The sequence below is a fragment of the Salvia splendens genome, chromosome 18 (assembly GCF_004379255.2).
Source record: "Salvia splendens isolate huo1 chromosome 18, SspV2, whole genome shotgun sequence".
In the NCBI taxonomy this organism is placed as follows: Eukaryota; Viridiplantae; Streptophyta; class Magnoliopsida; order Lamiales; family Lamiaceae; genus Salvia; species Salvia splendens.
In genome coordinates this window covers 631,601-689,355 of record NC_056049.1, presented here as the reverse complement: position 1 = coordinate 689,355, position 57,755 = coordinate 631,601, and the positions used below count along the sequence as shown (strand labels likewise).

The 57,755-nt window shown below is 39.7% G+C and overlaps 5 protein-coding genes across 6 annotated transcripts; 1 reads left to right on the top strand and 4 right to left on the bottom strand.

The window, feature by feature from the left end:
• Positions 1-3,133: 3,133 nt before the first annotated feature.
• Positions 3,134-4,302, top strand: LOC121776425 (probable dynein light chain). The gene is made up of 2 exons (XM_042173600.1): positions 3,134-3,633; positions 3,860-4,302. Exons 1-2 carry the CDS (start codon positions 3,358-3,360, stop codon positions 4,019-4,021), a joined length of 438 nt encoding a protein of 145 aa, XP_042029534.1. The 5' UTR covers positions 3,134-3,357; the 3' UTR covers positions 4,022-4,302.
• Positions 4,303-10,471: 6,169 nt separating this feature from the next.
• LOC121775706 (3-deoxy-manno-octulosonate cytidylyltransferase, mitochondrial-like) lies at positions 10,472-13,400 on the bottom strand. The gene is made up of 8 exons (XM_042172728.1): positions 13,034-13,400; positions 12,818-12,863; positions 12,535-12,621; positions 12,312-12,436; positions 11,641-11,780; positions 11,489-11,540; positions 11,290-11,400; positions 10,472-10,900 (listed from the first exon to the last, which is right to left on the bottom strand). Exons 1-8 carry the CDS (start codon positions 13,268-13,270, stop codon positions 10,808-10,810), a joined length of 891 nt encoding a protein of 296 aa, XP_042028662.1. The 5' UTR covers positions 13,271-13,400; the 3' UTR covers positions 10,472-10,807.
• Positions 13,401-13,566: 166 nt separating this feature from the next.
• On the bottom strand, positions 13,567-18,570 carry LOC121776009 (terminal nucleotidyltransferase 4B-like). The gene is made up of 13 exons (XM_042173128.1): positions 18,140-18,570; positions 17,780-17,892; positions 17,619-17,675; positions 16,951-17,046; positions 16,800-16,870; positions 16,367-16,409; positions 16,183-16,263; positions 16,054-16,113; positions 15,655-15,705; positions 15,317-15,414; positions 14,832-14,880; positions 14,692-14,736; positions 13,567-14,284 (listed from the first exon to the last, which is right to left on the bottom strand). Exons 1-13 carry the CDS (start codon positions 18,486-18,488, stop codon positions 13,907-13,909), a joined length of 1,491 nt encoding a protein of 496 aa, XP_042029062.1. The 5' UTR covers positions 18,489-18,570; the 3' UTR covers positions 13,567-13,906.
• A 6,368-nt stretch (positions 18,571-24,938) lies between these two features.
• On the bottom strand, positions 24,939-29,256 carry LOC121777809. Its single transcript, XM_042175163.1, has 4 exons — positions 27,388-29,256; positions 26,978-27,309; positions 25,916-26,275; positions 24,939-24,942 (listed from the first exon to the last, which is right to left on the bottom strand). The coding sequence occupies exons 1-4, from the start codon at positions 29,254-29,256 to the stop codon at positions 24,939-24,941; spliced, it is 2,565 nt and encodes an 854-aa protein (XP_042031097.1).
• A 5,484-nt stretch (positions 29,257-34,740) lies between these two features.
• LOC121775948 (probable ubiquitin-conjugating enzyme E2 26) lies at positions 34,741-38,896 on the bottom strand. 2 transcript variants are annotated; one of them, XM_042173054.1, is made up of 8 exons: positions 38,460-38,896; positions 38,275-38,392; positions 37,209-37,295; positions 36,212-37,111; positions 36,021-36,084; positions 35,656-35,795; positions 35,271-35,582; positions 34,741-35,181 (listed from the first exon to the last, which is right to left on the bottom strand). In XM_042173054.1, exons 1-8 carry the CDS (start codon positions 38,504-38,506, stop codon positions 34,879-34,881), a joined length of 1,971 nt encoding a protein of 656 aa, XP_042028988.1. In that variant the 5' UTR covers positions 38,507-38,896; the 3' UTR covers positions 34,741-34,878. The 2 variants fall into 2 exon arrangements, with proteins under 2 accessions (XP_042028988.1, XP_042028989.1); XM_042173055.1 differs by having other exon boundaries at positions 38,275-38,386; positions 38,460-38,895.
• Between the last annotated feature and the right edge of the window lie 18,859 nt (positions 38,897-57,755).

The window sequence follows — 57,755 nt, the reverse complement described above, 5'->3', positions numbered from 1 at the left end:
GAAGTGTCGAATTAAGAGTAAAAATATAGAATAATAGAAATTTTATCGGGTTTCGGGTATGGCCCTAACGGGTTGCGGGTTAATCGGGTGCAGGCTTATCGGGTTTTAATTTTACCGGGCTAGAAATTTTCGGCCCTAACCCTTGAATTTAGCGGGCTATTCGGGCCAACCCACGGGTTGCGGGCTACATTGACATCCCTAATAGGGACTATTTGTAGCACCTGTTATCCTAGTATCTCCAATTCAAATTCTGTGAGCCACATATGTTGATGCAGTAAAAGTGTCGAACTGATCGCATTTAGTCGAGGACAACATTGCCGGAGTTTCTAAACTGGCTACAAGCTTAAGAGGATCCACATCCGTGCTCTTGCCAGCGAGCACGGATGTGTGCCCGGCCCCACTTTTTCTGTCTGCTCTTAGGCAAGAGCACAACACCCACATCCGTGCTCTTCCGCAAGGACGAGCACAAGGGTCCCACCATTCTATTATTCAATTTAAATAAAAATATTTCCACAAAATTAAAATTCATTAAAAATACCCGGAATAATATTACAAATTACAATAAAATTATAAATTAAATAATTAAATTCCTAAAAAATAAAAAATACATAATTAAAATCCTAAAAAATAAAAATTACATATTAAACTACTAAAAAATAAAAATTACACAATTTAAGCGTAAAAATGCCCCCGGTGAAGACTAATCATCATCCGGCAATACCCCCAACGTTCTTTGGAGACCCCGTATCATCGCCACATGCGATCGAAGTTGCTCGGGGGTCATATTTGACCTATCGGCCAAATTGAGTTGTGCCAAAACCCCCACAACGAGTTGGTGGGGGGTTGAGGTGGCACATAGGGAGCGGGAGCGGGTTCGGGATCGGGGGCGGATGGAGTCGCGGCGCGACGGCGGTTGGCCGCCGCTTTCTTCCTTCCTTGCAGTCGGCGTTGGGAACTCTCGGGCCGGCGTCGGGGCTACCCAAGTTAGCTCTGGCAAGTTGGCTAGCCACGTCTTCGGAGCCGGCGTCGGATAGGTATACCGACCTTGACCGTTTAGAGGAGCCGCTAGAAAAGGATGTTACGTCTCCCCTATACTTCGGATGCGACCGCCTCTCCTGCCAAATGTTGAGGTACTTGAACGGCTTGTAGTTCATGGATTGGTAGGTCGACAAGGCGGAACTGATGATGTCGACCTCGCTCCGGCCGCTCCCCGCCGACCGCTCTTCCTGGAGGTAATACCCCTGGAACTTTTGGATTTCTTCGTTGGCTCTGTATATGGTATTGCGCACCATACTCTCGTTGTGCTCGATTGTTCTAGCCGGCCGGTTTTCATTGTACCGGCGACAGATGCGCCACCTATAATGATCGTCGGATTGGTTCGTGCCAATCTCCGGATCTTCGGAGATTGACAAGAACGCTTTGAACAATTGCTCCATCTCCGCCGGAGTGTACGGTGTGCGGACACCGCGAGTAGGAGAAGTCCGAATTTGGGAGGGGCCGCTTGACCTAGCTCTAGGCTCAGGTGTCCACCCGTATTGCCCTTCGGGGGAATCTTGGTCGTCGATCGGGTAAGGCCGGTAGCCACCCGGAACTTCCGAACCTTGGGTTTGAGAAGGGGCCGAGTATTCCGTTTCCGGACTAGGAAACGGTTGTGAACCAAACCAATCAGAGTTCCAACCGTGGGAGCCCGGGGGGGTGATCACCGTGGCCGGACATTGTTTTGTTGTTAGAGTAAGAGTGAATGAAAGATTGGATGAGAATTGAGAATGGAAATGAGAGAATTTGGATGATAATTGTGTAGTGTGGTGTGAATTTTTTGTGTGGAAGTGGGGGTATTTATAGATGAAAATATGTATTTTTGGGGGAAAAAATTTGAAAAATAAATTAAAAGTGGATAGAAAACGGATATAATATTTTGGGAAGTGGGAACAAATTTTTTTTATTTTTAATCGGATTTTTTAATTAAAATCCGTTTTTTTTTTAAAAAAATAAATTGCCAATGGCTATGCCGTTGGCCAATCACACGCTACCACGTCTCCTGCTCGCTGGCACGGACGTGCTTGATGCATCGAGCAGCGCCGTGCCAGCGGCGGACAGCGTCTCCGTGCCACTGACACGGACGGACGGACGCCGTCCTGCTAGCCGTTGTGGATGCTCTAAAGGCTTTGGTTTATATAAATCATACTAACATTCTCCTCTCAAATAAACTTATTCTTGATTTTAAAAAGATTTGAAAAATGAGAAGTATTTGAAACTTGGGCTATAAGTTTTTGTGTTAATTGGGCCTACTATTTTTAGAAGGCCCAAATTTAATCTAAGTCCCAATTCAAAAGATGAATTTCAAGGAGAATACATCAAGGGCCGTTCATTTTGTTCTCATGCCAATTTTATTTGAAAAAAATCGTGAAATTAATTTTTAAATGAGATTAGTATAGTAGGCATTTTAAAAGAGTAAACCTAGAGTACCTAAGCCACAAAAACGAGGAATAAAATATTTTCTTTATAGCGTTTGAAAAGAGGGTCCGAAATCAAAAGCTGACGCTACCTTTTCTTTTTTATTTGGGTCAATCATCGTATAATCTCAATCTTTTCATTTATTAATTTCATTTACCTTTTTGTACTTACATTAATTATATCACAATATTTTAAATTTATCAATCCACACCATTTCATTAAAATAACAGTATTTTTCCCTTTTTTCTTTTTTCATATTTTAATAAAATAATATTCTATCGTCCACGAGAATATGCACTCTTTTATTTTTAGTTCGTCTCATAAGAATATGCATCTTTTAAATTTGAAAACTCTTATCTTTTTAAGGAGATTAGACTCATTCTCCACTAACAATATTTTAATTATTTTTTTTTACTTATCTCTTACTTTACTAATTGCAAATTAACACTCGTGCCTAACCAAAAGTCCATATTCTTGTAGGACAGAGTGAGTAATCACTTATAGTATTACCAAAAACTTAATTTTTTTCAAAAACAAACAATGGCAAATAATTAAAACTTCTGATTTAATATTCCATTTTCAAATCTCATACTTATAAACGAATATCATAATTGAAAACACTTTTTATGCATTAATACCACCAACCACCTAGCCACATTTTTCTTGCATTTGTTGGACTTACATAGCCAGTCAAAATTCAAAGATGTAGCCTCCCTTGCCTCAACAACTCCATTTATAATCTCTATACCCCACACCACTCTCTCTCTCTCAATTAAAGACAAATTGGTACCACACAAATATTCAAGTATTCACCACAAAATCGTTGAACCCAACATTCTTTCTTCCAACAAACAATTAAACACAGTCAAATATCTCAACCTGTCTCCTTTAGTGCATGTGGAAATGGAGACGACCAAGCATACCACCTTAAAACAGCTCATGCACAGCGGCGGCGACGGAGTCCCCCCTCGGCCTCGGCGGAAGCCTCCAATCCACAAACACAATGAAGAAGAAGTGAAGTTAGCTGCCTTAGCAATCAGCTTCAACATGAGGCTGAGGTCCGCCGACATGCCGCTTCCCATGCAAGAGCGCGCCCTCCGCCACGCCCGAGCCCTCCTTGACGCGGCCGCCCACCGCCGCCGCCCCAACCCCACCCTCCTCGCCCGCTCCCTAAAAAAGGTACTATATACTATCTATATATGAAGGAAGAAGCAGAATAAAATATTGGTAATGGTCTAGTGGATATGTTTTTTAAAATTTATTCGAAAATATAATTTTTAAGTGATTTAGATCATCATTGATGTTTTTGCGATTATAAAGATTGTATAAAAATTAGAGTTGGTAGAGACTTTAGCTCTTTTTCTTCATTTTATGTTTGAATTTAATTGATGAATTTTGTTGGTAGGAATTTGACTCGGTGTATGGACCAGCATGGCACTGCGTGGCCGGGAAGAGTTTTGGATCGTTCGTGACTCACACACCGGGTGGCTTTCTCTACTTCTCCATTGACTCGCTTTCCTTTCTCCTTTTCAAGACGGAGGTTCATCCCATCTCACAGACATCTTGATTATGTTCGTGTTCGTTCCAAGGGTAATTGCGTCTAAATACACAAAAAAAGTTTCAATTGTTTTGATTTTAACATGCCTAAACATATTAATTTTGAGGTGTACATTGGAAATGTTTACATATGGCTTAAACGATGAATGTGGTTGGATGTCACCCTAGCCACAATACCATTCATGTCGACAAATACCAGTTTGGTAATTTATGTATTCGGATTTTGGAGGCACAATTTTTAGTTTATGTACACAAATTTGTATTTTTAGACTCAATTATTATCCTTTTTCATCTTGACTACTTTAGTTAATCACTACTTGTGCATTTCAATTCAAATATTCAATGACTGTGGAAACACTGAAACACATACTTCATCATCACAAAAATTGATATTGACCAGGAAATTTTAAAAAAAATCAAAAAGTGAAACATGCGCAAAAAGGGAAGAGCATGAGAATGAGCATCAACATAAGATGGGATTTAAATATAAACGTTCACTGAAATTGAGAAGGGAAGAGTCTGTTTAGAGCATCCGCTATGGCGGACTTTCGCGCAGAATTCCTACAGACGTCCCTGATGGGGTGCGTACTAAACAAGCCCGACAGCAATGACGGCCCATCAGCCCAAAGCCCAAGGAAGAGTATGAGTTCGGCATTACCAAAGAGTTCGGCCTCAGCCTACAGCTCGGTAAAACTCTGCGAGTTCGGCATTACCAAAGAGTTCGGCCTCAGCCTACAGCTCGGTAAAAGCCGACCAAGCTCTACTCTCAGATCGGCAACCAAAGCAGTTCGGTCTCAGTTTTCGACCGAACAAGGAGTTAGTGGACCCATGCAGGATTTCCACAACTTCCAACACACCCACTACCACGTGGCGTCAACTCAGGCCACGATCTTAGGCCATGACCTACACGACCTCCACGACCTAGAGTGATGATGTAAGCCACGATCTTAGTTCAATGTATAAATAGAACTTAGATCTGATAGAAAGGGGTTAGAAGCTCTCTAGAGATAAAAGACCATATAGCAAATAGCAAGTTTGTATTTGTAAGCTGTAGAAAACAGATCAAGCAATACAACTCTGCCCCCTTTTCTTCCCGTGGACGTAGATTTACCTCAGTAAATCGAACCACGTAAATTCTCTGTGTCGTGATCTGTATTTTCCTGCATTTACTAACATCAGAAATTCGCGGATCCATCACTGGCGCCGTCTGTGGGAAACAGAGAACCAAAGACGAGTCCGGTCAAAGATGTTTATTTCATCAGACCAAAGACGAGTCCGGTCAAAGATGTTTATTTCATCAGACCAAAGACGAGTCCGGTCAAAGATATTTATTTCATCAGACCAAAGACGAGTCCGGTCAAAGATGTTTATTTCATCAGACCAAAGACGAATCCGGTCAAAGATGTTTATTTCATCAGACCAAAGACAAGTCCGGTCAAAGAAGTCTACTTCATAAGACCGAGGACAAGTACGATGAAATTTTTTCGCTAAGCTGTAAATACACAGTGTTAGAAGCGAAAACAAAAACAAAATTTCATTTTCAAATCTTGTTCGGCACACAACTCCGCTACCCTACAAGATGGCGTTACGCTATTACAAAGGACTATTCTACTGTCCAGGGTTGCTAAAGTTGAGCCATCTATTCACAAAATCCTCGTGAAGCTGAGTTCGGGCGTTCCAGGCAGCCGCAGAATAAGCAGGTCGACGAGATGCTCTAATCGACCTGCCACATCTTCTCTGAGCCCGGGAAGCCCTAGCACCTCGGCGGCGAAGAGTCTCTTCACGAAGCATTTGCCGATCTTGCTCACTCATAACCACAGCTCTTCTGCGAACTTCAGTCCGTCCTCGACTTGACGTCTCCGGTTGTCCCTGAGTTCGTTGCTGACTTGGAGTAGGGTTATGAGCAAGTGAATCAGAGGTTTGAGCTGGAGTACTAGCATCTGTTGGCGGGAAATGCCGGAGGAATCTCTCAATTGAGGGACGCCGGGCAAGAACTATGTCGTACCGAGAGGCCCAGCGCCGCAATGATGTCACGACTTGTTGGCAAGCCGAGCTCTCCAGCGCATTGTTCCTCCGGAGTACATTATATTCCTCCCACAGTTCGTCAACTCGACTCTGAACATCTGATATGGTCATTCCCCCGCGCACACGGATGTAATCCTCGTACGCAGTCCTCTCAGCAATGGTCGTATTCAGCTCGGCCTCCAGATCATTCTTATCGGACTCTAAGTCCTTATTATCGGCATCCAGCTTCACTAAACGAGCCAGAAGCTCGTCATTCTTCGTCTGATCGGCTATAGCTCTTCTCTCAGCTTCGTCCAAAGCCGAAGAGTACAGCCGTTTCCAGTGAAGTATCTCCATCTCCTTGGGTACAAAGCAGCTATATTAGTTCGGCAGCTGTACCGAGCAGATAGTAAAATACAACAGGAATAAAGGCGAGTACGAAAAGCTATACGAAGACAAGTGTAGAGAATTTTTCATTCACAAGGAAAATTTTTTTACACTAGGGCTTCAAGGCCATTTTACAAGGAAGAAACTAGACTAAGAGAAGGGAGACGAAATCATACTCCGCCAGCTTCGTCTCCGGCTCCTCGGTCTGGTACAGCTTCTTTCTCCTGGGCTACCTCAGCCTCGGCCTCGCCTCCTGCCGGCCTCGCCTCCGCCTCCTGATCGGCCTCCTTCTCCGGATGCCCGGCCCGCTCGACTTCGGCCTCCAGCTCCAGCGGCTCGGCCTCACCCTCTCCGTTGTAAGTCGAAGCGGGTGAAACGGGTCCCACAGAGGCAAAGATAGCCTCCAGGTTCTCGTCCCGATCAGCTCGACAACTCCGGACTCGGTCTGCAGAAAGCAGGACCGAGGATGAAGCGAGCTCCTCAAGGAGCGGCAGATTCTGAAGCCGAGCTGCTATCTCTCGGCTGTACAGAGGCAGCACGACGTCGGCCCCCTGCTCGCCCTTATCGGCAATTAGCCTTACCAGACTACCGACAAAGGCCGAGAACTGGCTGCTCAAAAAGAGTTTCTCCGTGTAAACACGGAGACCCTCTCCTTGGGCAACCACGGCGGCAGCATCACTCCGTTTCGTCTGCTCTCGCTGGATGACGAGCTGGTTTTTGGCAAACTGAGCTTCATCCTGGGCCGAAATCCTAGCAGCTCTGGCTTTCTCAAAGTTTGCCTCAGCCTGCTCGGCCCGGTGACAAGCAGCCGCCAATTTCCTCTGCATCTCAGCATAGTCGTTGGACGCTTTGGAGAGTTCGACTGCGACGAGCTTGGAGAGCATATCGTTCCTCTGAAAATGGATAAGGAAAAAAGTCAACAGAGGGCACCAAAAATACAGGACAGAAGCCAAGCCAAAGAATCAAGAAGACAATTCACCTCGGCGAAGTCCGTGGGCCATAAAAATGGCTCACAGATATGCTCCGAAGGAGGCGCCAAGACCACGTCTTTCTCTGGCGCTCTCGGGGGCTTCTGGGTCTTCCCCTTCCTACTTGCCGAAATCGACTCCGGCTTCTTTGGACCCGAAGAGGTCTTTTGCCTCTTCGGATTCTTCTCGGCATCAGGCGCCGAGCTGGTAGCCTTCTCTCTCTCCGGCTCCTTGGACTCCGAAGATTTTCGGGTAGCCTTGTTCAGCATGTACACTGCCAAAAAGCAAGAAAGCAAGGTTAGTTTTCTTCGTTAAAGCAGTAGAGCATAAAGATAAAGAGAAATCCTCACCCTCGGCCTCTTCGTCCGAAGACGAGATGTCGAACACGACGTCGCCCTTGACGAGCTCAGACTCCGTGTATTGTTTCCTAACTATGGGAATCTTGTTGAGCTCGCCATCGAGCTCGTCCAACGGTTCAGGCCGAGGATGACGGATAACGGACTTCGGCCCTCTCCAGGGAAAACTAGGAGCCGCAGTCCTATTATAAAAAAAGAAGCGATTTTGCCATTTCGGCCATTTGGTTTTACAAAAGGCCCTAAAAGGCTGTAAAGGGACCAAGTAAAACCAAGATCCCTTCCTTTTAAACTGGAAAAAATTAAGGATTGCCCTCAGAGACAGATCCTTATCTAGCCTACGCAGTTCGGCAGCAAAAGCCGATAAGTGTCTCCAAGAGTTCGGAGTCACCTGACCTAAAGGGAGTTGAAAAAAATCTAGCAACTCTACAAAGGCAAGGGGAAGGGGGAAACGAAGCCCGCATTCTAAGCTGGCTTCGTAGACGGTGGCGTAACCTTCCGGCGGCGAGTCCGCCCTATAAAGGTCGTCGGGAATCGCAACCTTCCCCCCAGGAAAAGAGTATTTTTCGTGAAGGGATATCACAGTATCCTTACTCAAGATACTGTGAAAATACTCTACGGTCTTCTCCCCGGATTCTTTCCGGCTAGAAGACCCCTTACCCCCTTCACCACCGCTACCAGACTCAGACGAAGAAGAAGCAGACATGGTCCTTACTCTTTGCAAAATCTGAGGAAATTTTTGAAAGCGGAAGAAAATCTTTTTCGCAAAGGAGATAGAGTGCAGAAGAAGCAGTCGCAAAAGTGCTTCAATGATAAAGAAGGGAGGTATTTATCAGATTCGGCGAAGATTTCAAAATCGTCGCACCGTTTCGAATCCCACCTTTTCAGGATTCAACGGCCGGATTTTACTGTCGCATTTAATGCAGCCACATGCAAGGCACGTCCCCTGACGTCAGCCTCCCCCGTACCTTTATCCAGAATGCCGAAGTGACTCGCTTCGCCGAAGTGATTCACTTCGTCTTTCGGGGGGGGTAGTGATGGGGTGCGTACTAAACAAGCCCGACAGCAATGACGGCCCATCAGCCCAAAGCCCAAGGAAGAGTATGAGTTCGGCATTACCAAAGAGTTCGGCCTCAGCCTACAGCTCGGTAAAACTCTGCGAGTTCGGCATTACCAAAGAGTTCGGCCTCAGCCTACAGCTCGGTAAAAGCCGACCAAGCTCTACTCTCAGATCGGCAACCAAAGCAGTTCGGTCTCAGTTTTCGACCGAACAAGGAGTTAGTGGACCCATGCAGGATTTCCACAACTTCCAACACACCCACTACCACGTGGCGTCAACTCAGGCCACGATCTTAGGCCATGACCTACACGACCTCCACGACCTAGAGTGATGATGTAAGCCACGATCTTAGTTCAATGTATAAATAGAACTTAGATCTGATAGAAAGGGGTTAGAAGCTCTCTAGAGATAAAAGACCATATAGCAAATAGCAAGTTTGTATTTGTAAGCTGTAGAAAACAGATCAAGCAATACAACTCTGCCCCCTTTTCTTCCCGTGGACGTAGATTTACCTCAGTAAATCGAACCACGTAAATTCTCTGTGTCGTGATCTGTATTTTCCTGCATTTACTAACATCAGAAATTCGCGGATCCATCAGTCCCGGAATTCCGTCGCGGACGTCCGCCATTAGGCGTGCCCGCCACGGATACTGAATTGGGCTGAGGACGTCGCAGGTCCGCGGCGTTAAGCGGAATTCCGCGGGGACGTCCGCCATTGCGTCGACTCCCGCGGAATTCCGCTTTATTTCATTTTTTTTGTAATGTCTATATATACCGCTCGTTGAACTTCGTTTCATTTCGCACCACTTGTTTTAACAAGTTTCTCTCTCTCTAAATTTCATTTCGCACCACTTCGTTTCATTTCGCACCAACGGATGCGAAGAATGTATACTTTGCGCAACGTTAGGAGGCAGCGCGCAAGGATGTGGAGCGGGCATTTGGTGTGCTCCAGGCTCGATGGGCGGCAGTGAAGGGTCCATCACGGCTGTGGTACCTTGACAATATCGCCGACATCATGTACGCATGTATTATAATGTACAACATGATCGTCGAAGATGAAGGTCCAGTACTAACCGATTGGGCCAATGATGATGCTGATGCTGCGGGTCCAAGCCACGGCGTGGCCACTAGCAATGTATGCATGGGGATTCCCCATGACGACGTCGATCGAGTCCGTGCATTTGCCGACATGCGTCAAAAACAAGCCCACGTTCAACTCCAGAACGGTATTATTGAAGAAGTGTGGCAGCGTATGGGTCGTCGTTGATGTAGTTTTTAATTATTGAAATGTATTTTTTTTATTTGGTGAAATGTACTTTTCTTATTTTAATGAAATTTTTTCCTTATTTTCGTTGAAATTTTAATTACATAAATTGTTTACTTTCTAAAATTGTTTAATTTGTGAATTTGTGATTTTTTTAATGTGGGAATTCCGCAGGGGAATTACTCCACTGTGCAATGGGAAGTCCGTATGACGTGACAGTGCAGTGAAAAGTCCTTATGACGTGGCACGAGGTGTTTTTGAGAATTTCGCAGAGAATTCCGCATGACATTCGCACCACTGCGGATGCCCTTAGGGGTGCGGTGCTATGGCCACAAAAGTCAAAGACAGATTATGAGACTTCTGCCCTGCATAAAAGGTTTAATTTTTAATATTGAGGAAATGTCGAATCAAAGGCTACATCATATTCGAGTCATAAACATGTCTTAAATTATTGATAATATATATCAAATGCCACAATTAGTCAATTTAGAACTGAAAACCATACCAGCCGTACAGCCTTTAATATTTAAATTACAGCCATAATTTACACAACCACATAAGATGGTTAATAAATGGAATAAATATTACTCTCTAGTACAAGCACTTATCCCAGGTGAAGAGCTCTGCAACAAAGAGAAGAGAAGAAAGAAAACTATTTCTTCAAAAACTATAAATGGACAGGGCAAGGAGAAGAGGCCTGAGACCATTATGTGCACCGTGCACATCGAAAATCAGTTGTATCCTGTGAGAAACTATACAGCTAATGCAGGTTCCGTTCGCGCATGTAGCTCTCTATTTTATCTACATCTTCTGGGACGTCAACACCGTGGGCCTCATGATCGACTTTTATAACCTGCACAGGAATTATTTGGATCACAGTCTCAAACTATACCTATTTGATCACAATCTTCAAAAACTCAATCCTAATGTTCTATCAATCTATCATATCACTCAAAGTAAACATCCCCTAAGTATTCGCGAGAAATGTAGTATGCACTGTGTTGTGAACTGTAGTATGCACTGTGTTGTTATAAACTGCATTTACATGAGTATCTGCTTGTTTGGGATAGCAGTTGGAAGTCTAGTTCAAAATGTTGGATAAAACGTCAAAACATATCATCTTCAAAGCCTATATGGCATCTTAGCAAAGTTTTAGGATTTCCACCGATGCAAATGAAAATAAACAATGAGAATTTATAGGAAGAAAAGGAATAAGGAAAAGGAACATGAGCAGAAGGAAACCTTCATCTTGTATCCGTTTTCAAGAACTTTCAGTTGCTCAAGATCTTCCTCCAGCTGAAGTGGAGTTGGAGGCAGCTCTGGGTATATGTTGAGAAACTTTGTATCATAGCTCTGTCAATATATCAGAAACACAGTATTAGAGCTTAATGATTGCTTGGAGCATTCACAATCTGTGCTATCTCGTTAGTAGATTCAATACCTGAATCCCCAAATGAAGCAAATATGGAAAATGAGGGTTGACATTCCCGGACCTGCAGAAGTTATGATGACATAAATTCTTATATTGTTCAATACTAAAAGCAGGATATTCTCTGAGGAACAAATTAAATTCTGTGTCTGAGAATGACTAACTTATTAAATGGTATTAATCCTCGAGAGAAATAAATCGCATAGCCATGGTTATCCACCACACATTTGACACGATTTGGATCATGTGCATCTTCAGGTTTCAGAGAAGTAACTGCAGTGCTGAAGACTGCATCTGGAGCAGCCTGCGTTTGCCGAGTTTTAAGTTTTAAATACGAGTGCTAATCCAGAATAACTGATTGGCTTATAAGGTTTTTGTTCTTCCACATTTTGCCTTTTTCCTACTCTATCTTTAACATAGTAACAAGAAATATGAAGGCATAACAATGGTAGAAACATGAACTTAATCCAGAGGCAGTCTCATGATCAATCTATAAAAGTCACTAGACCACAGAGAGAATTAAAGCCAGTACAAATCAGCTGCAACTAAGTAGTTGTTTTATTTGTATAATTTCCCTTTTCAGCCAGTCTTGTATTAGATATAGTAGTATATAAATATTGGAGAATTCATTAGCTAGACAGGGAGAACTTCATGAAATTCAAAAATTGTGAAATTCTCTATCTGTTGTGTCAACTTCCTAGTGCTAGTACCATTGCCCCTCTATCAAATCAACATTTTAGATTGATCCCAACATCCCAGAAACCAATTTCAATACCTATTAAGCCTGCTTTTCCATAAAAAATCAATGAACGATTCAAGAGTAAAGCTCATCTACCTGCAGCGCTTTGACAATGCCGTCTATTATCTCAGGTTCGATGAGCGGCTCATCACCCTGGATATTAACAACAACATCATATCGCTTATTCAGCTTGCTAAGTGCTTCATTACAACGCTCCGTCCCTGTCATGGTCAAGTCCAGATAAAAGAACTATTTAGTGAAAATCCTTCAATGGAAGAAACTCTGTGCAAAATGGAGCGCAAATGCTTGCATCTCATACCATTTCTGCACGACTCCGATGTCATCATCACATCGGCCCCAAAACCTCTACAGCAATCAGCAATTTTCTCATCATCAGTCGCCACAACTACACAAGCAAATCCAAATCAAAAACTAAACTTATGCTACACAAATAGGTAGGTTTCTACATACACAAGCAAATCCAAATCAATAGCTAAACTTAGGTAGGTTTCAACACACAAGCAAATCCAAATCAACAACTAAACTTATACAACACAATTAGGTAGGACTCTGCACACATATAAGTATGAGGTGTAGCATACCAATATGATCCAATGAGGCCGCCATTTTAGCTCTTTCCCATGTTCTCTGCAATCCACCATCCAAATCAAAGCAATCACTAATGCATAAATACATATACAAATGTGTGTTATCAAAGCATTAAATCAGCTCAGTTTTGGTATTTAAAAATTAATTCAAGAAAAAAATAACGGTAACCAATTTTCAATTAAATTGTAGATCTCATTGAGGACGAATACCTGGATCATAGGCTTGCCGAGGATGTTAACTAGAGGCTTTCCCTGGAAGCGGGAAGAAGCGTAGCGGGCGGGTATGATTCCGACCACTCGGCTCCGGAACTTTCCAGATCGCCGATAATACATGTAATGGGCGCCAACCGCCAGGGCAGCGGCGGCCCCCGCCGCCATGCCGTGGATAATCCACGACTTGGTGGAGACAGAGCCTGATAAAGACGATGGCGGATCGGAAATCGGCATATTCCCGAGCAAGTGTAGCAGAATTCTCGGCCGATTTGGATGAAGCGCACGAGCTGCTTGTTTTGATTGAGTCAGTCAGTCATGAACCAGTAAACATGATTACCTAATCTCGGTAGAGGCTCACACTAATTTTATCCCTAATAACTAAATTATTTAATTTCATAATACAATATCGTTTGTTATTTCACTGCTTATTTATAATGTTATTCGATAGTGTCACATAAAATTTTGATTAACAACAATTGAATATTTTGATAATTTACAAAGCATAAGTAATACTCCATGTAAAATCAGAATTTAGCAAAAATTTATAATTCCTTCTGTCATTAAATCATAAAAGTATTTCATAAGCATATTACAGAGAAAAACATGAAAGTAAAATAATTGAAAATGAAAAATACAAGATCTAAGACATTTGTATCTCCTGCAGATCACAAATCCTATACCTTTCAAAGGGAAAATCTAAGCCTCTATCAACCTTGTAAACAAGTGATATTAATTTATATAGATTGAAATGATACAGTTACAACATGATTCCTGTGAAATCAGTGATCACGAATGTCTCTATTGCCATTACTAGCACCATTCTGATGGTGTCTCCCTCTATGTCTCGGCCTCAGCCTTTTTGCACTACACTCAGCCATTTTTGTGGCTGTCTACCGTTGGGGCGGTGTGAACTTTTGCCTTTTTAGACGATCTTCCGTCCCTAGAAGCCGTTCTTTTTCTTTCCCTGGGAGTTCTACCTCCGCGAGGAAGAGATTCTTCCTCTTCGCCATTTAAGGCCCAGTTACAATAAATTTCCTGATGATCATCACCATTCAGCCGCTCCAGAGGCTCTCCATTACTGGGGAATATGTTATCGAATGTCAATTTCCCATTAGACCCTCCCTTTCGTTCCAGTAGTACAGCATCTGGCCTGATTATAGCACTAAGAATACTCCTGTTCGGACCAAGATGCTGTATGGTCTTTGCATTAGTCAATGTAGAGAAAGCCATTGCAAAAGCAGATCTAGCCTGCACAACACACCAAAGATCTGACCCTCAGCACACGAGTGGTAACAGTATAGTGATGCGAAGATATGCAGCTTGAAACCACGCACAGGTGAGGGTAACAGTCTATAAATAAATCGAAAGATGGTGTCCTATTCAAGTCATGCTGCAACTGCAAACTGGGGTAAAGTAAAAATACAAATAGTAAACAAATGTCTGAAAAACAGATGAGGATGTTGATACTACAAAAACAGTAAAAACGATCCACTTTGCATGGGCAAATTGTTGGTTTGTATAAGAAAATAGATTTTCTTTCATTGATATCAATATTAATAACAGTACATCTCTAATCCTCACTTTATTTGAGTGTCTAGTGCATCTTGACAAAATAAGAGAAACAAGAACTTATAAAAGGTTATAAAGGGACTTGCCTGATAATAGTTGAACGAGCTCTTCCCTATATCGTTATCTGGAGCCTGTTTTCACGTGTAAATGTATGAATTATAGAATCATAGAGTTGCCTGATAGTTGTTTCGCGGTATGCAAAAATAATCAGATTTCAAAGGGTAACCTGAGGATCTTCAATGGCAATTAGAGATGACCTGCCTTCTACTGAAAATCTGAAATTCACAAACAGATTTTATGCTAAATAACAGAAGTTCAAATTAAGTTAGAATAACCATTAGAAAATTTTAATGGGCTAATTGGCTGCAAATTCATACACTGGTTGTATGAAATTAGGACAAGATACAAACTTTTTCCATAATTTCCCATGAATCAAATTCTGCTCAAATGCTCAAAAGTCAGATAGATGAATATGATGCTCAAAAGTCATATGCAACATCTATGCATCCATTTGGCTATATAAAATTCCATGTTAGCAAATTGAATGTTTAAAGTCATGTGACTTATTGAAATTTCAGTGCCAAATTAGTTTTAATTTGACTGGCAGAATTCGAATTTCGGGAAATTTTGTATCAAAGTTTGTGTATTTTGTCACCAACTTCATAATGGATTTACATCCAACTAGCCCAAATTTAATAGACAACTGGTTACCTGTGACTATATTTTTCGAAGAAAATGCATTCACCATTGCAAGATATGCCAACGTCAGCTGTGTTTAACTTACACCCATACAAGTCGAAAAAGTTAACCTAGCATCCACAAGAAAATTGTGTTAAATTTCTGATTTTGATTACAAAATTAGGGAACTTCCTTTAATATGTTCACAGGTTAGGTTTCCAATAGGCTACACAAAAATCTCAAATTACAAATCAGGAAAGACGTAGTTTTCTTAACAATCAAAAGCAAACAGTATGACTAAATTACATTATCCATAACTCAGAAATACTAAAACTAATTATGGAATACGGTAAGAGAAAGTAACAACATACCAGTAAGACTCCTAGGTTACATTCTGGAGAAGTGTGGCTATCTCGATGAGTCTGCAAAATAACAGATCAGGAAAATTTTGAAAAATAGATGTTTATAAAAGGAACCTATTGTCCCACTAAATAGCCACTGAAGTGGGATAATATGAATAACAAAAGAAATTTATATCCCCTTTACAGTACAATCCATATCTGCAGTGCGTGTAGAACATCATGGTTGCGAGTTACACCCAACAGAATAGCCAAAGAAAATTTGAAACATATTGCAGTCTAGTTATTAGTAAACTGAAAGAAAAAACAAGTGATTTCTCATAAACAACATGGATATCATGGATACCAACTAATATGCATCTCATAGCAACATTAACCTACTTTACATATTTGAAAAACTAGTACGCGTACCCGTAACATTCCTATAAGCATAGACAGAAGTGCATAGGATCCAATTCCACCTGTGTACACCTGGAGGATAGTGGCAACTTGAGCTAAAAACAAATGCAATTGCAAGGAAAACAACAAAATACATCTTACTTCATTTAACTCTCTTTGCTGAAGGAAGACTTTCAAAATCAGACACAGTGGTTTTAGAGGGGGCCATGTAGACACAGCATCCTGTAAATGAAAGAAAAATAAATGAATTAGAATACAATAAAGTCACTTGAAATTAAAACCAACCAAATTAAACAAACAAATCAGCAGGAAGGAAAAAGTGTACCTTTATAAACTCTGCCGCTTTTGGTCCATTATGAACATCAAAACTGTTAATAGATAGATATATTAATTTCAAAAGGCACATAGGAAAAAAAATAAAACTGAAAGTTTATTTACAGGAATACATGTTAATGCGATGCAAACTGCAAAGCGACGAGAAATGAAGTTCAGCACACATTAAACAATATTATATGATCTCTCTAATGCAGACAGAAGCATACATCAACAAAATACCCAGAAAAATTGGGTTAGTCTATGTGAGTTGGGGTGGAGAGATAGGAGATAAAAAATATGTTCTAGAAATGCAGCTTAATCGTGGTTGATTCCACTTGAAACAATAGTATGGATATTCTCTTTCCTTTCTGCTAGTGTGTTACTAAATTACTTAACAGCTATCTGCCAAATCAAATTCTGTGGAAGAAACTAAGGAGACTAACCTTATATCAAAAGAAAAACCACTTTTTTTCTCCACAAATTTGATAATTGGTATCCGTGCTTTTGCAATAACCTAATATTGTGAAATAAAGAAGACGGTAAAGAATGATAAAGCACAAAACTGGCAACAACGAGTTTAAGCGCCAAAGATACCTGCATCTTTTTAGCAATTCCCCTTTGAGAGAGTGCCCTGGAGAGAGCCTGAAGACCTACCAGAGGAGTTCTTACATTTGAACCTAAAATCACAACCTGCCAAGTGATCAACTATCAAGCAAGACTGTTTATGTACTGGTTGCATATGCCTAACAACCATGTTCGTAATAATTAAAAACATGTACAGACCCAGAGAGCAATGTTCTTCTCATAACTACAAACCAAGGATAAGCTGGGAACAACATTAGGTTCAGTGTACACATAGTCGACTTCCCAACCAACCTTTCATGGGCTCAGGTGAAGTCTGAATTACTGTATCAATGTAACAACAACAATGTCGAAAATATTTTTGAGGCGTAATACTCATCAAATGTTCACTATACACAAGTACATATATTTATGTACATCACGATTACAGCACTTTCCAGTTTATAAATCTGTATTGCTTGGTAGTGTTTCTACATGGCTTGCAAGATGAACTAAGGCTATGAGAATAAAAGTCACTATTGAATCCTGTAAATTAACAGATGAGCACAAAAGTATTGAACTTGTAACTCAGTCATCACATTTCAGGAATGATTCAACTTCAACTAACAAATTGATAAACCTATTTTCAAGTAATCATAAAATAATAATATACAAAATAACCACTAACATGCCAAACTTACATCAATATCACTGGATGGAAGATAAAGCCCTGTCTCAAACGATCCAAAAACTTCGGCCTGCATGTCAAATTTATATAAAGTAGTCATGATACTGAAGATATACACCACTCACCCAATAAAATAACATTTGCACGCATGTAAATACGTTCCAATCAATGTACCACAGCATTAGGCCAGATGTAGCTGATCACATCAAACACGGATTTAATAGCAGCATTTCTAGATTCTTGCTCCTCGGCAGTTGGCGACAAAAACTCACAAAAATCAAGTATTTCTGCACCCAATCAAAAAAAAGATTCACAAAAATCATATACTACTTCTCTGCATTTCCGGGAAAATCAACTTAACAATTTATACTCAGTAGCAAAAAATAGCAATACAAAGCTCGAAAAGAGCTGTTTCTGCACTTATCAGCATCTCACGAACTTTAAGCAATAGCTAAACAGAGATCTTAGCTACAACAACTTAGCAAATATTCTATCAGCGTTGACGAGAACACAAAGAAGAAAAACTAATCAAACCTTTATGCAGACGAAGCATGGGGCTTTTGAAGCGAGAATTGGCGCGAAACCAGCTGCCTTCCAGCGTTCTATCTGGAGCTGGAGCGGGGGTGGCCCTGGCATGGCGCGACGGTGGAGGAGTGGCTGAAATCGATGTCAATTTATCTGCTGCCTCGTTCACGTCGAGGGAGAAGTAATCAGGAGCAATGGATTCTGGCGAGGGGCATTGGATGGTGGAAAGGGAAATATGGTTGCGCAAGACAACGTAGGGCTCAATTTCGGGGGAGGAAGACGCCGGAGGCGGAGGGGCCGGCGATTCGTCGGCGGCGAGGGGGGTTAGGGTTTCATAACTAATTTCGTTATTTTCCATTGCAATAGGCAGGGAAAAAAGCGTACGGACGAGCGGAAATTCTAATTTCAAATGCGGATTTTATTTACTCCTATTTTTCAGACCAAATTTCTATTCATTTTCACATTATCAGTCATACTAGAGGTCATGTTTATTTTTATTATTTATTTTATCCGGTCGATTTAATTTCTCATCTCAATCACTAATTGTTTCATCCTCTTCCCTTCCTTCCCCTCTATGCTTCATTGTCTTTGTTAATATCTTGTCCACCTTTAATTCCTTGTTTGAGTCATTCTTTTCAATTTTTAAAAGTTATAAGTTATTGAATCATTTGTATTTTGGCAAAACTATTATTTTCTATCTTTTATTTCATGTTAATAAAGTCATTTTTCTATTTTAGAACTTTTATAAGTTGCGTTTTATGTTAATAAAGTCATTTTTTCCATTTTAGAAAGTTATATTTCATGTTAATAAAGTCATTTTTCTATTTTAGGAATTTTGGAAAGTCATAAGTTAATTGAGTCATTTTTTTTCTACCAAAAAATAATTCTCCATTTTAGTTTATTCTCTCTTCATCTCTCTTGTTCTATTGTCTCTTACTTTTTTCATCATCTATTTAACACAATATTGTTAAACTCCGCAAAGAAATGCCTCTATTAAAAAAGAAAAGAAATGTCTCTATCAACAAAGAACGGAGGGATTACTATTTTTTTTTTACCTTTATTCTCCTTCCACTTAACTCATTACTTCTTAATCTCCATGCCAAAAAGAAATTAAAATAATGCTTCTTCTTTATATTCCATTTTACAACCTCAAAACGATTTTCCTAAATAAAATAAAATCTGGATGCAATAATCTGATTGACTCAAGAGATATTATAAATCAATTTCTAAAACTAACTCAAATGATAAAAATTATTGAAAATTTAAATATTCAAAAATACAATTCTTCCAAGTGCACAAATAATTATCATACATTGTTAAACTTCAACCTTCAATCATATTTTCATTATCAATCATATCATTAACCATTAAAGATAATATTTCATCAAACATAGTAGTATGTAAGTTATTATCATAGTAGTACTCCTACTATATTTCAGATATCAAATGCACAAAAAAATACATCAGTTTATAACAGTATAGAGCTACAGATACAATAATTTCAATGTGAGAAAACACAACATTTGAACATCAAATTTGTATATCATCACTGAGAGCACGATCAACGCATCATTTATGTATATGAAGCATAAATTCCTACCTTCTTTCCATTTTGATTCATTAAAATGAAAAACAACAACACATTAAAGCAGCAGCGCAATCGCAAATCAAAGCTGAATCATCAAATTCATTCACTGCGCATCGGGATCGTCATCCAAATCTTCATATTCATCCTCATCGTCGAACTCAGATCCGCTGAAGCTATCGAGGTCGTCGAAATCGATTTCATCGTCGGATCCCACGGCGCCGTCGGAATCCGCATCGTTGTGACGATCGCCCTTGGCGGCGTAGCTCCGCGCAGCACCGAATTGAATCGATGAATGCAAATAAGCGTTGGAAGAAATAACTTGTGATTTAGCGCCGCCGCTTCTGAGGAGAAATTGGCTGGAGGTGAACGGAAGCGTAATTTTTGAGGCGGCTGCGGCGGTGCGTATGAGGCTGAGGAGTGCGGAGCTGCGGAGGTTTAGGACTAGGAGCTTCGATGTAAAGAGCGAAGAAGCTGCCATGGTTGAGGTAACTGTGGACCTGATGCAGAGAGAGAGAGAGATGAAGATGTATATAAGGGTTCCGCTTTCTAGAGAGTTCTGTTTGTTTATTTGAAATAGCCCCTGATTTAAATAAAATAATAGTAATGGTTAAGAATTTTTGATTTTATCATTGTGGTTAAAGGTAGTATTGTAAAAAAATTAATTAAATTAACCATTTATGTTATGATTTAGTATAAATGTACAATTAAACAATTCATAATTGAAACTATATTGGAAGTTACCTCTTATTAATTAAACCTAAAATAAAAGGTAAAATAATGTGAGCATTGATAGTTAGAGGTAGATGGGATACTTTAGAGATATTATTCTACTAGACATTTGTGCAATTTACAAATAATTATAACAGCAATAATAATACTCCTTAGCAAGGATATTCTTGGTTCAATGTTAATATTTGGATGCTTTATTAATATTGTTGAAAGTTGAGTAAGCGTCTGGTCTTAAACAAATAGCGATTATACGATTTTGGTCCTAAACATTACGTTTTGAAATATTGGACTGAGTTTGGCCCGAGTTTAAATGTGTGGGATGCAATAATTCAAAACGTAATGTTCAGGACTAAAATCATAAAATCGTTATATGTTTAGGACCATATTTGACTTTTAGTCTTGCAAGTTTATGAGATTAATACAAACCGAATAATTTCCTGTTCAATCAAATAGTTAGTTAATTAGCCATAATAATTGTACTGAAAATTGGATCTTTGAATGACTGAATTCAAACAAATAAATGAAGGTCAAACTACCTTTGGATCGTAAACAGCTTTACTATAGAATTCAAATTACAACGTACGTTTTCTAGAACGAAAAGTACAAACTTATAATCATACAAATCACAATTTATAAAATACTAAATCTTATGACATCGCTTTTTTCTGTTTTTTATTATTTCCAGTATTAATCTACCTTCACCCACAATAATAGTAATTTTTTTCTCAATTCCAATTTATCAATTTTACAATAAAACTCGTACTCTACTATTATTAGTCCATTAGAAGAGGTTTTGATATTCAAGTTTACTGTAAAAGTCTAATATATGTATTCCTATGAAAGTGTTATGAATGTTCGAGTTTAGAATAAAATTTGTATCAACTACTTAGTATCAATAGTCCATTCGAGTTTAGCATTTAGAATGGTAATTTAGCCGTAACGACGGCAATATGGCCGTAGAACCTCGTAAGAGGATTTCGTTCTTGGTATATTTTCTATCTATATATCAAGTGTCACGACCACAACTTCCTAGTCAAAGAAAGCGCAGCTATTTCGCGACTAACAATACTAAACTGTCTCAACACATCATCATAATTACTGAAATTAAGGAAATACTGTCTAAAAGTCATCAAGATAGCAAGTTATTACATCAGAGTGAAATGTGGGACATTGTCTTTACTGAGACAAAGCTAGGTCTATGCAGCGGAAGAGTTCCAAGACAAGTATAACATGTATGGAGACATACTACACTAGCTACCCTTCTTTTATTTTATCTTCAGTCCCAACACCTCCTCTGCCTCGATCGATCAACCTGCACATTAAGGAAAACAATATGCAGGGCTGAGTACTTGATATACTCAGTGGCTTATGCCGAAAACTGTTTTTCTTTTAATTGTCTGCCAAGCTGAGTGAACGCGGGGTTTTTTTCTGAAAACAAGTCCCGGTCACTAAAATCTGTTATTTCTTTCTGAAATAGACTGCAGTCTTTTAACTTTCTGATGATATACCATGTCAAGCTGTGTGAATCGGGAATGTGGCCACATTCCACGATCACTGGGTCGGCCAACCTGGCGCTAGCTCACGACCCCTAGACCGGCCAACCTTGCGCTAGCTCACGGTCCGTAAGTGTACACTAGTCCGAGTAGGATTTACTGACCTACTGGGACCCGAATTCGTTTTAACCATGAATGGCAATCACAAAATAAAACATGGCATGACAACTCATTCAAAAGTTCACACTTATTCTCATAGAGTTCTGTAAATAAAAAGGAAAGAAGCCCACACATAATGTAGGATAGAAAAGCCCACCTCGTTTGCTTAACCTTTTCAAACGGGTACTGTCTGACTTGAGATTTACTCGTCGAGCGACGACGTCCCTTTTCAAAAAAATAATGTACTTAAATTAGGCTTTGAGTAATCATTCAATCTTGCATGAATGCATGTCTAAGCGTGTGCTTATTGTTTTAATTTCTGCCCTTCTAAAATTAGAAGTCTTAAATCTTTAATTAAAACGGTGATTTAATTTGTTCTGTAACCGGCTGACCCGTTCGGTATTAGAATTCTCGGATTATCTTAAGTATTTTAAGAAATACTTTCTGCGACTATTAAAGTCCGCTTTAAAAACCTCTCGCGAATTATTTCATCACGGCTTATAAATTCTCTTCTTCCGCGGCTTAGGAAATTTTATTCCATTAACTTCTTGGAATTGATTTAGGAGCATGGCTTCAACCAAGTAGATGGTACTGTACACATTCTCGGGCCCAGACTTAATCATCAGCCCACACTCTCCTTTTTTTCCCTTCTTTTGGGCCCAAAGTAAAATGGCCCAATTTAGATTTAATTAGGAGAGAACTCTTATCCCCCATCCGCATCGGCCCTTTTTCCTCTTTCAAAATTCCTAAATTTTGAGTATCAATCCCTAATTTCTCTATTCTCCACAAGTCGGCAGCTCCTCCGTCGTCCGATTCCAGCTCTCGGCAAGCATCATTGCCGCCGCTCCCTTCCGCGCGACGGAGAGTCATCGCCGGTTGCTCTCCGGCGTTCAGCAGTGTCGCCATCTATCGTAGAGAGATTCCCGAAACAGAGATGGATGAAATGGCACCAAGCTCGGCGGTTTCGCCGGAGAGAGGGAGGAGGCGTCACCTTCCAGCTCCGACTCTCCGTCGAGCAGGAGTTCTCCCAGTGGTTACCTCCGCCGGCGTGCTCGCTGCCGTCACCGCCCGTGAGCCACGCCGTCTCACCATCAGAGCAGCTGCTGTTTCGGAGGCAGCCCACAGCTTCTCCCGACGCCTCTCCGTCGTCACCGCCATCTCCGACAACCCCTAGAGCTAAGCCTTCTTTTAACTTGTTACTTAGCTTACGTTATGGTTCAAAATGGGAGAAGCTAAGTTCTCATTCTCCCTATGTTCTTGCGGTATAATCACTATGTTCAACCGATTATGTTTTGATTACCGCCCTGAGTTCTAATTACGGTATCCTAGCATGCTGGTGTTCACTATTAAAAAGTGAAATTTCTACTGCATGATGGTATGATGTGGTTAACTGAGGTTGAAAGGAAGTGTGGTTACCTCCACTGAACTTGTGCTGCTAGCTCCTGTCTCTGCTCTTGCTTCCCCCTCGCCTCTCTCCCCTGCCTCGGCTCCTTTCTTTCTCTACTAGATGATGCTTGGTGATGAAGAGGGAGAAAGAGGCTGAGCCCTATTTATGCTCATGGCTTAACTGAAAGCCTGAAAGGCTGTCATCTCTGGTGGGGAAGCAGTCCTTGGTGGGCTGATTTGGCCATTACCTCTGCAGCATTTCGCAGGGTGTACATGGCTGAAAAGGGGTCCTTGGTTGGTTATATGTTGGCTGACCTTGCAGCATCCTTTACTGATTTCTGGTGTTTTTGTGCTGCCTTGTACCCTAGCTCATTCATGAATTTTGTCTTCTTTTGCAGGTGCACACTAGAGGTGGCATTGTGGGGGCTGATTTCCGGACTATAACCGGTCTGGGTAGGGAAAGCAAGGGCTGTTACCTGCAGCTTGGCAGAGTATTAGCTGGAGGGGAGCCTGCTGGCTGGAGTTTGCTTCTTTCGGTCCAACACCCACTCGCATTTCTGCAAGGTATTGTTTCCCCTTCCCTTTCTTAATACACTTCTCTTGTTGTCTCTGTAAACGATTGAGGAGATCTAACGGCTGTTGAAACGAGTTGTCATAACAGCCGAGCTCTTCTTCATGTTTTGATCTTTCTCTCCAGATCACGGAGTTGCCGAGCTTGGTGCCGAACTGCCGAGCTTGGTACCGAACTGCCGAGCTTGGTGGCGAACTGCCGAGCTCGGTGCCGAACTGCCGTGCTTGGTGGCGAGCTATCACAATCCACCAACAGTCTCTATTCATGCAACAAATTCTCTTTCGTGCGCTTTGGCAGGAGTTGCGACTGGCCAACGAGGCTGTCTTCCCTAATGGTCTCGCCCTCCCGGCTCGTTTGAAAAAAAAAAAAACCCTGGGGCCAAGACGGCCCGGTGCCGGAGGCCAAAGTATTTGTTAGGGATTTCAAACTGTAATAGTGTAGTAGCTCGACTTTTAATTCGCCGTCAAAGATTGTAACTTTAGTTTGAGATTCTGAAAACTGTAATTTGTACCTTTTCTCAAGAAATAAAAATACTCTTTCATTCGTTAAATAAAAGCTGGTATTTATTTCTTAAGAATTCTCGAGAATCTAGGTCTCGGCTATTACATTCTACCCCCCTTAACAAAAATTTCGTCCCGAAATTTTGTCTCGGTTAGATAAAAAGCTGTGGGTACTTCTCTTTCATCTGGTCCTCGAGCTCCCACGTCGCCTCCTCGCGGCCGTGATGCCTCCATAGGACCTTCACTGTTACAATATTTTTATTTCTCAACTCTCTAACTTTTCTGTCCAGAATTGTTCCTGGCTTTTCTTCATAGCTCAAATCTGGTTCTAACACCATCTCTTCTTGGTGCACTATGTGTTTAGGGTCAAACACGTACTTCCTCAACTGTGATACATGAAACACATTATGAACATTCCCGAAACTTGGCGGAAGCGCTAATCTGTACGCCACAGGGCCGACTGTTTCTAGAATCTCGTAAGGTCCGATAAAACGCGGTTTCAGCTTGCCCTTGACGCCAAATCTGGTTATCCCTTTTGATGGGGATACTTTCAGAAAGACTTTGTCTCCTGCTTTAAACTGTAAATCCGTTCTGCGAGCATCTGCATAGGATTTTTGTCTATCTTGAGCTTCTTTGATTCTCCCTCGGATTTGTCGGACAATTTCTATCATTTCTTCTACCGAGTCCGGTCCGAGAATCCTTCTCTCACCAATTTCATCCCAGTAAAGTGGTGATCTACACTTTTTCCCATATAATGCCTCATATGGGGCCATGTCAATAGTTGTCTGGTAACTGTTGTTGTAGGCGAACTCTATAAGTGGAAGTACTGGCTCCCAGCTTACGCCACGGTCGAGCACTACGGCTCTTAACATATCTTCTAATGTCTGAATCGTCCCTTCGGACTGTCCGTCCGTCTGCGGATGGAATGCTGTGCTGAAATTCAGCTGAGTGCCTAACTCTCGCTGTAGGCTTATCCAAAACCTAGAAGTAAATTTTGAATCTCGATCTGAGGTGATCGTTACTGGGACACCATGTAAGCGTACGATTTCTCGCACGTAAATCTGTGCTAACTTGTCTGAACCGTATGTGATACGAATTGGTATGAAGTGAGCACTTTTGGTGAGACGATCTATAATCACCCAGATGGCAGTGTTTCCCCGCTGTGATTTTGGCAGCCCTGTCACAAAATCCATTGCTATATGCTCCCATTTCCATTCTGGAATCTCGAGAGGCTGCAACTTCCCATAGGGGCGTTGATGTAAGGCCTTCACTTGCTGGCAGGCCAGACATCGTTCTACAAACGAGGCTATGCTTCTCTTCATGCCATCCCACCAAAATTGCTTCTTCAAGTCCTGATACATCTTTGTACTTCCAGGGTGGGCAGTGTAGGGTGTCTCATGAGCTTCACTCATGATCTCGTTCCTAAGCGCCTCCTCGTTGGGTACGCATAATCTCCCTTTGAAGACGAGAGCATTATCCGCCTCTTCGCGGTAGTATTCCCCTTTTCCCGTCCTTACTCTGAGACGGATCTTTTCTAGAGCGTCATCGTCTCTCTGGGCTTCCACAATTCTGGCTCTTAAATCTGGTTCTACGACCAAGGTGGATATTCTGCTGTCCACTGTCCCCGGGGCTCTTACTATTTCCAGCCGCATCTTGGCGAATTCCCGGATAAGCTCTTCCTCTTGTGTGAGGAAAACAGCTGCTTGAGGCGCTGTCTTTCTGCTCAAAGCATCTGCTACTACATTGGCTTTGCCTGGGTGGTAGTTTATACCACAGTCGTAGTCTTTGACTAGTTCCAGCCATCTGCGCTGTCTCATATTCAGATCCTTCTGTTCGAAAAAGTATTTGAGACTCTTATGATCTGTGAAGATCTCACACCGAACTCCGTAGAGGTGATGTCTCCAAATCTTCAGCGCATGGACCACTGCTGCTAATTCCAGATCGTGCGTCGGATAGTTCAACTCGTGCGGCCTCAATTGGCGTGACGCATATGCTATCACCTTACCCCTCTGCATCAGCACGCACCCGAGTCCGACCTTCGATGCATCTGTATACACCACATAGTCGACTCCCGCCTCTGGTACGGCTAGCACCGGCGCTGTGGTCAACTTTTCCTTAAGCAATTGGAAACTTGCTTCACATTCTGGGGTCCAGTTGACTTTAACTCCTTTCTTGAGTTGTTGAGTCATCGGCCTGGCTATTTTAGAAAACCCCTCAATGAATCTTCGGTAGTATCCTGCCAGTCCTAGGAAACTTCGAATTTCATTGGGCGTTGCTGGTGACTGCCAACGTTGCACGGCTTCAACTTTAGCGGGGTCTACTCGGATCCCTTCTGCTGTCACTATGTGTCCAAGGAAATTCACTTCATTGAGCCAGAACTCACACTTGCTGAACTTAGCATAGAGTTTCTCGGCTCTTAACGTTTCCAAGGTGGCTCTCAAATGTTCCTCGTGTTCCTTTTCGTTCTTCGAATAGATGAGCACATCATCTATGAAGACCAGAACGAACTTGTCCAGGTACGGGTGGAACACGCGGTTCATTAGGTCCATGAACACAGCTGGAGCATTGGTAAGCCCAAAAGGCATTACCGTAAATTCATAATGGCCATATCTGGTGCGGAACGCAGTCTTTGGTATATCGTCTTGTCGAACTCTCAACTGGTGATAACCCGATCTCAAATCCATCTTCGAGAACACTCCAGCTCCTTGCAGCTGATCGAAGAGGTCGTCGATTCTCGGTAAAGGATACTTGTTCTTGAGGGTTATTTTGTTCAGCTCTCGATAGTCGATACACATCCTTAAGGTGCCATCTTTCTTCTTTACAAAAAGTACTGGTGCGCCCCACGGCGACACACTGGGTCGAATGAAGCCCAGGTCTAGTAGTTCCTGTAATTGCATTTTGAGTTCCTCTAACTCCCTTGGTGCCATTCTGTAAGGCGCCTTTGATATTGGAGCTGATCCTGGTTCCAGATCGATGCTGAACTCCAATTGCCTGTTTGGTGGCAAGCCTGGTAGCTTTTCTGGGAATACATCAGGATATTCTCGTACTATTGCCACGTCCTCAATTTTCTTGTCCTTTTTCTCTTCTTCGTTCAAAAAGACGAGGTATGCAGGGCATCCTTTCCTCATCATGGTTGTTGCTTGTAGGGCAGAAATAATCGATTTTCGTTTCCTCATGGAGATCCCATGAAACATTACGGGTTCTGTCCCAGGGTATTGTAGCGCTATCTGTCTCTCCTTACAACGGATTGTGGCGTAGTTCTCGGCTAACCAATCCATTCCTAGTATAATGTCGACGCTCCACATCAACATCACATGTAAGTTATGAGCTACTAGGTTCAGGTTTCCCATGGAAAATTTTATGTTTGAGCACGTTCGTGTGATATCTATCAGGCCTCCTACGGGTGAGGACACCCTCATACTATGTTCCATCACATCCGTAGGCAAGTTCAAAGTATCCACACAAGATGTTGATATAAAGGAGTGTGATGCACCGGTATCAAACAAAAGGGCGATTGGTATGTTGAGGAGAGTTCCCATACCTGCCAAATTGCCTTGCTCCCGTTTCCCTTCCTCGGCCCTGGCCTGCTTCTGCTGCAGTGCGAAGGCTCTTGCCTGTGGGGGAAGTCTCGGGCGTAGCTGTCGCTGAGGACGTGGTGCAGGGAGCATCGCATTCTCTCTCCTTGGTTCAACCTGGAGTGCCCGCAGTTGCGGACGCTGTCCTCCCATTCCAGTCGCCTTGCTCGGGCAGTTTCTGGCAAAATGTCCCTTCTGCCCGCAGTGGAAACATCCACCAGTCCCGGCCTTACACTCGCCGTCATGTCTCTTCGAGCATCTCGCACATAGAGGTGCCTGGGCTCCGCGCTCCGCAGCTGGAGTTGGGGCAGTTTGGTACCAACGGTTCTGCTGTGGCTTAGGGGCAAACTGTGGTTTCTTAGCATCAGTCGGGACTCGGTCTCCTTCCCATTTCCTCTTTTCTCGAGGGAACCGCTGCTGTGGCGGCGGTGGAGCAGTGGTGACATGTGTCGTCGGCCTCTCTTTGGGCATAGCTGCCTCAATGTCCAGGGCCCGGCCCAATGACTCGACATAAGACAGACCTCCATGACTGGCCAGAGCCATTCTTATTTCCGATCTCAGGCCAGTACAAAACTTTTCGGCCATTTTCTCGTCCGTGTCTACTAGTTCAGGCGCATAGCGTGACATGTCATAGAACAACCTATCGTACTCGGTCACTGTCATCTTTCCCTGTTTCAAACTGTAAAACTCCACCTCTTTGGCCTTGCGGTAGCTCTTGGGGATGTACTTGCCGTACAGCTCATTCTTAAACTCCTCCCAGGTCAGGTGCTCCAACTGTTCACGAGTCATAACTTTTCGCCTGGCTTCCCACCAGAAGTCGGCGGACTCAACCAGCTGAAACTTCACACATGAGAGTCGCTCTCTGTCGGTGCACCGAAGAAAATCAAAGATGCGCTCGATCGCACGCACCCAGGTCTCTGCTGCAGCAGGATTCCCCAGACCCTTGAACACAGGTGGGTTCTGTTTGAGAAATGTTTCTTCCACTCGCCTCTCCGGCACTGCAGGAGGCGGTGGTGGAGGAGGTGGCGGTTGTGCTCCTGCTCCCCCAGCCTGGTCTCTCCTAGGTACCTGCCCTGGTACTTGCGCGTACCTTCTCGGCCTGCCTGCTTGTCTTCTGGGAGGCATTCTGTTTATAACACGATATCAGTACTAGTTATTCACTTTCATCAATACGGAGTTCATATTTCCTTAGGATTCGTTTCACAACCCATGCATTCTCTTTCATGCATATGTTTAACAAAATCAAATAGGAGTCATAAAGTGGTACATCATATGCATTCATCATAAAGTGGGCAAATTGCCTCTCACGAGGTCTTAATATCTTTTACATATGACATCACTGCAGTTCTTACAAAAGAAAGGGAAACTAATCTACTAAGCTAGCACGGCTATGTCCCGCCTGACCGACCCCTACTCCAAGTCACTGTCGATCCACATCGGGTCGTCGTGGCTCGTCCCAGGGAGGGGCATCTCTATAGGTGACCATACCTCCTCCTCGCCCTTGGAGGCGACGACCGGCTGCGGGATCTCTGGGGCCATGCAAGGCGCCACTGGTACGTCGAGGTCGGAGACAAAATCCTTGTCCACATGCTTGGCGTAGTAGTATAGCCCCTTGTAGAACGCCTCATCTATTGGGTGGAGGGGCTGCTCCAACTCCTCGGGAAATGGCTCCATGGGTGGTGGAGGAATCTCTGGTGGTGGCTCGAGGGGCTGTGGAGGGTTGACCCCCACTATCTGGTCCGTGAGACTGCCAATCTGCGGCTCCTCGTCATCATCATCGTCCCCTACTATGTCCTCCTCGGGATCCTCCTCCTCGGGATCCTCCTCCTCTGGATCCTCCTCCTCTGGATCCTCCTCACTCTCTCCACCCCCGATACCGCTCTCTAACTGCTCAACCTCGTCGCTGGACCCCGACACATCTCCCATCTCTGCCCTACCTCTGCGACGGCCGGGAGCTCGGGACGACTGTCCCTCCTCGAACACTCCGTCTGCCGCCCGCATCAGGGCCAAAGGTGGCAGGCTACGGAACCGCTCACTCCCCGGGGCCTGCATGTCTGGCGGGGGCCCGTTCCCAAAGTGGAAACACCCTGCCGAGACTGCACTCAAGAAGCCCGGCATGTCTCCTATCGGCTCATAGGTCGGAGGCCGCGAAGAAGTGTACAACTGGGCTGTAGTCGCCATCCACCCCTGCCACTCCGGTGGGAACAACTCCACCAGTCTCACGATGCCCTCGTAGGGCTTCACCCCATTCCAATTCGCCTCCTCCCATAGCTTACCATAATGGGCGACGAATTCGGCGAGAGTGTCCCCATGACAACGCCGGTACGTCCTGTAGTAACGTACCACCGCATCTGGATCAGCACCTGTCCGGAGTGGGCGTCGGTGGGTAAAACGCTGTCGTGCCATCTCTACATAAAAGAAGAAAAGCCCTCAAAACGGCTCGTAACTGAAAGTATGCATATACAAGTATGCGAAAAGCTGTAAAAAGATGGTATGAACTGAGTCGTTGTCTCTCGAAGAGGTCGTACTAGGTTTGTCTGTGGCTATGTCTCATAACCGGCTGGTATACACATATATCTATATATGTACTATCTGTATGCTCAAAGGAATGGACTTCCTTTCTTTGCTGTTTATTGGTATTGCAACGATACTTTCTGGTTCGTTGTTGATTTTTTTTTTTTTTTTTTTTTGAAATTCTGTGGAATTAGGGGTTCTCCCTAACTGATGAGTTCAGTTGGTCTCGTCGCCGTGGAAGGCGGTAACAAGTTCTCATTCTGCTAATACTTGATTTTGCATGTCTCACCTAAGGTACTTCTCTAAAGCACTCTAGGTTCACATACATAGTCCCCATGACATCTATTCATTCATGTCAAGCTCATAAAACACAGATACAGTAAGCATATCTTATGCAAAGTATCAGCTATCACGTTGCATCTTGCAAGCATTTCAAATAAACATTTTCGTTCCCATAAGGGCTGTGAAAATTATTTTCTTTTTCTGAAAAAAAAACTTAGAAAATTTCATTTTCTTTCTCAAAATGGAAAAATATTTTCTTTCTTCAAAATTCTCTTTTCTGGACGAGCGGGCGTCGACCCCTGTTTCTGGTGCAGTTGATCGTGTCGAGCTGAGGTGTTGGGATCTTGTACTGATCATTCTGTTCACTTTCTAGCCTAGTGCTACTGTTCTGGACTGAGGCTTAGAAAGAAGGTTCTTGGGTCAGAGCGAAAGAAAAGTGCTCTGATACCACTCTGTCACGACCACAACTTCCTAGTCAAAGAAAGCGCAGCTATTTCGCGACTAACAATACTAAACTGTCTCAACACATCATCATAATTACTGAAATTAAGGAAATACTGTCTAAAAGTCATCAAGATAGCAAGTTATTACATCAGAGTGAAATGTGGGACATTGTCTTTACTGAGACAAAGCTAGGTCTATGCAGCGGAAGAGTTCCAAGACAAGTATAACATGTATGGAGACATACTACACTAGCTACCCTTCTTTTATTTTATCTTCAGTCCCAACACCTCCTCTGCCTCGATCGATCAACCTGCACATTAAGGAAAACAATATGCAGGGCTGAGTACTTGATATACTCAGTGGCTTATGCCGAAAACTGTTTTTCTTTTAATTGTCTGCCAAGCTGAGTGAACGCGGGGTTTTTTTCTGAAAACAAGTCCCGGTCACTAAAATCTGTTATTTCTTTCTGAAATAGACTGCAGTCTTTTAACTTTCTGATGATATACCATGTCAAGCTGTGTGAATCGGGAATGTGGCCACATTCCACGATCACTGGGTCGGCCAACCTGGCGCTAGCTCACGACCCCTAGACCGGCCAACCTTGCGCTAGCTCACGGTCCGTAAGTGTACACTAGTCCGAGTAGGATTTACTGACCTACTGGGACCCGAATTCGTTTTAACCATGAATGGCAATCACAAAATAAAACATGGCATGACAACTCATTCAAAAGTTCACACTTATTCTCATAGAGTTCTGTAAATAAAAAGGAAAGAAGCCCACACATAATGTAGGATAGAAAAGCCCACCTCGTTTGCTTAACCTTTTCAAACGGGTACTGTCTGACTTGAGATTTACTCGTCGAGCGACGACGTCCCTTTTCAAAAAAATAATGTACTTAAATTAGGCTTTGAGTAATCATTCAATCTTGCATGAATGCATGTCTAAGCGTGTGCTTATTGTTTTTAATTTCTGCCCTTCTAAAATTAGAAGTCTTAAATCTTTAATTAAAACGGTGATTTAATTTGTTCTGTAACCGGCTGACCCGTTCGGTATTAGAATTCTCGGATTATCTTAAGTATTTTAAGAAATACTTTCTGCGACTATTAAAGTCCGCTTTAAAAACCTCTCGCGAATTATTTCATCACGGCTTATAAATTCTCTTCTTCCGCGGCTTAGGAAATTTTATTCCATTAACTTCTTGGAATTGATTTAGGAGCATGGCTTCAACCAAGTAGATGGTACTGTACACATTCTCGGGCCCAGACTTAATCATCAGCCCACACTCTCCTTTTTTTCCCTTCTTTTGGGCCCAAAGTAAAATGGCCCAATTTAGATTTAATTAGGAGAGAACTCTTATCCCCCATCCGCATCGGCCCTTTTTCCTCTTTCAAAATTCCTAAATTTTGAGTATCAATCCCTAATTTCTCTATTCTCCACAAGTCGGCAGCTCCTCCGTCGTCCGATTCCAGCTCTCGGCAAGCATCATTGCCGCCGCTCCCTTCCGCGCGACGGAGAGTCATCGCCGGTTGCTCTCCGGCGTTCAGCAGTGTCGCCATCTATCGTAGAGAGATTCCCGAAACAGAGACGGATGAAATGGCACCAAGCTCGGCGGTTTCGCGCGGTCGCCGGAGAGAGGGAGGAGGCGTCACCTTCCAGCTCCGACTCTCCGTCGAGCAGGAGTTCTCCCAGTGGTTACCTCCGCCGGCGTGCTCGCTGCCGTCACCGCCCGTGAGCCACGCCGTCTCACCATCAGAGCAGCTGCTGTTTCGGAGGCAGCCCACAGCTTCTCCCGACGCCTCTCCGTCGTCACCGCCATCTCCGACAACCCCTAGAGCTAAGCCTTCTTTTAACTTGTTACTTAGCTTACGTTATGGTTCAAAACGGGAGAAGCTAAGTTCTCATTCTCCCTATGTTCTTGCGGTATAATCACTATGTTCAACCGATTATGTTTTGATTACCGCCCTGAGTTCTAATTACGGTATCCTAGCATGCTGGTGTTCACTATTAAAAAGTGAAATTTCTACTGCATGATGGTATGATGTGGTTAACTGAGGTTGAAAGGAAGTGTGGTTACCTCCACTGAACTTGTGCTGCTAGCTCCTGTCTCTGCTCTTGCTTCCCCCCCGCCTCTCTCCCCTGCCTCGGCTCCTTTCTTTCTCTACTAGATGATGCTTGGTGATGAAGAGGGAGAAAGAGGCTGAGCCCTATTTATGCTCATGGCTTAACTGAAAGCCTGAAAGGCTGTCATCTCTGGTGGGGAAGCAGTCCTTGGTGGGCTGATTTGGCCATTACCTCTGCAGCATTTCGCAGGGTGTACATGGCTGAAAAGGGGTCCTTGGTTGGTTATATGTTGGCTGACCTTGCAGCATCCTTTACTGATTTCTGGTGTTTTTGTGCTGCCTTGTACCCTAGCTCATTCATGAATTTTGTCTTCTTTTGCAGGTGCACACTAGAGGTGGCATTGTGGGGGCTGATTTCCGGACTATAACCGGTCTGGGTAGGGAAAGCAAGGGCTGTTACCTGCAGCTTGGCAGAGTATTAGCTGGAGGGGAGCCTGCTGGCTGGAGTTTGCTTCTTTCGGTCCAACACCCACTCGCATTTCTGCAAGGTATTGTTTCCCCTTCCCTTTCTTAATACACTTCTCTTGTTGTCTCTGTAAACGATTGAGGAGATCTAACGGCTGTTGAAACGAGTTGTCATAACAGCCGAGCTCTTCTTCATGTTTTGATCTTTCTCTCCAGATCACGGAGTTGCCGAGCTTGGTGCCGAACTGCCGAGCTTGGTACCGAACTGCCGAGCTTGGTGGCGAACTGCCGAGCTTGGTACCGAACTGCCGAGCTTGGTGGCGAACTGCCGAGCTCGGTGCCGAACTGCCGTGCTTGGTGGCGAGCTATCACAATCCACCAACAGTCTCTATTCATGCAACAAATTCTCTTTCGTGCGCTTTGGCAGGAGTTGCGACTGGCCAACGAGGCTGTCTTCCCTCGTGGTCTCGCCCTCCCGGCTCGTTTGAAAAAAAAAAAAACCCTGGGGCCGAGACGGCCCGGTGCCGGAGGCCAAAGTATTTGTTAGGGATTTCAAACTGTAATAGTGTAGTAGCTCGACTTTTAATTCGCCGTCAAAGATTGTAACTTTAGTTTGAGATTCTGAAAACTGTAATTTGTACCTTTTCTCAAGAAATAAAAATACTCTTTCATTCGTTAAATAAAAGCTGGTATTTATTTCTTAAGAATTCTCGAGAATCTAGGTCTCGGCTATTACATCAAGTTATTTCTCTTTCTCCTAGATAAGCATCCTCAAAGAAATTTGAACATATATAACACACACAAGATTGGTTGCAATTTTAGTAAACCGCGCAGAAAAAGACATATATTAACAATTAAAACTATTATTATCAAAACAAAAACAAAAAGATCAGTCTAGGATCATGACAAGGAAAACTGTAGTTTCTGAAATAAATAATCAGTTGCAAAGAAAAACCCAAAGACAAGTATCAGATCAGCAGCCTACATGTAGAATCTCGCAGTCCCAGGAACGACAGGAGTGGGTGCGGGCGCCTTTTGAGCTAAAGACCGGAACTGTTCACAATCCTTGGCTCCGATGTTAGTAAACTCGTTAATGAGTGTCGTGATGTACCCAGCCAAGTTGTTCCTGAATTCCATCGAGCAGCTCTTGTCGCCCTCGTCCACATCCTGAACGCCCCCTTTCACGAGACACCCCACCTGAGCTCCATCCGTGTAGGCTCTGCACGACACCAGGATATCTCGTGCACGCTTGCAGTAGTGGCCCACGACGTATGCCTCAAAATGCTACAGTAGCCAGAATGCAAATCAGATACACCAGAACAATAGATAGAGATTAAGTAACATGATGAGATAAGTAAAGATTCGGTCTTTACCTTCGGAGGCCTTCTCATGCTGTACACCATCGTCTGCAAGGTATACATGAAAGTCCTCTCGTTGTAGTCCAATGACTTCTCTTCACCATGCTTGGTGCCACCCAAATTCGCATAACCTGGCTCGTTGAAATAGGGTTTGGCATTCAAAATCAACCCTTGAATCGAGACCAGAACTTGCAACATCGTTGAAACTCCAGAAATCCATTTCTCCTGGCCGTTACCACCCCAGGTATTGAGAAGGCTCAAGCATACTTTTCCACAATTGTACAAATTGGGATTCAGACGAAGGCCGCCAGAATGGTAATGGACTTTCTGTCAACAATAGAATCGAGTAAGTAACTACTACCATATTGACATCACAGCACGTTTGCACGAAGAAACTTACCGGAGGAACATTGGGATAATTGCTGGGAAACATTACGTCGAAGAAGAAGAGACAATCATGGTATGGAGTTCCCTCGGCTCCTATAATGACCGCTCTCAAAAGATCCATCCTTGATTCGTACGCCCGCACAAAGATCGTATCTGTTGGAGTAACAGCACAAGAATGCACGGAGATGGTACATTCACAATAACCGAAACAAACATGAGAAAATGGTGGCATAAATATATAAAATAAACATAGTGTATATGACTCTGACTAACAAGAGTAGGATCATCCAAAACTCAGAAAATATTCAATGTGCTAAATTAACAGTCAAAAACATGAAATATACTGCACACTCGGTGCACGAAAAATTCAATATCAACCTGGCAAGTCTTTTTCCAATATCTTCCATTCTTCTTGTATTCTCTTCGCCCAGTTCTTTTGTGCCTGCACCAGATGATATTAATTAAATTACAGAAAAAAGCAAAGTCAAAACACCACAACACGCACATCCCCGATCCGAACTTAGATCAGACAAGAGAGGAAGGGATAAAAGGATAAAAAATGCACGCACCAATCTTGCTGAGGGAGCATGTTTGGCGAAGTGGTGATCCGAATAATCGTCAACAATATCGAAGCTCTTGAAAGATACATAGTCCCGTTGTATCTCATCCGCACTTCTCTTATCTACTCTGGCAGAAGGTGGTGTCATATGGTTGTTAGAGTAATCTGGCACTATGGGCGTATATGCAATTCCAGTTGTAAATGTAGACGGGGCAATAGGAGGTTCTGAGATTTGCAGGGGTGGATTTGACCACATAGGCACGTGCATTCCCACTCCCGGTGCACTAGCATGCATGTTTAGAGTTGGATAGCCGCTGCTGTGATAACTACTTCCATACATTTTTGCTGAAGAAAAAGAATTGGTTGAACTTGCATTGACACGCGACCTTTTGCTTGTCCTTGAAGATGGTAAACTACTACCAGGAGGCAGGGAACCACCAGGGTATTTCCAAGCAAAATAATCTGTACTGCTACTGGAAGGAGTCGCAGTTTTTTTTACATTGGGACCAATCCCAGACCACGGTTTCTGGCTCGCTGCTTGACCACCCATCCTTGATTTCGATGTTGTCCGACCACCAGCCTGAATTTTGGATTGCAACGGTTGGTGCACATACGAGTCTTGAGAAATATGAGCATCGTTAAACTCATATTGTGAAGTTGAACTAGCTGATAACCAAGGAAATGGTGCTTCAACTCCAGACGGAATATTCATATGATCAAAATGTGATTCCAAGACTGCGGAATCATCATATACTATGTCATCATAATATTTATCCATGAAGTCATCCTCTCCGGAAGAGAAATTAGGATTGAAATCATCAACAGTTTCATGCTTTGACTTCGGAGTATCACTTCCAGATCCGTCAATCGTTAAATTACGAAGGCTCGGCGAAGAATCCAACAAAGCTTCCTGCACATCAGGATTAAAGTAAATATACATTTATAGATATATAGAGAGGGGGGGGATAAAGTTATAGCTGTATGTGTTAGTGAGAACTCTGAAGTACCTTGCCTTTGCCTTTCCCCTCAAAGTGCAACACTTCGGCATCATCTTCTTCGAGGTCGACATCTATTATTTCATTAGAAATCACCTTCTGCAAGTTTGGAATTTTGGAGGTTAAGACATGATATTTAGAAAATTATTAACAGAGATATATAAAAAATTAAAAACAACGGCAGCACAGCCAAATTGAAAATCTCACATTCACTGTTTATTAGCATATGATATATTTGAATGTAGTGCAAAGAAGGATGTCTAAAAGATAACACATGGAGTGCAAGAATGTGCAAGAATTGTGCGACGCCATAACAGGAAACCTAAGCCAATTTAGACAAATGGGATTGCGATATGTCTAAATTGGGAAATTGAATATATAACCAAAAGTACATTAAACCGTACCAAACACCTACCATTTTAGGTACATTGCATGCTATGACAAATCTTCAGGTGAATCTATTGATAAAAATCTATTGGAAGAGTGTGCAATGCCTGTTAGCTAGCAATAAGGTAAACTAATTAGATTCAAACACCCGGTTTTTCCACTACAGCAAGTACAGCTTAATCCCACCACCAATCGATATGCAATGCCACGTGGCTTCAGAAGTTGCCCACGAGAAAGTTAATACAGGCACCATATCTAGATATAGACGGAAACTTTCATAACATGACCAAAAAAAAAGCAAAGAAAGCGGAGAATCTCTCAAAGGTGTCAATATAATGGCTGAGAAAGACAACCATTCCTCACAACCAAGTGATCCTACAGCGACTTGATCAAAAAAATGTCCGGATACGACGAAGATGATATAAAGAATTTTCGATTTTGAACGTGGTAAACAGATAGGAATGAACTCACAAAAGCACTAAACAAGACAGAAACATTTATAGATTTATCATCCTATTAATATCAATTAGCCACATACAACTCAGCATTTACTAGAATTCAAGCAAAAAAACAGCTCAGATAATCTCAATTCTGAAAATTAATTCCCTTAACCAATAGAACAAACCATCAACAACAAAACCCTAGCAAATTACAACACAAATTGAATAGCAAATGAAAAACAATCTTAAACCTCTTTCTTCTTCGAAGATTTCGACCTCGAGCCGCGATTGATCGAAGAAGGCGGAGGAGGTATCTCCATAACATCATCGACATCATCTTCAAACACCGACGACGAAAACACCCTTTTCCTGACCATCATAAGCATCAACACAAAAAATCAAAAAGTCATGAAAACCCAAGAGAAAAAATTATTACTTGTTGCTCTGGGCGACGTATCGGGAGACCGGCGTCGGCGACTCCATTGAGATCGGCTCCGAGAAAACAAAACACAAACACAAAAATTGAGGAAATGAAACTAGGGCCGGAGGTATATGCGACGGAGTGATGAAATTCGATGAAATTCTCTTATGAAAGACGGTTCAATTTCACCCCGTTGTTAAAGGAATCACGAATTAAGAAGGAAAAGAGGGATAGATAGATTTACAAGGAGATTTGAAGATGGGAAATTGATATAAAATAGGTAGGAAATTTCAATAAAAAGATGTGCAACAGAAGAAGTTATGCTGTGAAGAGAAACCTGTTGTCTTAAGTAGAGAGTGAGAGAGGACAGAGAGGGGTTTTCTTTGTGGGCTTCGCGCCCACTTTATCAGTTCGGATCATCTCTGTAATCTTCATTGCAAGGAAAAAAGGAAAAGAAATGAAAAAAGGACTCTTGGCTTTCTTGTATATTTAATTGTGTGATTATTGGTTATTCTAAATTAATGTGTATGCTAAATGTGTGTATGGTGTTTGATTATTTGATAATAAATTGATGTGAAATTACTCTAATATTGAATTGATTGGTGTTAATACTTTTGTGGGTGGAATACGTCTGATAAAACCGTGATTAGTCTTATGTATTGTTCATAGACTGAGACGAATTGACCTAGTAGACGAAATTCGTGTAATTCGATCTTGTATAATTTATCAAGCGTTGTTTGCATGTGTGTGTGTTTCGGCGATTGAAAAAGATTGTAGACTGCACTGCGATTGTGTGTTGTGCGTGATGGATCGGAATTTATGGTTGCATGCAGGATGTTCCAAAAGTCGTTGGTGAATGGATGGTGGGTTATGTAAGTCATGTGTCGTATTCCCATGTGATCACAAATTGATCGTATTTATAGAGAAGAGAAATCAACTCACAACTTTATTGCGAGTTTTAATGCAAAATTGACATCAGAATTAATATTACTTGTGATCTTGAAGTATATTGTTAATTTATGATTGAATGGTTGTGTCTTATTTAGAGTATGTTTATTGATAATATTGAAGTATATTGTGAATTTATGATCATATGATTGTGTTTGATTTAGAGTTTGTTTAAACATTAAGGTGTTACTCTTTTATCTATATACGAAAACATGTAATGTTTTCAAATTCCGAGGGTAACGTGAAGACGAGTTAATAGTGAGTATCAAAGAGTGAAGGGACCCAATCGCAGGAAGCGGTAATTTGACTGTTTGTGTGCATATGGATGATATGGAAGCGGATTTCAGTGTTATGAATTATTTTAAAGCATTCAAATGATGAAATAACGGGAGTGGATATTGATCATAGTTGTCAATAAGAGAATCACGTGGCAGACTTCATTGCGAGTTTTAGCGGGAAATCGACATCTGAGTTAATGGTACTGGATGAGATTTCAAGTAGGTTTTTAATTTATTATTGAATGATTGCACCTAATGCAATGGGGTAAGTTTAAACGTAAAGACGTTACCATTTTTTCTATAGAAAAAACACTCTTTTTTGTTTGTTTCCAATTTGAGAGTAACGAGAATACGGGTCTCGAAGTGAGTGCGCAACGTCGGAAGATATGGATAAATTGTTTTGTTAATTATCTTTGCGTTAACATTGTAGACAATGTCGAGCAATACATAATACTCTTTCTGTCACACAAAAGGAGTAAAAATTTAGCAGTCTGGACATATTGCCACGTTATGTATCCAAGTTAATCACAATTTGTCACGTTATGTGTCCAAGTTAATCACAATTACAATAAAAGAGAAATAATACTTCTACAATTGTAATTATTTGTAATTGATCACATGACAATATATTTATTCAAACCACTTAATTTTTATTTTCGACAAAATAAAAAGTAGTCTCGCTTTTTATTCTCACAAGTCACAACAATATCATATTTCTATTTTTTTAAATGGCAAATTGACTTTTTTAGTCTCACAACAATGATATCATATTTCTACTTTAAAAAATGGTAAATTGATGCTCACAAGAATGATACTCACATTTCCATCTTTAAAAATGGAAAATTGTCATTAATACCTCAACTATTTTTGTCTAACTTCATCATTATTCGAATTACTTTCTGTATCTGCATGAATATAGTCAATTACATTTCACAAAAGTTTCTAAAATCTGCTGTCACCCTCATCCCTAAAGTATAACAAATTCACCGACTGGAGATAGGGCGTCATTACTATATTTTGCTAAAGAATATTTATAGAAATCATAACTTATGGAACATTAAAATACACTATTTTAGCCCCCTAAAATACACATAATGAGATGCAGCATCAATTTTAATAGAATTGGTTGACAAATTTTCAATTATTACTAGTTATCGGAATTGTAGACTCTAAATTATCACCATCTAATTCAAATGCAATTCTGAAGTGCTACAAATTTAATTGACTCATAATATGATTTTGTGACTCACTTTACCCCGAATTTCATATGATGCAGAAATATGATGCCACAATCAAGCTTGTAACTTTTTTTGTAGAAAGAGCTATATAAATTGATTTTATGACAGTTGAAGCATTATTATTAATATTATTATTATAACAATAATTAATCTATTATAAACTTTTTTTAATAAATTATAATTTTCTCAATTATACTTCGGGCCTTTTCAAACTGCTTCAATTTGGGCCTTCTGAAGCCCAGTATAAAGACCATGGGGTGTTATTAGTAGCAGATTGACACAAATAAAAGAGAAATTTCGGAATATGGGTTTAAATTCGCTGACCTTTCGAGATAAGGGATTCAATTCGCTTACCTTTCGAAATATGGGTCCGAGACATGCGAATTTTTCGGAATAAGGGTTTTACACCTTTTTATATTTATTCTCTCCATTTTTCTTATTATTTCCCTTCCAATAATTATAGATTTACTAAACTATCCTTTAACCCATCTCTCAAAAATTTCATTTTACCTCCCTCCAAACGATTTGCGCTCTACTCTTTAAAGTCAATCTTCTCTCAAATTCCCACGTTCACTCCGCCTCCGCTGATACAAAAATAAGGAATGAATGATTCTTAAAATGTCCATAACAATATATATAAAAGTTAAGAATTGCAGAAAAAAATGAACTAATTTCATCCTATTAATTCTATTAATCATGCGCTTCAAATTTGATATTAAACCTCTGAATTTCTCCTACTTCTCATTGGAAAATTGCAGATCATTCTTCCTAATTGGTTTTGCTGCCTCTGTTTTATTAGAATTGCACAAACAAATCAATTACAAGAACTAATAAGATTACACGAACAGATCAAATACATCAAAATTAGAAAACGAAAAAAAGACGTCAAATACAAAACCGCATAATTTGAGAGAGAAGATTGACTTTTAAGAGTGGAGCGCAAATCGTTTGGAGGGAGGTAAAATGAAATTTTTGAGAGATGGGTTAAAGGATAGTTTAGTAAATCTATAATTATTGGAAGGGAAATAATAAGAAAAATGGAGAGAATAAATATAAAAAGGTGTAAAACCCTTATTCCGAAAAATTCGCATGTCTCGGACCCATATTTCGAAAGGTAAGCGAATTGAATCCCTTATCTCGAAAGGTCAGCGAATTTAAACCCATATTCCGAAATTTCTCCAAATAAAACGACGTGTGCAGAATTTTTTATTTTTGGATGTGAATTTTGCGATAAATAAGACATTGTGAATATGATTCCAAGTTTCCAACACGTAAGGCCAGACGTGAATCCACAAATGTGTCAGGTTTTAGAGATCTCTAAGGATAAAAAAGTAAATTACAAATATTTACTTTTTCATTTATCTTCTCAAAAAAAAATCATTATAGTACAGTACTTTTTGAAAATGTAACGAACAGGTAAGTTTAAAATTGCAAATAAGCTTAACTTACTTTTTTTTCAAAATTAAAAAAAGTTTAATACCTTCTCAATAACTTTTCTATTAGAAAAATAAATTTGTATGATAATTAATTTTATTTATCTCTTCATCTACTCTGACTTAGAGACGGGCTATTTCAAGGTTGGTTCAAGTCAATTCGGATCAGATTCACTTTATAAGACCAGAGATTTTCACTTTTTTTAAAATCCCACAAATAAAATGAACAATTCCTTTACCTCTATTAATTCATTAAACACAAGATCAACATTCCAATCTAACATCTCTTGATATATTTAAAACATATTTATTGATGATAGTAATTGAGAACGTAACTTCAAGACTGGTGAGATGCCCAATCGACCCAATTGGTCTCACTTCCAACACGAGGAATGCTATTGACTCTCGAGTATAAGTCGACTTTGAAATTAGCCCCACAAATCACGCCTTCGCTGTCGACCCTCGGCATCGCCCTCAGCTTATGCATCGGATGTTCGAAGCTCATAAGCCCCGCTTCGCTATGAAATATGCATCCTAAACGAGTAGTGCTATTTAGTCATATTATGATCGACAATAAAGTGTTTTTTTCTTTCAATATTTCAATATTATCTCATGATAAAAGTAATGATTCTACCTGTGGGGAATGGTGCAAACGATTTTGCGCAACCGGCTTTAATCACATCCAAATCATCGGAAATCACCACTGAACCATCGGCGGCAATACCCCAATATAGTTTTACTCCACCGTTGGATCCCTAACAAAATTATCATTTTGATCATGATCAAGCCTAAATACACGAACTTTCACAAATTCTGATTTTGCATATAAATTAAAATTAGGCAAAAAATATTTTCGATTTTCGATGATTAACGTCATGACTAATTAAGTTACAAATTATTGTCATCGTGACCAGCTATAAAGTACCTCAGACTGTCAGACATCCACCCACATTTCTAATACATTTAGAAATCAGTGTATTTAACTATCTAAAAATAAGAATCTAATTAAAGATAATTAATTAGTAGTAGTAGTATAAAATTACCAGGGCAGTAAAAACAGTTCCAACTTTGGTGTCGTAAAGAACAAAGGCAAAGGGGCCATCAAGATCCTTGATGACCTGGTCGGCCGTGAAAGAAATGAAAGAACTTCATAGTAGAGAATAAACTGTAGACAATATTTGCAGAAATGTATTTCTTATTTTTTTATGATGTTTGTCAAGACTCCGATGAAGCATATATACACATCTCTAGAATTACAAAGGACACATAATTATTTCTCATTAACATCATAAGGAATTGCAACAGACACGACAGTTATTTCTTTCTCTTCTCATCTTCTGTAGGCAACTTAACATCTTCTTCGCACAACTCGCTAACACGCCCCCTCAAACCGAGAGCCGATTGCGAGATTACACCAAGTTTCTCTCGTAGTCGGATGAAGGTTTGTCGAGCCAACGGTTTTGTTAAAATGTCTGCAACCTGATCCATTGTCGGGACGTGCCGGAGTTCAATTTCTTTGGCCAAGACTTTATCACGAACAAAATGAATATCAATCTCAATGTGCTTTGTTCTAGCATGTAGAATTGGATTTGATGCCAGTGCTATAGCACTTTGATTATCCACCCAGACCACAGCTGATTCATCATTCTTGATTTTAAGCTCACTAAGAAGAGAATGCATCCATGTTACTTCAGAAACAACATGGGCTAAGCTCCGATACTCAGCTTCAGTACTTGATCGAGCAACAACAGATTGTTTCTTCGCACACCACGCCACCAAGTTGCAACCATGATACGTACAATACCCGGTTGTGGATCGCCTATCATCAAGATCAGCGGCCCAATCCGAATCTGAAAAACCAACAATCTTTCCACTGGACTTCTGTATATGAATTCCATAGTCAATTGTTCCCGCCAAATATCTCAGAATCCGTTTCACTGCTCGCCAATGAGTGTCCAATGGAGCAGACATGTATTGGCTAACTTTATTTACAGCAAAACTTATATCCGGTCTTGTAATAGCAGCATATTGCAGCGCCCCGACTGTGCTTCTATATATCCTCTGATCCGGGACAGGTTCTCCTATTGCCTTGCTCAGATCACAGTTAGACACCATAGGAGTTGGACATCCTTTGGCAGTTTCCATATTCACTTTCTTTAAAAGATCTTTGATATAAGAAGATTGGCATAGATGAAGACCACGATCAGTTTTGAGAACTTCAATGCCAAGAAACAGATTCACCTCCCCAAGCTCTTTTAAAGAGAAGTGAGAGTTCAACTTAGTTATGACTTTGTTGATAGAGGTTTGGTTGTTTCCAGTGACAAGCATATCATCAACATAAATGAGCACATAAACAACATCCTGGCCTTGAATCCTGAAGAACAGAGAAGCGTCTGATTTGGATTGAGTAAAACCAAGGGTAACGAGCACAGAATGAACAGTAAAGAACCAAGCCCGAGAGGCTTGCTTGAGCCCATATATGGCCTTATTCAACTTGCAAACAAGGTGAGGACCCCCTTGTTCAAAACCAATAGGCTGACGCATGTATATATCCTCCTTAAGGTTGCCATTGAGAAAAGCATTATTTACGTCTAAGTGAGTAACATCCCATCCACAAGAAACTGCAATGCTTAGTATCATTCTTATGGTAGCGGGCTTGACAACAGGACTAAAGGTTTCGTTGAAATCAAAACCAGGAAGTTGAGAAAACCCTTGAGCTACGAGTCTAGCTTTGTGCATAGCAATGGAGCCATCAATATGTTTCTTTAGCTTAAAAACCCATGTACATCCAATGAGGTTTTTGCCCGGTGGAAGAGGGGTCAAAGTCCAAGTGTGATTTTTTAGTAAAGCAAGGAACTCACGGAGCATAGCTTCCTTCCAAATGGGAATCAATAAGGCTTCCAAGGCAGACCTAGGAGTGAGAAATGGGGAGAGAAAAACAGTAAGCAACTTTGGCTTAAAAATACCAGCCTTTGCTCTTGTTATCATATGATGATTAGACTGAACTTGTGGTGGACAAGATATATGGGCAGAAGAAGAAGACTCAGAGGATACAGAGGAGTCAGTAGAGGAAATATGTGGCCTAGAATGTGAAGATGAAGTGTTAATGGGAGTATCAGATTCAGGATCATATGAAGTGGTGTAAGGAGAAGTATTATGTCTGATGGGAGAAGTGTCATGAGGATGCTCAATGATAGGAGAAGTGTTATGAGGATTATGGATGATAGGAGAATTATCAGGAGGATTCTGAATGACAGGAGATGGAGAAGAATCAGTGATAGGTGGAGGTGGTGAGATAAAAGATGTGGTAGGTGGAGGGACCACTGATGAAGATTGTGGTGGAGCAGCAGGTTTAAAGGGAAAAATGGATTCATCAAAGACAATATCTCGAGTAATGATGAGTTTCCCTTGAGGAAGAAGAGCTTTGTATCCCTTATGAGAGGGGCTGTAGCCAAGAAAAGTAGCCGGGGCAGATCTGTATTGAAGCTTATTGCTATTGTAAGGACGGGTAAAGGGATAGCAAAGGCAGCCAAAAACACGAAGAGTGGAATAATCTGGCTTGATGAGATAGACTGCAGTTAAAAACGCATCATCCCAAAATTTTTGTGGCAAAGCAGATTCAGCTAAGAGAGATAACCCAACTTCAACAATATGTCTATGTTTCCGTTCGGCTAGACCGTTCTGTTGAGGGGTGTATGGACAAGAAACCCTATGGATAATCCCTGACTCCTTGAGAAAAGATGTAAGAGCTTGATACTCACCTCCCCAATCTGTTTGAAGAATCTTAATTTTTCTTGAGCAAAGATTTTCTGCCATGGCTTTGAATTGTTTAAAGGTTGAGAATACATCACTTTTATTTTTGAGAAGATATACCCAAGTGAATCTAGTGTAATGATCAATAAATGAAACATAGTAAACAAAACCGTTCCTAGATATCTCAAGAGAAGGACCCCAAAGATCACTATGAATCATTTGAAGAGGAGCAGAATATTCAGATTGAGACAAAGAATAGGGTAGTCTGTGAGATTTTGAGAGACAACATGATGGACAGAGAGAAACAGATTTCATTGATGTAAAGGAAACATTACAACTATTTAGCGCAGTTTTAACAACATCTAGAGCTGGATGTCCGAGTCTCTTATGCCACAAGTCAAGACTAGAGCTAACAGATCTAGAAGCTGAAGCAGAAAAAGAGGTGGATCCTAGAGATGTGGTGTGCACAGAAAGTGAACCCTTGTCTTGTTTGAAGGAAAAGCTGGGGCTACTGCCTCTCTTGATCGGTGGTTGCTTAACAAGGAAGTGATAAAGGCCGTGATCAAGGGTTCCCTGCAGGACGACCTCCTTGGATACCTGATCTTTGACAAAACAGATTGAAGGATGAAATTCAAAGAACACATTATTGTCTTTGGCAAATTGGGAAACACTAAGAAGATTTTTGGTGATATTTGGAACATGAAGCAGGTTTTTAAGAAGCAATTTTCTATCAGAACAAGGAATATTAGAATCAAGTTCTGTTTGTCCAATATGTGCTATATCCATACCAAAACCATCACCAAGAAGTAACTTTTTACCTCCAGAATATTCAGCACTGGTGTTGAGATTGTTCAAATCATGAGACACATGATTTGTGGCTCCTGAATCTGGATACCAGGCTGTTGTGCTTGAATTATCATAGCTCAGCTCTGAAGGGCAGATAATAGAAGGACTAGGATTCTGAGATCGAGCTTGAACCAGATGAGCAGAGGGAAAAGACGAGTACAGATTAGGCTGTTGTGGAGGAGGAGGAGCACGTTGCTGGTGTGGAGTGAAATGTTGCTCAAACCTGTGCCAACACTTGCTTGCTGAATGTCCGGGCTTCTCACAGAGTTGACACACGATTTTGTTTCCGCCATAGCTTCTTCCTCCTCGCCCCCTATAGGATCTGGTACCTCCTCGATTGTTGCCACTGAAACCTCCTCGATTCTGTGCAGGAAAATAATTCTTTCTCTGGTTTTGGCCAGATTGTTGTGCTAGATGCAAAGAAGGTTGAGAGCCCTCCATGCTACCTGCTATACTTCCAACAGATCCCAATCGAGATTCAAAACTCAACAACACAGCTCCAACATCCTTCACGGTCCAAGGCTCCACTCTGGTAGAGATAGAAGCAACAATGGGGTCATACTCATGCCCTAATCCTCCAAGGATGTAGAGGATCTGATCGCGATCTGCAACTTTGCTCCCCGCTGATCCCAAAATATCAAAACAAGATTTCATTTTTCCAAGATATTCCGTCATCGGAAGGGACTCTTTCTTCATATTTTGCATTTGCAGCCTATACTGCATAACCTTCGCCATTGATTGATTGGCATAGTGAGTCTGAATGGCCTCCCAAATGTCCTTCGTTGTTTTCAAACCAACAACAAGAATCATAGCGCTTTCTGAAAGAGAAGATAATAACCAAGCGGCCAACCTTTGATCCTGACGTCGCCACGCCAAGAAATTTGGATTCATCACGCTCTGTCCTTCCGTGGATCCTGCAATCTTCTCAGGAGGAGGCTCCTCATCTCCGGTCAAATGAGACTCAAGGCCGTATCCCCAGATCGTGGCTTCAATCTGTTGTTGCCATATTAAAAAGTTCTCATCAGTGAGCTTGACAGAAATCGGTGGATTCTGCGGCAGCACTGGAGTTGCGAAAGCGGAATCGTTCAAAGTAGCATTTGACATGCTAGAATCTTCCATCTTTAACTAAAAAAAAAAAGTAAAAGAGACAGGATCAAGATCCTGCTCTGATACCATGAAAGAAATGAAAGAACTTCATAGTAGAGAATAAACTGTAGACAATATTTGCAGAAATGTATTTCTTATTTTTTTATGATGTTTGTCAAGACTCCGATGAAGCATATATACACATCTCTAGAATTACAAAGGACACATAATTATTTCTCATTAACATCATAAGGAATTGCAACAGACACGACAGTTATTTCTTTCTCTTCTCATCTTCTGTAGGCAACTTAACATCTTCTTCGCACAACTCGCTAACAGGCCGGATACGGACCTCGGTCGTAAAAAACAGTTCCAACTAATATAGTTTTGATTTTATTTACAATTATCTTAAATAAAAAAATCTAATTCATGTTTATGTATAATTGTTAATTGAAGACACCGTTTAACTTACATGGAAACATCCGTGCAGCTATCATAATTTGACCAAATCTTTTTGTCGCAGTATAGTTGCAATTAAATCTATATAATTATCATAATTTAAAAAAAAATTGCAAAAGGAATCATAGTTTGATCAGAGAGGTAATTTGAAATTGAATTTAATGTTGGTATTATCGAAAAAAAGAGTATATAAATTTGGTACCTTTGATTTTGATGAAGCAAGGAATGGTTATGGGGTGTGACGTAAGCGAGGACGGCAGCATCGGCAAAGCTCATGGAGAGGGCGTTGTTTGGGTGAGAAGTGAGGAAGGTTCGGAGAGTTTCCTGCGGCATTGAAATTAAATAACAACAAAAAAAAGAGTTCGAAAAAAAGAGAAGAAGAAAATATTACAAAATTACATTAACATAATCACAAAATTATCACATATAGATTTGTGTAAAGCTAAGAAAATAAGGTCAATGAGAATCTCTATGAATATTTTATTTCTACACCTACCCCCATTTATATCCATCCTAAGATATCATTTTTAATGCATACATGGGTTGTGATTATTTTGGGTAAAAATTGTCAAATCATTACTATATTTGTGTTTTATGATTGAATCAACCTTTGCTTAGAAAACGGTTATTTTGGCATTTTTGTTTAATTTATTTTGCATTTTTGTTTCTTTAATTGGAGAGTATATCTATATATCTTATCCCCGCGGGGCGGCTGTCAGAGTATAGGTATTGTTTACCAATTATTCAATCATTATATATCTATGGGATGCGGTAGAAATATTTGTGTTATCTACAAGTCAAAAGTCATATAATTTGTTAGGTTTATATCCCCTATATATGCATATTTTTGTTTGCATATGTTGGGAACATCTCAAAGCCAAAAGGGTTTTGGTCTTTCATCTTCAACGAAAAGCCTTGGGCCTTGGCCTTTCGGTTAATTATTACCGTCATTTAGATATTGATATGTTTTGATGACAAGAACTTTTAAATATATCTAAGAATGTCCACAATAGTCCGCCGCCACCGTGACGCCCCACGTCCAGCAATAGACCGTTCGGTCCTATTGTGGACACTCTAAGATCTAACGTCATTTTGCTCTAAAAACTTTATATGCAGTGATTATCGATTTTAAATCGCTTTTACATGCTACGAGGAAATTGTATTACGTTTTAGAGACAAATACACTATATTGAGGGCTATCTAGGGCGTATACCGTGTTACAGAAAGAGTGCCCACCTTGACTCGATGCACGGCCCTGTTATTTAATTTAAATTCTCTGTTATTTTGATATAAGTTAATTTGCCTAGTATAGATTCACCTTTTTAATAATTATTTTATTTGTAGTATTCAACAGTATCAATATCATAAAATATTCATATTATTTAGTCCATATTACTTCAAATAAAATAATATTCTTCCTATCTCAGGTTACTTGCATTTTTTGGTTATAAATTAAAAATAGACTAATTAATATAATTAAATTAATATTTTAAGTGTAATAAGAGAACATATGATTAACTCTAATATTTTAATTAACTATTTTAATTCTTATTTAAAATATAAATAATATAAGTAGTTGGACAAACCAAAAAGAAAAGTGGAAGTAGTTGAGATGGGTAATATATGTATATGAGAATGATATATGTCGATTTTTATGACACTAGTTTCGTGTAATCCACCATGACCCATTGGGCTTCTTAGTTTTAGGCCATATTTTTTTATTGGGCTTGCTTGTGTTACAATGTTATTAGGTTAGATACTTGTATAGGAGTAATAGTAATAAAGCCCTACAGTCCATTGAAGTTGAAGCCCAAATAACCAATCCATATTTCCTTGTTTCAGAACAATTTGTGCCTTTTAAAACACATTTCAATTTGATATTAAAATTACGTAGCAGGCTTAGCAAGTAGTCGATTATATTGAAATTAGCAAATTGTGGCATATTATAAAATTATGTTTCTTAAGCAAATAGTAGTAAATAATAGATTTATTACTATAGGAATATAAATATTGTCTAACAAATCTTGTTAGAGTTATATATCGATATTTATCCAAACAAATGAGAAAAATTAACCTTTAAGTTACTCCATATAGAGATGAGTTATGGTCAAAGCTACATTTTTCTAGGATTTCGATACATTTCATTGGACGTATAATGCAGATGAAATCATAGTAGAGTTCGGAAAATTGAAATTTTCACTTTTTGTGAGATTCGAACTTAGGCGCTGCTTCACATCCAATAAGAATACATATCGAAAGCGAGACTCCCTTTCATCACTACTGAAATATAACCAGATAAGAAGGTGGTGTTCGGTTTGCTAGATAAAATAATACCAAGATATATGATTAAGTTGTGAGATTATTTGAGTCATAAGGGATTAGCTATGACTAATTATCCAATGATTATCCATCTATGATTGAATTGTGGGATTGAATCTCATGAACCAAACACACTGCATATTTAATCCGGGATACAAACTTGCAAACCGAACACCCCTAAGTGTTGCATTCGTCCAATAAGATTTTTTTATTTAATAAAATTGATTAATAACAATTTCTCATTTACACTGAAGCAATTGATCCACGTTAGATACGTATACTTGACAAGTGTCTTGTTTATTAGTAATTGCTACATAATAATTTGTGGCTGTGGCTGTTGATTAGAGAAGTTAGGTGACTTGAAGAGGTTGTAATGTTTGTTCATCACAAAGCTGACCAAAATTAGTTAGTTAATTAGGCAAAGATAAAGTTAATTTTGGGTTAAAGGAAGGAATTAAGCTGCCAATATAAAACTAATTGTGCTTTTCTTTCATGAGTGTAACGTCACAGATCAGCTTCAAGTGGTAAAGGAAGGATTCATGAAAAGGAAGTCCATCGATGCTACCCACCTAATTTAATCTAACAAGATTCGTTTTTTATACTATATTTTAGGTTACACCAATTATAATTTGGCAAACCGTCGGAAAAATTATTAAATTTGGTCATATTAATTATAGAAAGTTTGGATTTGTTTGTAATACATTTAAATTTTTTATAAAATTGTATCTAATGTGACATACAATAAATCATATGTGGACGTCCCGACTGAGGAGCTAAACGACATCGTTTCTTCACACAAAAATTAATGTCGTTGGTTGAAATACATCAACAATGTATTAGACTTAGTCGACCAAATCAAATTCAAACTTAATGATTTTTCTGACTAATTTTAAATTAGGACACCAAATTGTATTATTTTCCAGCCATTTGTGCTCTTTCTAATCTGATAATCTTGAATTTGCAATAATATTATTTGAAAACTTAGATCATGTATATATATAGTCAACATAACATTTCTCATATCCAAAAACAGAATCAAATAAAAAATTGATGATACATAAATATTGATGAATATCACCGCCTACCATAACTTTAAGCACAAGGGGCATCATCTAAACTATTAAACGCCCACTTTATCTTTTTGGCTCAAAATAGTTGGGCGATTGCGTTTATATTTTTGCTTTTGCACTCCATCAGGAATCTTACTTTATTATCATTTTGTATGTTGCAACCTTCTCTTGTTAACTAGATTTATCATATAAAATAAGTAGTACTTTCTTTAGGACTTTTGCCATCTATGTGATTCTGTTACTTAGAAATGAACATTCGACTTTCAATTCGATTTTAGAAAAATCAGATTGAACTAAAAACTACAAATTATGGTATACCAAAAATTTGATATTTTTTATCTTTCCTCATTCCAACCTATCCCCACTACTTCCCTTTCCCAAGTGAAAAAAATAAAAAATAACAAAATAAGTAGCGGCATCATAGTTACTCCAACGTAGTAGTAGTAATAAATTTATGATTAATACCACAATGCACATTTTATTACATAAGAATTGAGCCGTATTTAGTTACAAATTCAGGATTAATAATGTCCATGGATATTCACATTTATGTAAACCTCTCTTCAAAGACCAACTTTCATCCAAAGTAAAAGGTTTTGATGGATGAAGTAATGTCACTTGATGTTCACAATCTTGAAATCTAGTCATTTCCAATTCCAGACAACCTAAATCTTACCTGTACAATTCACTTTTAATCTAAAACCATACTACAAAACATAGTATTTTTAATAATTGCATGACCAGCACATTCCATATTGCATCACATAGATTTCATGTAGTTAAAAGGATTATTCTTAAATTATATTCCAAACTTTGATCTCATTGTGTAAAACTATCATTATTTCAACAGATGCACTATCTAGGATGTATTCACATTCTACCTTCAATGCTAAATCAACCTAATAGGTGATGAGTTATCAGTTCAATTTCAATTGCATAAAGTTTGACTCGAACTACTAAGTGGATAACGAAGATAAGCAACATGTTATTTTTTGTAATACTTATAATTTCAAACTTAAATCTTACTAGGAGATCAATATCAATACCATAGTCTAAGAAGGGTTAATTGTCTATAAAATCACAACGAATATTTCATTTTTGGTTTGTCATGCACCATTCACAATCGAATGATAATGAACAAAGTTTCTAGAGTTCCCAATTGTCCAATCTTACTACTTTTTTTTATTATCGTGCACAAGTGACGTCGTTTACTCGTCCACGTCAACACATTACTACACGTTTACGTCACTATTCATCTACATCACCAAAATTTTAAACGTGTACGCCAACTCCACATTGCCTTTGCCAAATTGTCGTGGGACAATTGCGAATTCCTTTAAACTTCGTGATTCATCATTCGAATTTTAAATTTCCGCGACATATCAGAATTCGACCAAACTTCGTGATCTTACATACAGTTAACCCATTTAGGATTTAAGAATAACCCTAATTCTTGCAATCGACCTACGTTTTAATTGAATTATCTTTGGTGCAGCCCAAACTTTAATATCACATTAATCACTCATCCAATTGAGGTGTAATTTCAAGACTTTCAACTTCACCTGCCCCTAAACCTATTCCCCAACTACTTATGAGTTGGTTTTTTCCTATATAATAATATATCTTGGTAGTATGATTTAATCAATTTATTTCCCAACACCAAACATGTGATAAAAATGAAGATCCAATATATCGTGGCTGATTAAACAGCCTCATATTTTGAGGCAGCCCTAATTTAAAACATGTGCAGCTTTATAACTGCTTTCAGACCAACTTTGCTTTTAATTGTTAGCACAATATGCTTCAGCCTTACACTAAACATTAAATGTTTCTATTACTTTGATTATTAATTAATTCATAGTAGTAATTGCGGTAAGTGCACCCAATAAATAACTGATTCATAAATAACCAGCCTCGTTACCTAATTCTTGTGACTCTGAAATGTAAATTGGGACCAATCTTTATTTTGCTTGCTGGATGTAACATTATTGTATATCATGTGAATTTATATTATGATCAGCTATGACATTGAGCTTTGGTGGCTGATTGGTGGCCCTACATTTGCTTTTATGTTGATTGTGAATTGTGATTCATTAAAAACATGCTATATGAGTTGATTTAAAAGTACAATATTTTTTGCTACAAATATTATTCATGATGTATTACTTTTATTTTAAAATAATTACTATACTATGCATCCTAAATTATAATTATAATAATTGAAAATAACTATCAAATGTAACATTTTAACCAAAAATACAAATTAAATATAAATATTAAACACAAACAGTAATTGGAATAATATTTAAAAAGTTATATGTATATACATTATATTGATGAAAATGAAAACAATTTCATATTCTGTAAAGTGCAAACACAAGAACACGCAATAAGAAAATTTCATATTTTACATTAAAAATTTAGAAATTTTCGCATTCATGAACTCTAATTGAATGAACTGCATTCAGTCACAAGAGATGTATTGATCCATCATAGACCTTCTCGATCCAATGATTGAAAATGATTTTTACATCCTCAGCTATAAGATATGTTCTCAATTGAATCTCTCCTTGTATACTTACTAATGTATATAAAAAATGGTTTAGATGAGAACCGTTATTTGTTGTATGATAGATAACCATTTTCAATTTTTTGTCAGCAATTATCTAATCTTGGTAGAAGAGTACATCACCTAAGTTTAAACCCTACAAGGATATGATGAATCGATGGAAAGGAGATCAAAAGGACACGTGAAGGACATATAACTCTAGAAAAATGTATAATCTATAAATTAAATAAATATCAACTAAGAAATAAATGAAAGCTGTTCCTTGTTCACAATAAACCTAATAAAATCATGGGACCACATCTCTTCAGATCTTCCAGCTGCTTTAAGCAGATGCCATTGTTTGTGCCGGAAAAAAATATATCTTCCAATATTAATATTATCACAATAACAATAATAATAAAATACTACTAAACAAAATCATGTGACACCCCACCATTTTGTCTCTCAATTTTTTCACTGTAGTCATGTGATGAAAATCCCAAATAAAATTATGGCTCATTCACCCCACCATTTCCCCACATATTTCACTAATTACATCAAATCAAGTTGACTTAACTACAATAACATCGGTAGTTGTACCTAGCCCAAATCCGAATTATTACATTGATTAAAACTAATTAAAAAACGTTTTGTTTTGTTTTGTTAATTAGAAAAATTGAGATTAAAGCAAATTAATTAAATGGCCGCCGCAAAGCGCCTGGCTGCATCATACATCCTCCCTCCGTCCCATCTCATGTGATGAATTTCTTTTCGGCATAAGAATTAAGAAAATAATATGTATTGAGTTAAAGTGGAGAAAATAAGTATGAGAAAGAAAAAAGTAAGAGGGATAAAGAGAGAATAAAGTAAGAAAGAGGAAATAAAGTAAGAGATGGTTGAAGTTTTGTTTTTAGCTAAAAAAATGAAATTAATCACTTGAGGTGGGACAACTCAAAATAGAAAGTTAATAACTTGAAATGGGACGGAGGGAGTATTGATTGGTTGCGATGAGCGGTGATAGTGGCACGTGCTCACGTGCCGGCCTCCTGTGGGGCCCTCCTCTTTAACAAAGAACATCGTCGGTTCCTCTCCCGTTCCGCCACGTGGCTCGCTCCCAACGCAAGCATTCACCTTTCGGGAAAAGAATAAATTAGAAATTTTGAATTGGAAAAGCGTGTGGCCGTCAATCGCATTCGTATGATGAGAGGTGTATATAAAGAAGATTCCGTGTAGCAAAAGGATAATACTCGCTACTAAAATACGATCGAGTAGTGTTATTTGGTTATTATAATTCGTCATAAAATATATACTATTTCGTATATAAAAATATGTGTATTTTTTTTTATCTTCGTTCGTTCCATAAAAATATAAGCGTTTACATTTATGAAAAATTATCTCAATTTACTAAACTAATAATAATAATAATAATAATAATAATAATAATAATAATAATAATAATAATAATAATAATAATAATAGAGTTTCACTATCATCTAATACTAATATTTTAACTATCATTCCCTTCGGCAATATTATAGTCTATCATGTAACACAGTTTATCCATCTCAATAAAGATGTGGTTTACAATGCGTTGCCAATTAATGTGTTAAATATAACAAGAAAAATTAATTGAATGTATTAGTGTAAAAAAATTTGTTGAAGTAATAGCAGAGAAAGAAGGATACAACTAGAGTTTAGATGTATAATGATGTAAGATTTCTTAAAAATAAAATGTGGCATTGTTATTGAGATGGATAAAAAAGTGAAACACCTTCATTAGAACGACGTACTCCATTATTTTAGAGTTGATTTATCTCTTACATTTCTTTATCTAGCAATAAATTATTTAGTCATATTTATATATTTGACAATAAAGATGCGTTATAATGCTAACGTTTCTCAAGTTGCTAACTTGCTAACTCCTCAACGTACTATATTAAAAATGTCAACACATATTTGTGTTGATATTTTAATAAACTGTGTTGATATTTAAATATTAATGTCAACACAATGTATTAAAATATCAAATTAAGTTTATGTTAACATTTCATTATCATCGTGTTGACATTTTTAATGCATTACGTTGATGAGTTAGCAAGTTAGCAACGGATCACACCCCTTTGGTAATATACGTTCTATTTTTTTTGTGTCACAGATTTAGAAAATATAAAGATACGTGACTAGAAAATATTAATGGAATATTGATATATTTCTCATTTTTTTATTATATAATTATATATGAATGAAATAAGTTAATAAATATATATGTATATATATATATATATATATATATATAGGGATGTATTCATTTCCTTTTCCTATATTTCCTCCTTTTTCCTTCTTAATATCAGCCATTAGATTAGAGAAATGGACGGTCCAGATCAACATTGGGTAATTAATCTCGTGTTGCATTATTTGTCCTATTTTGTGCATTATGAGGGTACAATAGTAATCTAATAATGGCTGGAAACCGCTACGAATAATGCACCACATGGTCACGAGTAATGCATATAATTGCCTATATAATGCACAATATGTGAACTGCAATGCATACGAACAAGATGTGCTGTGTTATGATGTTTGACACACGTTTCTTGTTTCCCCTAAGGGTTTAATAAGCTTAGGGGCTAGAGTATAGTACGTAGACATGTATGTAATCTTCACATGGTAACGAGTATTGCATATAATTGACTATATAATGCACAATTTGTGAACTGCAATGCATACGAACAAGATGTGCTGTGTTATTATGTTTGACACACGTTTCTTGTTTCCCCTAAGGGTTTAATAAGCTTAGGGGCTAGGGTATAGTACGTACGCATTAATAACAAATTATAAAACGATACGAATAATTCACCAAATTGTCACGAGTAATGGATGTTATTAACTATATAATGCACAATATGTGAACTGCAATGCATACGAATAAGATGTACCATGTTATGATGTTTGACACACGTTTCTTGTTTCCCCTAAGGGTTTAATAAGCTTAGGGGCTAGGGTATAGTACGTAGACATTACTAAATGCACGTATGTCATCTTCAATCCGTTGATTAACCCATATACACAATACCTCTAATAATGCATAATATACTGAGATAATGACAATTAACAGCTACATAATGCACTACCTAAACCAAATAATGCACATACGTATATTCCAATAACAACAATTTGTTAGTAATGTCTACGTACTATACCCTAGCCCCTAAGCTTATTAAACCCTTAGGGGAAACAAGAAATGTGTGTCAAACATCATAACATGGTACATCTTATTCGTATGCATTGCAGTTCACATATTGTGCATTATATAGTTAATAACATCCATTACTC

Coding starts and splice junctions, on each gene's coding strand:
- LOC121776009 (XM_042173128.1), bottom strand. CDS start 18,488: ATGGAAAATAACGAAATTAGTTATGAAACCCTAACCCCCCTCGCCGCC. Junction 17,676..17,779: donor ACATCTGGCCTAATGCTGTG/GTACATTGATTG, acceptor TTTGACATGCAG/GCCGAAGTTTTTGGATCGTT. Junction 16,871..16,950: donor GAATTGCTAAAAAGATGCAG/GTATCTTTGGCG, acceptor TCACAATATTAG/GTTATTGCAAAAGCACGGAT.
- LOC121775948 (XM_042173054.1), bottom strand. CDS start 38,506: ATGGAGTCGCCGACGCCGGTCTCCCGATACGTCGCCCAGAGCAACAA. Junction 35,796..36,020: donor ATTGGAAAAAGACTTGCCAG/GTTGATATTGAA, acceptor TTACTCCAACAG/ATACGATCTTTGTGCGGGCG. Junction 35,583..35,655: donor ATTATCCCAATGTTCCTCCG/GTAAGTTTCTTC, acceptor TATTGTTGACAG/AAAGTCCATTACCATTCTGG.
- LOC121775706 (XM_042172728.1), bottom strand. CDS start 13,270: ATGCCGATTTCCGATCCGCCATCGTCTTTATCAGGCTCTGTCTCCACC. Junction 12,437..12,534: donor ATCGGAGTCGTGCAGAAATG/GTATGAGATGCA, acceptor TGACCATGACAG/GGACGGAGCGTTGTAATGAA. Junction 10,901..11,289: donor AAAACGGATACAAGATGAAG/GTTTCCTTCTGC, acceptor ATTCCTGTGCAG/GTTATAAAAGTCGATCATGA.
- LOC121776425 (XM_042173600.1), top strand. CDS start 3,358: ATGGAGACGACCAAGCATACCACCTTAAAACAGCTCATGCACAGCGGC. Junction 3,634..3,859: donor TCGCCCGCTCCCTAAAAAAG/GTACTATATACT, acceptor TTTTGTTGGTAG/GAATTTGACTCGGTGTATGG.
- LOC121777809 (XM_042175163.1), bottom strand. CDS start 29,256: ATGCCTCCCAGAAGACAAGCAGGCAGGCCGAGAAGGTACGCGCAAGTA. Junction 27,310..27,387: donor TGTCGCCGTGGGGCGCACCA/GTACTTTTTGTA, acceptor ATAACCCTCAAG/AACAAGTATCCTTTACCGAG. Junction 26,276..26,977: donor TTGAGAGCCACCTTGGAAAC/GTTAAGAGCCGA, acceptor TGCTTTGAGCAG/AAAGACAGCGCCTCAAGCAG.